The following is a 72089-nucleotide window of genomic DNA, read 5'->3' as shown; positions in this document are numbered from 1 at the left end:
CTGATTACAGGGGAAGGGCAGTTCAGGTACTCTCTCCACAACTGCTTAGGGTCTTAGCTGGGGTCATCCTTGTGGATTCCTGGTAATTTCCCTAGTGCCAGATTTCTTGCTAGCCCCATAATGGCTCTCAATGTATCTCTTTCCTTATTGTCTCTCTCTGCCCTTCTCCCATCTCAGCCATCCCATTCCCTCAGTATAAGCAAGTGCAATGGCAAAAAACAGAACATACTGCTTACTGCCTAATCTTGGAACTAACATTCAACCAGCCTTCCCTTGTATTACTTATTAGAAAGAAATATATTCTGTCCACAGAAAAAGAGAAGCATTTGACAGAGTTCTCCAGAGATAAATGCATACATATATAAATACACACATAAATGTATATATACATACATAATTACAGATGGACATAAATAAATAGGAATATGAAAGATTTTTATAGAAATTGGCTCATGTGGATTTGGAGATCAAAAAATACTATTAACTTCCATTGTTAAGTTTGAGAGTCAAGAAATCAAGTGGTGAAATTTAATATGTTCCTATGACCTGGGAATGAAGATAGGTGATGGTTTAATCCTAGTCCAAAGCCAAAAAATCAAAAATTAAGAGTTCTGAAGTTCAAAGGCAGGAGATAGTGGTGTCTGAGTTCAACAAGAAATAAATATAGCTTTTCTCTGCCTTTTTCATTATGTGTAGATCCTTAACAGATTTAACACTGGCAATGTATATTGGTAAAGGAAGATCTATACTCCATATACTGATTCAAGTATGAGTGTCTCAATAAAGACTCCCATATATGCACTCAGAATTAATACTTCACCAGTTATATGGATGTCTCTGAGACCAGTCAGACTGACATATAAAATGACACATAAAACATCACAGGAGGTGATCACACTAAGATGTGGTTACCAAGAGTTAAAGAACAATAAAAAGTATTTTAGAATAAAATTAATGCAACTTTTAAATATAAAGCTGTTATATGTGATCAAATATTGCATAGTCATAATAAATTATTTACAACATGTGTCTGACTTTAATTTGAATATCTTTTATTTATACGTGAGAAAGTTGCTTTTTAAAATGTAAAGAAATACATCTTTAAATATATTAAGTAAATGTATGAAATTAAAAATTAAGAAATTATCTAGTCCATAAAAATAATTTTATACTGGAAGATCTTGTTAGAATAAACCTTTTTAGAACTTTAGAGACCAATAAATTCAGACACTGTGAAAGGTTTCATTATTAATCTTTGAGTAATTACATCCTTATTTCTGCCCCATGAGAGAGAAAAGTCAAGTATCAACCATGAACACAAGGGCTTTTTAGAAGGAGAGCTGCAATTAAGGATATACTTAAGGCTTCTAATCCATGCCTCGTCTCACCTCACTTTACTAACCTCTTAAGAGTGTGAATGAGGTTATAGAAACAGTCCTCCAAACCAGAGAATTAACTATTAGCTAACATATTATGTGTAATGTGTCACTTAAGATCACTCAGTGAAAACAAAAACTAACCATTAGAAATAGTAATGCTTAGAATATAAAGAGCAGACTTTTAAAAAAGCTGTGCAGATGCAAACGTTACTGTCAAATGCGACCTTAGTTCACACTAGCTATCTGACCTTAGCTAGCTAACTGACTTCTATAAGCTTCAGTTTTCTTATTTGTGAATTAGGCATAGAAGAACAGTCCTTAATAGTTTGGTTGACACATAATGAACTGTTGAGAAATGGTAGTCTGTTGTGTTGACTTGGTATTTCAACAGCTTAAGACAAATTTTTATGCAGCTTGTTTCTTCTTACTTTCTATCCTTTTTCATTTTTCCAAACATATCTTTAGCCACAGTACACTAAAGAATATGGAGTAAACATTTGTAAAATATTTAATGGATAAGATTCTAATCAAATATTACTTTAAATTTAATTTTAATTGGCACATATTTGTTTTTGTTTAAAGGATCAACTATAAAAATTTGATGTATGCAATGTGCAAAAATTAAATAAAAGTAACTAGAATTTTCTTCTCCTAAAATATTCATCATTTCAATGTGTTGCCCACAGTAGGCCTTCTTTTAACATTTTTTTACATTTTTCTTTAACATTTTCTGAAAATCTAACTTTTTACTTGAATTTTAATTATGAACTGTAGTAAGTGATGACAGAAATCCATAAGGAGTAGCATTTTTTAAACATTATCAGCTGAATTATATTTGTGATTTGGGCTTCCAAAGCATCTTCATATTAAATGTTTTTGTTTTTCTTTTCTTTTCTTTCTATAGTGAGAAAGAATCATGTATTCTCCACTAATTAAAAGTACTAGCTTTCAATTTTTTTTCATTTTAGCAGATTTATTTATTTTTATTTTTCCATTCAAAAATTTACACTTCCTCCCTTCCTCCCATTCCCCTCCGGCCTCCCCACTCACCCTTCTCCCTTCCCCTCCCTCCCTAAGAGAGGGAAGGAAACCCTGCCCTGTGGGAAGTCCAAGGCCTCCCCCCTACATCCAGGCCTAGGAAGCTGTGCATCCAAATAGACTAGTGTCCCAAAAAGCCAGTACATGCAGTAGAAACACGTCCCCGTGCCTTTTTCAGTGGCTTCTTAGTCAGCCCCCATTGTCAGCCTCATTCAGAGAGTCCGGTTTGATCACATGCTCGTTCAGTCCTGGTCCAGCTGGATTTGGTGAGCTCCCATTAGAACAGGCACACCGTCTTAGTCAGGATCAACACCTCACGGTCCTGACTTCCTTGGTCATCTTCTCCCTCCTTCTGCTCTTCAACTGGACCTTACGAGCACAGTCCGTTGCTCTGATGAGAATCTCTGTCTTTATCTCCATCTGTCACCGGATGAAGATTCTATCTTCTTATCCCATCCCAGCCCCTCCCCATCCAACACCCCTTTCTAGCTTTCATTTTATTAAGCATGCCACGTGAGGAACTTAGGTACAACAGAGGAGAAATTGGCAAGAGTGACAAAAAATCTGTAAGTCTTTATTCAGGCTGTTTATATTCCCAAGTGGAAAGCTGTGGAGTAGTGTGAATCTCTAGAAATACATTTTTACAATCAGATATTTTGAAAGTTTTTGCTTTTGTTGTTCCTCTTCTTTATTTAATCAGTACCACCTAAAAGTACCTGTAGCTCATTGCACAATCATCAGCACCATGCTGTAATTAGGGTTTTAAGAAATGGAATGCATGGAGCAACTAAAACACAATCCTCTACTATAAGCTATCATCAAAATCATTTGAAATTAGAGATAAAGATCAAGTGTTGTGCTTAATTGTATAGTTTAAAAATTATTTATGACAAAAGTATTTTGATAAAATATAAAGTAAATCTACAACATTAGAAAAATGTAACCATAGTTACAAAAATTTAACTTTAAAGTTAATTATATTACCAAGAATAAATTGGAAATCTCAGAATATCATTGATTTTTTTCTCCAGTACAGAAATATGAGAATTTAAGTGAACAATGCTTGGCAGACAATAAAATATTAACAGACTAATGGAACATAAGGTACAAAGGTAAAAATATATGGACAATTATATGTATATACAGGAAACAAATATTAATAATAAGTACATTTTGTCTCTATATAGCATATTGATTAATGCATATGTTAGTTAATCCATTTCATAAAAGTAAACATAATTTCATCCACTAAAGCACTTCTACTTTTACCCATAAAGAAGTAACCAATACAGAACTTTCTCCTCTAATAAAGTCACAAGAAAGGTAGAAAAATATTGGAAACATTTTGATTACTTGGGACAATGGCTAGAGCAAGACTATGCAAGTAAAGATGATGTTGACCAAGAGATAGACAAAACAGGAGATAAGTTTTACAGCCATCCTAGCTTTGCTACCAGGAAGCAATTTTTACATTGTAACCTAGTAGGAACAAACATCAACTAAAGTACATTGTTATTTCATTTTGCTGATGAAACTATACATGTATTCTATCATGCACAGTTTACGTGCTACTGGGGACCAAACTCAGGACTTTGTACTACCAATTGCACAATATCCCCCGTACTGTAACTTTAGTTTAATAACCAAAATAGCATCAAGCACTTGTCAGTTGAAGGATGTTTTATAAAACATCACATCCATACCACTCATAGCTATCAAAGTCTGCAAAAACATGTACACTAATATGGCTTAAAGGAATTAAGGGGGTACGGCTATTATAATAGGCATCCTCATAAGATGTTATCACATAAAAATGAATATCAAGTAAAGTATAGGAACTGTTGAAGAATGTATGAACTATATTGTTATTGACTTTTATTGTCAAACTTTATCATTCCAGTGCAGGATGTTAACAGAAGGGAAAAGTAGTGTCGGGTATTTCTTTTAATCTGAGCCCTTACTGTACTATATTCATATCTTTTCAGGATATCTAATCTTTAAAAATATTCATTAAAATCAAGTAAGCATCAATGATCATTAGGACAATATTGCACAACATAATAAATGCCCAAAATGTAGAAAGAAAAGTAATGGGAGTAAAAAAAATATGGAGGAAAGATGAATAATATTTATGATGAATAATCTTTTTCTTTTTTTTTGGTTTTCAAGACAGGGTTTCTCTATGTAGTTTAGCAGCCTGTCCTGAAAGTCTATCTGTATACCAGGTTGGTCTCAAAATCACAGAGATCCACCTGCCTCTGCCTCCTGAGTGTTGACTAATATCCTATAAAATTAATTAAATCTGAAATTCCTAAAATCAAGGTTTTCCAATAAAATCAAACATGTTATCATGAAATGAAAAACAGGTGAGGAAAAATAAAGTCAAAAGAAGTAGAACAAAAATATGTATATAATAATAAAAGGAAGCATTTTCACATATTTCTTGTGAAGGACTATGAAAGCAAGACATTTCAAGCAAAAAAAAAAAAAAAAAACCAGAAAGTGCTAAAGCAAGCAGATAAAATTTAAATGTACAGTTATGTTTAGTAAAAAGGTCACTTTGCTTTTGACATACAAGCAATTTTCTGAGACAAAAATCAAAACCATGGTAAGTATTTGAACTGGCAATCCTGAACTGTAAGAAGAAATACTATACAGATTTTTTTCATACTGAAGGAAAAGGATATATTTCTCACAGAATTTCAGATCTACACAAAGTGAAGGTGCATGAAGTGACAAATGTGTGTGTTAAGTTTTGAAGACTGTTCTATGGCAAGAAAACAGTAAGACATGAAAATATTGTGGATGAAAGGGCAAATGTCACTATATCTCCTATAACCTTCAAAATATATAATTTCAAACATCTCATGAGAAACATTTATAAGACATTTGTTATTTATTTATTAAAAAGAAAACAAGCAATCTTTTTCATTTTACATACCAATTCCAGTTCCCACTCCCTCCCTTACTTTCCTTCCCTCCACCTAACTCCCCCACCCTACCACCCATCCACTCCTCAGAGATGGTAAGGCACATTACTTTGGGTAAGTTCCAAAGCCCTCCCTACTATATCCAGGCTGAGCAAGGTATCCATCCAAAGATACCTTGGTTCTAAAAAAGCCAGTAAAAGCAGTACAGATAAATCCTGGTGGTGTAGGAGGTCCTTCTGTCTATGTGTTGCTTTCATTAGGTAATAAAGAAACTGCCTTGGCCTGTTGATAGGCCAAAACTTAGGTAGGTAAGGATGAACGAACTGAATGTTGGGAGAAAGAAGGGCAAAGCCAGGGAGAAGCCACGGAGCCGCCAAAAGCAAACGCTGGGAATTTTATCTGATAAGCTACTGCCATATGGCAATGCACGTTTAATAGAAATGGGTTAAATTAAGATGTAAGAATTAACCAATAAGACGATAGAGCTAATGGGCCAAGCAGTGATTTAATTAATACAGTCTCTAAGCGATTATTTTGGTTCTGGGTGGCCGGGACAAACAAGTGGCTCCTTGCAACATCATGGTGACACTGCCAGTGGCCCCTCAGTCTGCCCCAACCATGTAACTTTCACCCCCATTCAGAAGGACTAGTTTGGACCTATGCTGTTTCCTTCCCTGTCCAACTGGATTTGGTGAGCTCCTATTAGATCAGGTAAACTGTTTCAGTGGGTGTACCTATCATAGTCTTGACCTCTTTACTCAAATTCTCACTTATCCAACTCTTCAACTGGACTTTGGGAGCTCAGTCCAGTGCTTCAATTGCAGATTTCTCCCTCTGTTTCCATCTGTTGCTGGATGAAGTTTCTATGATGAAAATTAAAATATTCATCAGTCTAACTACAGGAGAAGGCCAGTTTGTGCAACCTCTCCTCTATTGCTTAGAGTCTTAACTGGGGTCATCCTTGCAGATTTCTGGGAATTTCTCTAGAGCCAGGTTTCTTGCTAGCCCCATAATGGCTCCCTCAATCAAGGTATCTTTTTCCTTGCTCTAATCTCGGTTCCTCCTCCATATTGACTATCCCATTTCCTCAAATTCTCCTCCCCCCTTTTTCTTCTCCTATTCCCTTTCCAACTTCCCTATTCCCTCCACCCCCATACTCCCAATTTTGTCAGGCAATCTTGTTTATTTCCCCTTTCCAGGTGAATTTATGTATGCTTTTCGTAGAGTTCACCTTGTTTCTTAGCTTCTTTAGGATCATGTACTATAGGCTCAACATCCTTTATTTTTCAGCTAGTATCCACTTATGAGTGAGTGCATACCATGTTCATCTTTCTGGGTCTGGGTTACTTCACTCAGGATGGTTTTTCCTAGTTCTTGCCATTTGCCTGCAAATTTCAAGACGTCATTGTTTCTTACTGCTGAGTGGTATTCTAATGTGTAAATGTGACACGTTTTCTTTATCCATTCTTTGGTTGAGGGGCATCTAGGTTGTTTCCAGGTTCTGGCTATTATGAGTAATGCTGCTATGAACATAGTTGAACAAATGTCCTTACGTTATGATTGAGCATCATTTGGGTATTTGCCCAAGAGTGGTATTGCTGGGTGGGTTAATTCCCAATTTTTTGAAAAACGACCATAATGATTTCCAAAGTGGTTGTACAAGTTTGCATTCCCACCAGCAATGGAGGGGTGCTCCTTTACTCCACATCCTCTCCAGCATAAGCTATCAGTGGTAGTTTTGATCTCAGTCATTCTGACTGGTGAAAGATGGTATCTCAGAGTTCTTTTGATTTGCATTTCCCTAATGGCTAAGGAGGTTGAACATTTCCTAAGTGTCTTTCGGTCATTCGAGAGTTTTCCATTGAGAATTCTGTTTAGTTCTGTAACTATTTTTTTAATTGGGTTATTTGGAATTTTGGTGTCTAATTTCTTGAGTTCTTTATATATTTTGGAGGTCAGACCTCTGTCTGATTCATATAGAAAAAAAAAAAACCCAGAATAGCCAAAATAATCATGTACATTAAAGGACTTTCCAGAGGTATCACCATCCTTGACATCAAGCTCTATTATAGTTACAGTAATGAAAACAGCTTGGTATTGGCATAAAAACGGAGAGGATGTTCTGGAATTAAACCAAAGACCTGGATATTAATCCACACACCAATGAACACCTGATTTTTTTTTACAAAGAAGCTAAAAATATACAATGGGAAAAAAAGCATCTTCAACAAATGGTGCTGACATAACTGTATGTCAACATGTAAAGAAGTGAAATAGATCCATATATTTCTCCATGCACAAAACTTAAGTCCAAAAGGATTATAGACCTTAATATAAATTCAACCACACTGAACCTGATAGAAGAGAAAGTGGAAAGTAGCCTTCAATGTATGGGAACAGGAGACTACTTTCTAAATATAACACCAGTATCACAGATACTAAGAGCAACAATAAATAAATGGGACCTCCTGAAACTGAGAAGCTTCTGTAAGACAAAGGACATAGTCAATAAGACAAAAAGGCAGCCTACTGAATGGGAAAAGTTCTTCAACCACCCCACCTCAAACAGAGGACTGATCTCTAACACATTATTAATATGCCATATTTTGTTGATATCCACGGAAGATCTGCCCTTTCTTGAACAGGCAGAGTAGGAGGCATTTGGGGGATGGAGACGGGGTAGAGTAGGAGGAGGGACTGAGAGGAAAAGGGCATGGAGACCATCCGGGATGTTAAATAAATTGATTTATTTTTTTAAAAAAGCCCCGTTCTAAAAGACAATCTGTCTTTGATTTTCACACATATAGATGGACTGATTAATTATTATTAAATGAACAATTTTGCAAACAAATAGCATTAAATTAGTAAACTCTGATATGACTCATTTGTATGTATACAAGCATATTTTAACCTGGTTTAAAAATTTGTCTTGTGAGAAAAGAAATTCTGGGCCAAAATAGCTTTATTGGTGATTTTGAAAACCAATATTAAAGGAAAAATAATGAAAAATTTTATGCTCATGTCCTAAGAAGTGTGCAATTGTGCAATTCATTTCACAAAGATAGACTTCTGGAGAGTAATAGGAATGGTGCTACTTCCAAAGATCCTAAAATTTAGGATCTATGACCATGTTGTCATTTATGGCACAAAGAACTCAAACATGTGATTTAAGTATCTTGAGACGGGAAATTGTCCTGGACTACAAGCCCAAGGTTGTCACAAAGGGATAGAAGCAAGTAAGAGTAGGCAATGTGACAACTACAACAGAACTCAAATTGATGTAGTTTTTGTAAAAAAGAAAGTTATGAATCAAGAAAGGCAGGCAACCTCTGTATGTGTGAAAGTCAAGGACAGATTGTCTTTCACAATAGGGCTTTAAAAAAATAATTTATTTTACATCCTGGCTGCAGTATCCGTGCCCTTTTCCTCCCAGTCCACCTTGTTTCCATCCCCAGTCTCCTACTGCTCTGCCTGTTCAGGAAAGAGCAGGTCTTTCATGGATCTCAACAAAACATGGCATATCAAGTTGCAGTAAGACTAAGCACATCCCGTTAAAGCAAGGCTGGGTAAGGCACCCAATATAAAGAATAGGATCCTAAATCCAGCCAAAGCATTATGGACAGCCCCTATTCCCACAGTTAGTAATCCCACAAGAGGACCAAGATACACATCTGTAACATATATGCAGAGGGCCTAGGCCAATCCCATGCAGGTTCCCTAGTTGTCGGTTCAATCCCTGTGAGCCCCATGATTCTGTGGATTTTCTTGTGATGTCCTTGAACCCTCTAGCTCCTACAATCCTTATCTCCTCTCTTCTGCAGGATTCCCCAAACTCCCACCTAATGTTTGACTGTGGATCACCATTTGTTTCCATCAGTTGGTAGAGGAAGCCTCTTTGATGACAATTCAGCTACACACCAAACTATGAGTATAGCAGAATGTCATTAGGCATCACTACATTGACATTTTCCCCCTCCAATTGTGTTTGGTTCTATCCTAAGTCTCTGGGTCATTCAGCCTGTGGGTTCTTGTGCTCCACACAGTGTCAGGGGTGTGTTTACTCTCTTGGCATGGGTTTTAGGCTATACCAGTCATTTATTGGCCTCTCCCTCAATCTCAAGGCCACCCTTTACCCCAGCATATCCCATATACAGGACAAACTGTAAGGTTATGTGGCCAGACAACAGAGCTTTTTAAACTTTTAAACTCATAGCGCCCTATTCCACCAAAGACTTTCTTTGTGACTGTGGGTACCTAGGAGTATAAAAGGGGCATACAAATCAACAATTATTGATAATAAACCATATATAATTTTATTTTAGAGCTTGATTTCTGGAGTCCACATTAAACAATAATAACAAAACCAGAATGTGGTGCCATGTGCTTGTAATTACAACACTGACAAAGAGGACAAAAGCAAATCATGGAGCTCATTGACTAACCAATCTAGCCTACTTGGTAAGCTCCAGGTCAGTAAGGGATTTTTGTCTCAAAAAAAGAAAGAAGAGAAAGGCAGAGAGAGAGAGACAGAGTGAGGGAAGAAAAGAGGGAGGAAAAGAGAGAGAGAGAGAGAGAGAGAGAGAGAGAGAAGGAAAGAAAGAAAGAAAGAAAGAAAGAAAGAAAGAAAGAAAGAAAGAAAGAAAGAAAGAAAGAAAGAAAGATGGGCAACCACTGGAAAGCAATTGAATTTGTCCTCTGACACTTCACATGCATGCTCACTTGGAAAAACATTCACATTCATACAGAAGGAAATTTTTGTTTAAAGAACTCTCAGATATACATAAGACTTTACCATTATTAAAGATTAAGAAAAATTGCATACTAATGAGATGCATTGTCTGTGTTGGAAAAAGTATTGAATATTTTCTCAATATTTGATAGTGCCTTCAGTATTGAGTGGATAGAATATTCAATATTTTTTCAAATGTGATTAATGCTTTGATTTTATCACCAATGCCAAGAATATCATTTCAAATAAATACATAGCCGCAAATGTCAGAAGCATGTTTCAGGTCATTTCAGAAGTTATTAAAAATTCTGTCTTAATCTCAACCAAAATTCATTAAAGTATTATTAAATGAAACTCAAACTTTGAAAAATCTGTTAAGTGAAACTCAATTTGTAACTTGAAACTTAAAACCAATTTTTAAACTCAAACATTAAAACACAATCTACTACAAAGGTGGGTATACTAATGACATACTTACAAGCTGAAGAATGACATCTGGAAAGGGCACTTTTTTCCCTAGCCATATGATATTCACTACTAAGAGATACATTAAATGACGTTATGGTAATCAAAAGAGTGTGTTGTTTATAGATAAAAAGCACTGCGGTATTCAACATTTGGGCAGTAGTAAACAGATGATAAGTAAAAGCAGCTAGAAGGCATAGCCCTATTTAAGATACCCTGGAAAGTAAAAATAATCTGTTAAATTAAAATAGATCAATGATTACCTCTGGGTGAGAGGATGGGGATTTTGTTGCAAAGAAACATGAGAAAGATTTCGGATAAGGAAAATAATCTAAAGTTTGGTTGTCACTGTGAACACATGATTGATAATTGTTAAAATGTCAATATGTATGCACCTTTTAAATGACAACAACAAGTTCATTCAGTTTTCTGTTGCTTTGGGCAATACTAAGTGGCCCAAGCCTTTTCATGTTGGAATTTCATTACACTTATGGGTGCTATAATCTCCCCAAGGCCCACTGCACCAAATCCTGCCTGCTGTGAACACTTAGGTAAAATCACCTCTCTCATCACACATGAAATGTGGGGGTGAGACCTGGGAGATAATGTTTAAATGCAGGAGGTAACATCTAGGACTCATTCTCTTCCACTTCTCTCATTCACTATGTCTGTGAAATTTGAAAACACACTTTAGCTTATGTAGTCTCAATCATCACTAAAATAATTTGGGCATCAGTCACTACTTGGTAATTATTCTGAAAATCTGGCTTAGCACACAGCTTGGACTATAATAGATAAATAGGTATTAAATAATTTTGCTAGATAAAGTCTTCTGATTACTATCATATCCTACCCTAGTCTGTCTTTGTTAATGCTGTCCCAGACCTAGATGTATATTGCTTGTTTTATGGCAGAAAGTTAGTTGATATAAATTACATTTTATGAAATAAGATTAACTACTACCCAATGTTGAAGACTTCTTATTCTAAGACTAGACTCAAAATTTTTCCTTAGCCAGTACAAATGGGTGATGGGTGACTTATTCAATATATTCTCTTAGTTTGAGTTATAAAATATATATGTTTGGGGAGTAAGTTGTAAAAGTTTTCTCTGCAAGATTATGCCATGAGATAGTGGTGTGCCTGATGTTAAAATATTCTAAGCATGACCCCACACCCTTTTGATTGCAAAGATAATTTTTATTTACATCATTGCTGTCATGATACTGAGAAAGGAGTATTATGATGAACTAGGCATACGTTTTGTTGGGAATATATGTTGGCTACATCTTTGATTCAACTTTTTACTTCCTCTATGACTACTGCATTCTCATTTAAAAGATGGAAAACTTATAAATTACACTTTTCTACCTGTTAGATTAGAATGAAGGGGTAATACAAAATATGTAAATATGATGTGCCAAATTAAGATCACTATAAGTTGTTCTCTCTCTCTCTCTCTGTGTTTGTTTTTTTGAGACAGAGTTTCTCTGTAGCTTTGGAGCCTGTCCTGGAACTAGCTCTTGTAGACCAGGCTGGCCTCGAACTCACAGAGATCTGCCTGCCTCTGCTTCCCAAATCCTTTTAAGAATTTATTTTGGCTGACATTTAAATTAAGCTGTATTTTAATTCAAATACAAAGAAGAAAACCCACATTACTAAGTAACTTTGCCAATCTTAACAAGATAAAATCGCCTCTCTACAATTTTTATACTCCAGGCAAGGCATGAAGCCGTTGCCATGAAAGAAAAATGGCCTGAAGTACTGACAGTTCAACTCTCCTTAGTACAACTGCCCCTGGCTGGGTAGCAGTCTCCTGCTAAAAACAGGTCAACTGCTTGGGAGCCAGTAATGACTCCACCCGACGTAGTTCAACCATACAGAATTTCAATGGCTCCATTCACCACAGTGCAACTACCCATGGTATGCTAACAGTTTCATTTGCTAAATATAGTCCAAACTGCCTCGGACCCACCAACTGTTCCACCTGGCTAGTAGTTTCTTACTCAAAGCAGTTCAACTGTCTGGGACCCACCAACTGTTCCACCTGCTATAGCTCAACAACCATATAGAATTTCAGTGGTTCCATTTACCATAGTTCAACTTCCCATGGTCTGCTAACAGTTTCACTTGCTAAATATAGTCCAAACTGCCTAGAACCCACCAACTGTTCTTCCTGCCATAACTTGACCACCATATAAACTGCCAATAGCTGAATTCATCATAGTTTAACTGTCATTGGTCTTCTAATAGTTCCATTTGCTAAATATAGTTCAACCCTCTGGGACTAACAGTCCACTAACTGTTCCATCCGCATGGCCCAAACACCAGATACTGCTCTTAATGGTACCAATTACCATGCTTTAACTGCTTCATGGCTGGCTTTTATCTGTTATCGTTCAACTTACCTAAATCCTGCTGCCTTTTTAACCTATTATAGTCCTGGGCTTCTTCCACCTTTCAGAATCACAAATACATTTCCCCTTGTTTTCCATAGTAGGCATAGCCTCATTCAAGTGGGACAGAGCATCATCCCCAAGATCCAGGTCTCTGCAATTCTCTACCCATAAATGGTAGTAGAGCTTTCCTACAAGACCCACTTTCTCCAGCCATTGAAGCCCTTATTGCTATTACCTTGAGAGGATGTCATTCCTCTTCCTATGCCATGTACTCTCCATCACACACAGAAAACACATTCTCAAAAAAACTGACCAGCAATAAAACATTATTACATTCTTATGAGTGGGTAACCCATGTCATATCTAGAGCCTGAGTTAAATGTCATTTCATCCTGTAAATGGTAGGAGTAGATTGAAGATAGGATGAGCAAACCTTCCAATTCAATGTAAGGTCTCAGGAGAAAGGATATTAAAATATTTTTATCAGTTTATTCATGAACTCAATACATATGTAGTACACATACAATGGCGTGTCTTACAAAAGTTTTCACTATTTTTAGTTCACTTGATTGAGTGACCAGTTTCTTGTCACTATGGAGGAAATTGCTGTTCTGGTTCCCTGCTGAGATGACCTACAATTTACTCTATGGAGTGGCTTTCCAAAAGTTTTTAGCACTGTGAACATGGCCATCTTACCCTGTGGGAGTACCTTATGTAGGGGACAATCTGACTGTTCAGATGATATGCGTAGCCCTTTCATCTCTTCTGCAAAGTCATGTTACCTAATTTTATGAACAGGTTTTATTTTCACCCACTATGTCAATTATTTCTTTCTTGCACTTAAAAAATACAGTGTTTTTATTTTCATTTTGATCAAAAAGTACCTAGAGAGTACTTTACCCAGAAGGAAGGGTCATAGGAAGCTTTCTAAGGGAATAAAAAGTTTATTGCTTAAACTGGCCTTTTGTGGATCATTAGCTGGAGAGATAATATTCGCAGTATATGCATAAGGACATAGAAACGAGAAATGAAAAGAAAGTATTTTTAAGCACCACAGACCTCTTTATTCACATATATTTGAGTGTAAGGTAGCAAGAACTTAGCTAGGGCTAGGCCTTGGAACATCTTGAAACCAAATTCCTGCCTAAAGTTTTTAAATTAATCTGAAAGGTTATAGAAAAGCCTTTAAAGATTTTTAATAGAAAGGTATCATGAACACTTTTTTTGAAAGATGGGTCAGGGGATATATGAGGAAAGAGAAAGAGGTTGTTATAAGTAAGTTTTATCCTTTAAAGTAAAGCCTTTCAAGATAAAAAGGACTGTTTCAAAGTCAAATGAATGAAAGTTTGAATCTTATGTTACAAAATGAATACTTGAGTAGTGACAGAATATACATGCTTTAAACTGGACAGAGGCTTCTGATTTTCTTTTTTTGACAGTTATATTTTATATTTAAAGTGCTCACCACTTTCTCATAATTTATTTTGCCTTTTAAAGAGTAATATAACTTTTATAAACTGCATATTCTCCCTCACAATTTGGTTTTCATTAGCTCCTTTTTGTTATAGTTTGAATCTAAACACTAGTAGTATATTTACCTTTACCCTATATTCTCTAACCAATCTTATTCCCAGTTATTTAAGAATAAGTTACATTATATGTAATTAAATAAAGAAATGATTTTGAAAATAATAACCTGAGAGGTCAGGATTTTTAAATAACAGAATTCAAATAATTTGTTCCTGACAAGAATGACCAAATGCTTTTAAATATGAAATAGTCCTTAAGGACATTTTATATAAAAAGACTAGTAAATACAGTTCTTCATATAATGTATAATATTAACTAACTCTTTGATCGTTTGAGTACATTCTTGTACCCTTCTCCAATAGGCAGATATTTGTAACCAGAACTAGACATTTTCTTGAGGGAGACATTTCATTATTCAAATTAAAGTGATTTAATGATGAGATCAAGATTTGTAGCATACTAATTTAATTTTATTGCAATGTTATAATATAGCCTAGTGTTTCAGTATATTTTTCATAAAGTAAATTGTCATCAAGTTCAATACTGATACTCCATGTAAGTATAGAAGTTATTTAAAATATGAAATCACGTTGGGTTAGGAATACATTTCTGGATATATCCCTTGTGGTTATGAGAGTATAAAAATCATACATCTTTGAGTATATTTTTCTATTTATGTTTTAGTCTTTTGACATTATTTATTATCAGCTCTCCAGTATTCATTATGCTAAAATGGTTCATACAATGTTACACAAAAACAAACATAGATCTCAAGAATCTTTTCTTCCATTTAACAGGTAAATAACCATTAACAAAACAATTTCAATAGAAAGTATGTAATTTCAACCTAGGATTAACTTTATCAAGATAAAGAACATGGTTCCATTGTGTATATTAGAAAGAAGCCCAATCAAATCTGTGGCAGAATGCTGGTTCAGGAAAGTTTGGTGGAGGAATGTTATGTTAACTCAGGTCTACAATATTAGTAGGCTTTAATTTGGTGGCGTGGGGGAGGAAGCAGAGACATATGAGAACATTGAAGAGTAAAGAATCAGTGTACACAGTATTCTCATGGCAAGAAAGAATGAAGCTGTAATCAAATCGAAATGATTGGAGTACAGAAGAGAATTTATAAAAGGAATCTGGAAAAGAACAAGTCATACCATGTGAGGATCATGTGAAGAACTTTCATCTGTCCAAGATTGATGAGCCACTGAGGACTTTTAAGCAACTGTAGACATATAGTTAATTACCTTGCCCAATGTTATATTTCAAAGTACTGTTGGGAAAATTGGATTAAATGATTCCCAGAAGTCAGGAGATCTGTAAGGAGGGTGTTTAAAATGTCTCATGGGGCCATTGAAAGTTAAGCAAGCCTCTTGATAGTGTTGGTTTAGAGAAGGAGGCAGATTCAAAGGAACAACACTGACAGGACTTGAGAATGAACTGTAAATATATGAAAAGTGTCCATATTGACTCTGAAACTTTATGAAGTATTACAGTATAGGTACTCTAAAGGTTTCTGATGAAAAAGGAACCCAGTTTATTTGAAAACAGGGGTTGCAATACAAGGACATCAAAACTGCTCCAAATTTTTGCAAATGATTTATAGGTTATAAGTCACTCCACATATTAAATATAAACTAGAACTTCCAGATCCATGCATATACACATGAATGGCTGACTTAGAAGGCATAGATATCTTGATTGTGAGAGAACTAGTGTAGCCACTTTCCTATTGTGTTTCTTTCATGGCCAGTGAATTTATATAAAAGCTTCATGAGTGGAGTTGTATAGTACAACACCTTGTTCTGATTTCTGTTGTTACACCTAAATACTACCAAGTGGATGACTTATAAATCAAACTATGTATTTTATAATTCTGGATGGGAGGGAGCTAAGAGTCAGTCAGTATTTAGTGAGGTCAGTTTTGCTTGTAGTGTCCAGAGTCTGGAGCTAGGGAATATCATCAGATAGAAAGAAGTTTATTCCCAATAGATACATCCAGAGTGACATTTTGATCAGGCTCATTCATTTTTATTTTTATGGTGATTGAGATTGGAGCTAGGGCTAGAGCCAGCACATGTATCTTACTTTTTTCGATTGTTGGGATAAGAAACCATCATCACCAAGGAAGCTTATAGAAAACCCCTCTGAAGGATCAGTATTTTAGAAGGGTAGAGTCCATGCCTATCATGGTAGGGAGAAGAATATCAGGTCAGTTGCAATGGCACTAGAAAAGTAACAGAGAGCTTACTTATTGAGACAACTATGAGGGAAAGAGGGAGAGAGAGAGAGAGAGAGAGAGAGAGAGAGAGAGAGAGAGAGAGAGAGGGTGGTAAATGGTTTGAGCATTTCAAACTTCAAAACCCACACTCAATGACACAATTCCTTAAAGAAGACCACACTTCTTAACCCGTCAACCAATTTGGGACCAAGCATTCAAGCATATGATCCTATGGGGCCCATTATCATTCAAACTACCACACTAGGAGAGTATTCTACCTCCTGTATCTCTAGCCAATAGATCTACCTTGAGATAAAACACTAACCTCTCAATATATGAACAGATTAATATATAAATTAAAGCTAATATATAACCCATTCACATATGAAAATTGATATTCAGTATCAGCATAAACTTTTATAAGGAGAAATCATATCCAAACCATAATAGTGGCCAACAAGAGGCCCATTTGATGTCTCAATCCCATCTTTACCAGCTCATACAGCTGCCCATGCCCTGACTGCATTCTATATTTTACCTTCCAACTCCCCAAATAATTTCTTTTTTCACCATAAATTGCTAACCCATCTCTGTTTCTTTAACATCTTTTAATCCCTGAGCCTGCAACCTATTGTCTACTCATTCTTGCTGACTTTAAGCATGTCTTCTGCTTTGCCTGCCTAGTTTCTACTGGATTAGGCCTATTGGAAGACAAGATTCTAACCACTTCAAGGAAAATGAGGGACCCAATTCTTAAAACGAAGGCAAGGAGATAGAAAAATAATTATAATTATTTTATGTATTATGGCTTTGATTAAAGTACTGTTTTTTTCTTTGAATATAGTCTACTTTGAAATGGAATTACATTCAAATGGGTTTGGTTTCATGTTCTCTGAAGAAGGACCACAATATATTAACAAAAAATTTTTGGTCATTTGATGCTATAAATCTTACTGCTACAACTCAGAATCATTTTTCCTGTCCATTGACACAGTTACCCTTAAAGCAGTTTGAGGAAAATGTAATAATGATCCCAGGTAAATAGCTTGCATCAGATGCCAAGGAAAGGAAGCACTCCTGGGAAGAGTGCCACTGCTTCTGTATTGCTCATCTGTTCTTTTCTAACTGCAGTTCTTTTTAAGTTGTGCATTTGTAACTTTGTGTGTGTCTTTTTTGAATAGCATTACAGAACTTAATGACCTTTGTTGAACTTTACAATTGTGCTTATAACATCCTTCAAATGACAAGTCTATGTTCTTTATGCAGAGACAGAAATATTTTCTTCACAAAGCTAACTTATTTTTTAAGACATTAAAACACCTATTAACTTTCCAGAAAATACAGTCGATTCTTCAAATTGAAATGCAATATTTGACTGTAGAAATATGGATGGCAAGGACAAAACTGAGTGAGATGGGAGCAGGGGTGAAAATGGCAATCAAGCTTTTCTAAGCATGCTAAGAAGATGCTTCTTCAACATCGAGTATATTGGATCTTGGAACTACATGTTCATGGAGTTCAAAAGTTCTCAGTATTGCAAATTTTCTTCCTCTCTTTTCTCTCAGAATACTGTGGATTTCATAGTTTTTCGTTACTTTCTGTTGTTGCTTCTGTTCCTATATTTCTGCAGTAGCATTTAGGTCAGCTTTTTGTATGTTAGAAGGTCCTAGCAGGCCTGCTGGCTAGCACAGCACTGGGTCCTGCGACAAGATTTCTTTTTTAGGGATGGCTATGCCCCCTCTTTCTCTTCTCATGATTGTATCCAGAAGGCCTACAAGACCACAGATTCAGACTTCAGCTCAGTCAGTTAGCATACACTATTATTTGCCTTTTAAATTTAACTCAATGTAAAATTACTACCAACAATTTTACATTCTACAAAATAACATTTTTTTAATTTACCAACCTAATCAAAAAAATCCCAGTTCAATCAGAGTTTCTCAGAGCTGAGCTATGAAATGTCCCCCTATTCTTAATTTTAATCTCCACTTTGAGAGAAATATGCAGAAAGGCTCTATGAGCAGTTAATCTGGCAGTGATTTTTGCATAAAAGTTAGTTTCTAAAACTTATTGCTAAATTTCAAAATTAACCCAAAATACAACTGTAGATAAGCTTCTGCATAGGGAAAGATTTTCCATATAACATTTTGACTTAAGAAAGAAGGAAGGGGAGAAAAGAAACTAACATGTGCCAAACACTTTCTTCATGCAAGTTATGGGTTGGGTATTTTCACTGACCCTTGTAACCTGGTCTTCTTTAGCTTTGATAACAAACCCTTGTAATAGTTATTATGCCCCATTTTCACAGATAAGAGCGTGGACTCTTAAAAAGTTCAGTGACTTCTCTAAAATTACACAAGTTGAGAATGGCTAGGTTTTAAAACGACATCTGCCTGTTTACAGAGACTATATTCTTTCCACAGTGTGTCAATTCCTCTTAGTTTCTTGGGACTGGTGTATTCTACCCCATAGTTAACTTTATAGCTTTGTTAAAAGTTAAGCCTTTCAGACTCATGTTGTTCCTCAAGTTGTTATTGTAATGTTCAATTTCTATCTGATTTTATTTAAGCAATGAAGATGGATTAAGACCATAATACTAGGTGCATATATCTTCAATGTTCACCTCTTCTGCAATTCTCTACAGCTTATACTCTTTTTTCTTAGCCTAATATACAACTCTAATCATGTTAATTATACTGAAAAATCTTTTTCTGGCCCCCAATTTAGAAAACATTTCTATTAGGAAAAATGAACTAATAAAATTAGAGGGGAGGATAGATTCTTACCAATTTATTCTTTATTGTTTAAATACCGATCTGGTTGTGTAAATCCAACCTAATCCCACATTCCTAGCTCAAGCAATTCTGCTTTAGTCTTCCAAGTGTCTGGTGTTAAAGTTATTGGTCGTAGGCCTGGATATGTATATTTTCTACATTACTAGGTCTGGATTGATTGCATCAGACAATCACAGAAATATAAGTTCGTGGAATGAAGTAATTTACGCCATCATTTCTAAAGATGTGGTTTTCTGGGTGAACACACTCATGATTATTAATTGGGTAAAGAAAAATATTCCTGAAGTACATTCCACAATGTACACTTCAAAAAGTTGCCTGTTATAGTCAATTAAGGAAGTGAGATAACTCACAACTCTTCTGTGAATGAAATGTAAGTTTAGAAGGCTGTAGGTCGAGTTCCAACATGCTAGAAATTTGCTAAGACTATAAAAAGCAGTATTATCAAACAGTGAATGGGGTGACTATGGAGAATCACTTAGCAGCATTTACTCTACCATATGGAGATGGAGGAAGGTTAAAGATCACTCTGAAGCCTACATGGGAACGACCTAGGTCCTCTGCATGTGCACGACAGTTGTGTGGCTTGGTCTATTTGTGGGGTTCCTAGCAGTGTCCCTGCCACTTGAGTTAGCTTTTGTGAACCAATTTCCCATGCTGGGTTGCCACGCCCAACCCTGATGTGGGGCGGGGGGGGGGGGAGCGGGGGAGGAGCTTGGTCTTGCTTCAACTTGATGCATCATGCTTTGTTGACGCCCATGGGAGGCCTGCCCATTTCTGAATGGAGATGGAGGATGAGTGGACAACGGAATAGGAGGGGAGGGAGGGAAAAGGGGGAGAGAACGTAGGGGAAACTATGGTTGGTATGAAAAATAAATTTAAAAATTAATTTAAAAAGATCAATCTGAAATAATTTTAAAGTGAATTATGTAAGATCCCTTCATCCAACTAGAACAATTCAACTCTTCTTCATTGAAATTGCCCCCTCCCCATTCACGGGATTTGTAGGAGACATAGCATTGTGACAACCAAGTCATGTCAGACTTACCATTGAGTGGAGGAGGCTTTTGCTAACCAATCAGAACTGAAGGGCCTGGCTACTCATTGTCCTGAGGGGCTATAATATGAGAGGTCAGGCCTCCTGAAATTTACTGTAGCCGGTAGAACTCAACATGTCGGACCTTAGTGAAGATCAAGACGATAGTAGTTCAGAGAGTTTCTCTGAACTCGACTCTGACGATGAATCAGTCACCAGTTCTGAAGAAGAAACCACTCTAAGCCTGAAGAGAAGGGTTTGCTGTCTGTTGAAGATCTTTGGAAGGAGGAAGGTCAGATAATCTCTCTTACGTTTCTCCTCTTTCCCCCCTTTCAGCTCCTCACCTATCATTCCTTCCCTGTTATTATCTGCTACAAAATTCTTCTTCAGTCCGTAGCCATCATTATAAATATAAACCGTATGCTTTGCTTGAAACAGAGTTTTAACCTGTGCCGTTCTCTTACCAGTTCCCCCACATGATGAATAAAGTGGTACCTGTGAACGAACCGAGTCCAGAAGACAAGAAGAAAGGAGAAAAAATCACCATCTTTATCTTTGACTATTGCCTGAAGGAGCAAAAGAAAGAAAATCAAGAAAAGAAGGAAGAAGCAGTACCGGAGGAAACTCATCCTTCAGAGAATACCGACGCTCAATCAAAGCCATCCCAGGAGTCAGAGCCCTCTCCACCTCGTTCACCAAAATGAATGAGGAAATGTTTCTTTCGTTAGAGACAAAATATTACACCCATACATAAGAATGTTTGGGCACGGCTGATTAAAACACAATAAAAATACCTGATGAGAACTTGTTTGGTTTCAGTGTGTGGTGTATTTGGTTTGAGGGGAAGGAGGAAAAGGGAAAAGGAAATCATTTGAGGCAGGAGAGACATGGAATCACTTTGGGATGTGGGATGGGCCTACTGGGTGACAGTTAAAAGAACAGGAGAAAGGCTGGACTCTGAAGAGGACGTTCGTCAACACTTTCTTCCACAAGGGTGGAAAAGGGAAAGAAGAAATGGTGCTTCAGTGGGATTGTGTTGGAATATGAGCGGCAGGGCTGCGTCCCCGGCACCCAGCTGCTTGAATGGCTAGCTTATGCCCCAAAATAATTACACGGAAACTGTATTTTTTTTTTTTTTTGGTTTTTCGAAACAGGGTTTCTCTGTGGTTTTGGAGCCTGTCCTGGAACTAGCTCTTGTAGACCGGGCTGGTCTCGAACTCACAGAGATCCGCCTGCCTCTGCCTCCCGGGTGCTGGGATTAAAGGCGTGCGCCACCGGAAACTGTATTCTTTTAAACACTGCCTGACCCATTAGTTCCAGCCTCTTATTGGCTAGCTCTTACATATTGATCTAACCCATTGCTAATATTTTGTGTAGCACCATGAGCTGGCTTTCCAGAAAAGATCTTAACCTGCGTCTGTCTGGAGTGGGAAAATCATGGCGACTCACTGACTTGGCTTCTTTCTCCCAGCCTTCTGTTCTGTTTACTCCACCCACCTAATGGTTGGCCTATCAAATGGGCCTAGACAGTTTCTTTATTAATTAACCGATAAAAACAACAGATTAATACAAGACCCACCTCCATCAGGATTGGGCCGCAAGTATAAAAGGGGAGAGATATGATATTTATGGAAAGGGGGCATGTAAGAATTGCTCGTATTTTTCATTTATTTGTCACTTTAACCTATTTTCTACTGATATACCTCAACAGCAGAAATTGTTTAAAGGTACAAAGATATATTAGAATAAAAGACCCTGAGGCATGGAGGTCAGGGGTTCAGATTTGATGGTCATCTTGTTGCTGGTGTGGACACTGCCAGAGTCCAGTGGGGAGCAATGTATCAAACAGTGAGAGGAGCCTGTAAGACGGACAGCAACAGACATGCTGTTCTAATAGATAACCCATCACCCATTAATCTATGATTTATTTATTCAGGAACTAATCACCAATTAAAATTTCTACTTGAACTCAACCATTAATACCACAATGTAGTGAAAATTTTCAACATGTGTTTTGGAAGAGATTTTCTGAGTGTCACAAATGCTAACAGCTCTTAATCTTCATTATTGCCCTTTCCTCTCCTGGCCATATCTGGGAAGGCTGATATAAATAGAGTTCCTCATCATAAGATAGAGAGAAGCAAATATGATTGGTTTTTAACACAGGATCAAATTAATTTCCCTAAGTTCTTTGTATGCAGAGTAGTTATTATTTTGAAATATCTCCTGTGGATTGAGAGTAATATGACCCAGAAAATCATAAAATTAATATCAAATAATTATAGAATAAATTTTAAAGCATGGTTCCCTATGAGATAGAATATTTTTTCTGTTTAAGAACTAACATTTTTGTCTTTTTCCTAGTGGAAATAAAGCAGGACCTTCAAGGACTAAAGCCCCTTATATGAGACTTAAATAGACAAAGAGTTGTTGACAGAGTTCTACTGTACTGTACACATTTCTATAAATTTTGCATTCTGTTTTTCCTGTTTCAGTGCTGACCCCTGATCTACTGGGTGCTGGTCTGAATGGAATAACATCCATATATAATTATTTTCTGAATATTGTGAAGCAGTGCCACAAAATCTTATCACAACAGACACATTTCTAGCAGTTTTGCCGACTACCAACAGTTGTAAAAATAGGTTTGCTGTCAATATATTTAGGAGTACCAGTAATTTGTTAGCACAGGCACAAATATTTTGAAAGCACTTTTGCTTAATAAGTAATACCTTGGGTACACAGTTTAACAAAGGCTATAGTAGCACTAACATGTCTCCAGGGGCCTATCATTTCTTCAGCACTGTTTCTTTCCTAGCTTAAAATAACAAACATGTATTTGCTCCTGTGAAGTAGGCTTCAAGTAAAATAAGAAAGATGATTGCACATGTAACAATTGTGCCACTATGTAATCAGTGAACACACATTGCCTATAATGCTGATGGCCTTAACATACAGGGCCCATAGCTGGGTAGGATTATTAATCATTCTCCGCAGAAGCCTTCAAACCACCTTCTAGTAACACAAATGTACTCTGTCAGGTAAGAGGCCTTGAGTTAGGGCCTGCTTGATATCTCTAGATCCTGAAGCCAGAATATATGGACTCTTCTGTGGTAATGATTTACCATTGAGTCAGACCTACAGCAATAATCAATATTCTGTATGGAAGTCTTAGAGAGAGTACCTGGACAACAACTCACAATTAGGATTGATATCTTCGTCCAGTAACCTTATTTCTTCAGTGGATCACCTTTTCTACTAATGTAGGGTATCTCCTGCATTTATCTGCCATTTTTACATATGTATAGGCATAGGATGTTGCATGATTTTCATAATCATGTCACAGAGAATCTTCTGTTTATTCAAGCATAAAATTGTCAAGAATGCCACAGTTGTACCTCACATCTTCATCCTGTGTAGACTGATTTCTCATCCTTGTTCCTTTAAGTGCATTATGTATCTTTTTATATATTTGGTTGTGAACCTAGCCTTTAATGGCTGAGCCATCTCTCCAGCCTGCATTATACATCTTTTTAATGGATTTTTAAAAATGTTTTCAGGGTACTTAAAAGGGTTGCATTATATAATAAAGTCCTTTAAAGAGGCTCAACAACAACTCTGAACATCCATTCCTGGAAAGTAATAGTTGCTCTTGGGGTTCAGCAGCCATGTGGAAAGTAAACATACCAATAAGGCCCAATAAGGCTGAAATGGTCTTACAATTATATCATTTGTTTCATCAAAAATGTAGTTCTGGATACAGATGTATGGATTGGGGGCACTAAGTTATTTGTCAGTCTATAATTAGCTGTCATTCTCCATTAGATATCTCGTCTCTTTCCCAGACAAACCTGGCTATTAACATGGTCCAGAGCTGGAACAACTATCTCCAATCCCACAAGCTCCCCCTTTCTTCAACCACACAAACTTGAGTTTATGGTTCACACCTTCAGATACAGCTTATCAACACTGCTATGTAGAGCACGTCCTAGCAGAATATCCATGTCCTGTACACCTCTGTAAGTGTGAAAGGTGCATAGTATATTTTGAAGGGGATAATTTCCCACCCCTAGTGCAAGCTTAATCATTCTCCTTCTCACATAAACTTTTCTATCTCTATGTTTAGCCTCTCATACCCTTTGCCCACGATGCTTTTGGGATACTCTAGAAATCAAGGCAAACTTGGCCTCAGCAATATAACAAACCCAAACATGTTTTGTGTGTTGGTAGGGGGATGAATAAAATCTACATTCAGTGTTAGGATTCTGGTAACACTGCATGATTCTAATCTTCAAACCACCTTGGTCACCCTGTTACGAAATGAGCTTGGACATTTCCTATTTATGAAACCTGCTTCCTACATAGGAGTGAAAATGTATGGTGGTCGTTAGTTAGTTGCCCTGCTATAATAGTTACTAATCTGAAAACTGTTGGACAGGCTTTGAAAACTCCCAGATGCTCCATAGTACAAAATTATGCTTCTGAAATTTATTTTAATCTGTTTTGAAAATCTTGCTCAATGCAAATGTCAGCACATTTATACTTTTTGTTTTTTTGTTTACACAAGATCTTGCTATGTGTATCAGACTCATCTGGTACTAATTATGGATCCTAGACTGACCTCAGACTTATGAAAATCAACCTGCCTTAGCCTCCTCAGTACTATGACTATAGGCATGCACCATGGTACCCAGATACAAAATTACTTTCAAGTGTCATGAAAAGATTCCTTCTTCTGCTTTCTTTTGTGTTCTTTTTGCTATAAGAAATAATAAGCTAATTCATTTTTTTTCATCCTCCCACTTTTTCTACCTATACTGCTAAATCATAGGTAAATGTGGAAGATGCCGGTCTATTTGCTATTAAAATTCCTTCCTTCTTCTTATAAGTTATCTCCATGTAGACAACAGTTCGGCTTAGTTTTGGTCTTATCACCCACCCAGAAATTATTACAGTCCTGTTTCATGATTTACTTTCAGAGCTTTAAATATGCCCTCTGCTGTTCAGCTGTTTCAGTGATCATCCACATAATAATGTGGTGGGACCCAGTTCATTAGGTATGTGTGTTATCTCATTACAAATAGAAGAAAACAACCCCATGAGGATTTCCTCTCTAGATATTTCACCCTGACTTTGCTTCTGGGAAAATAATTCTACCTTATATACATATTTGACCACTCATAACAGGGAACACACAACTCTAGCCATAGAAAAGTGATATTCTCATGTTCCTCTTTTTTTGGACAATGAGGACTACTGAGAACTCAAGAACAATGGCAATGGGTTTTTGATCCTACTGCACGTACTGGCTTTGTGGGAGCCTAGGCAGTTTGGATGCTCACCTTACTAGACCTGGATGGAGGTGGGTGGTCCTTGGACTTCCCACAGGGCAGGGAACCCGGATTACTCTTAGGGATGATGAGGGAGTGATGGAGGAAGGTCATTGGCTAATAAAGAAACTGCCTTGGCCCATCTGATAAGGCAGAATTTAGATAGGTGGAGTAAACAGAATAGAATGCTGGGAGGAAGAGGAAGTGAGCTCAGACTCGACAGCTCTGCTCTCTGGAGCAGACGCCATGCTCCACTCTCCCCGGCAGACGCGATAAAGCTCCGACCCAGGATGGACGTAGGCTAGAATCTTCCCGGTAAGCGCTCCTTGGGGTGCTACACACATGAATAGAAATGGGCCAAGCAGTGTTTAAAAGAATACAGTTTGTGTGTCATTATTTTGGGGCATAAGCTAGCTAGGCAGCCATGAGCCGGGCTGTGGGAAGAGGCCCGCAGCCCCTACTACAGATGGCGCCCAGACATGGGGCACTGAATCTACAGAAAGCCTGAGAAAGCTTGGGAAAGAATAGAGTAAAGCATGTTTTCTTGGTAGCAATAATTTCTCGGGTCTGCTCTGCCTGCTAGAGGCAAGAAAGCGCTCTCATCTAAGAGAGGCTTCCTGACTCAGCTTCAGCTGCATAACCTTGCAGCTCATTTAAGAGGTCCTGCCACAAAATACTTAAAATGGTGTTTGTGAAAAGTTGAAGGCATGCTTTTTGGTTTTCAGCCGTAGCAGGAAAAAAGTTGTGCTGTTTTAAAATGCTGGCTTTGTGGGCTGTCCTGCCAGGGCAAACTCTGATTCTGTGGCATGAGGTCAGCTACAGAGAGAGTATTTGAGTGTTGTAGCTTGTTTGCTGGCAAGGACCTTGAAACGCCACAGAGTTGTGGTGATAAACATGACTACAGCCGGTACCTCTGCCATGAGGCTGGAAAGCTAAGTAATGGGCTGAATTGAGCCGGCAAAGCCACGGCTTTAATCCTAGCCATATTGCTCAGTAATTTAAAGGCTCATGTGGTCAGAAAAAGAGAGAGATACAGTAAAGAGAGATTCAAAGACAAAGAAAACCTTTAAATGATTTACAGTGTACTTAAAAATATAAGCAGACTAAATGTTAAAGTTCTTAAAAAAAAAAAAAAAACCAAAAAATAAAAATAAGGAAGAAAGAAAGTAGTTGGGTGTGGTAGTACACACCTTTAATCCCCAACACTTTGGAGGCAGAGGGAGATTGACCTCTGTGACTTCAAGGTGTGGTAGCACACGCCTTTAATCCCAATGCCTAGGAGGCAGAGACAGAAGGATCTCTGAGAGTTCAAGGACAGCCTGGTCTAAAGAGTTATTCCAGGACAAAGATATACAGAAAATATAAAAGTAAAAGTAAACGAAATAGAGGTTAAAATAAAGCCACACAAAGATGGAAAATACAATGAGAATCTTGATACTATATGCTATTATGCTCTCTTTGAATTGTTTTAATGCTGAGGAAGGAGCAACAGATGCTAAAAGATATTTGTTTATAAATGTTGCTGAACTAATCCAAGATAGATATTTTCAAAATACCTTGACTTCAGAATTTGGATCTAAGGATATGATACTTTGGAAAAGAGTTTCTTCTTTTGTTTTCACAGACGATGAGATCCTGTGTATTGCTTCTATCCCAATATGGTATGATAGACCACGTCCTCCTGAAAGGTTGCTGTGAACACCCTCAAAAAATTACTTTGCTCAACTGCCGACTGAGAGGAACCTAGCACACAGGTTATACCATGAAAGACCTGATTAACAGCGCCCCCATTCAGCAGGAAGCAGTTTGGAGAGAAAAAACTGCGCCCATGTTCCCATATATTGTTTATAAATGTTCTTTTACATTTAAAGGGGGAGATAATATAGATGTGAATAATTTGCATTGATATGAATCTTGGTTTACTGATATTAATTTAAGGTCAATTTTATTATATGTATATGTATTTCTGATATTGATTAAGGTATTGTGATTGTGTAGTTCACTTAAAAATGTAATGTATATAGGTTGTTAATGGATAATTATCAATAATAGTCAAGTTTGTAGTCATGTTAGATTTTCTAGATGTGCATGCTTATATTTTAGATAGACATTCTTCATATCTTTCAAAGATTATAAAATATGGCATTTTAAGTGCTTTAATAACTTAGGGTTTTTCATGACAATGAGACACTCTACTCCTGGCAGCACCAATCTACTTCAAGAAGAAAGAAGACGGGCATCGAAGAGGCACCTTATGGAGTTTGATAGCTATTTGGGCAAGAAACTGCTCTTGCCTGGACTATTGTATAAACTGGACACAAAGAACCCGCAGAGAGAGGACTGCTGAACTTGCCTAAAGGTGAGATGATCTTTTGGGGTTCCTGATTCATGAAAGAGACATGAATTCATGTGAGACATTCTGCAGGACACAGCAGATAGTGACTGAACTGCCTTTGAAATTTCCTGCTTCATGGAAATGTGTGCTGGAAACTATGGGCCTTTAGGCCGAAGATGGATGCCCCAACGGTACAGAGAAACTTTGGGTGACTGTCAAGGTAGCGAGATGTCTCTGTCATTTCTAGAGTTTAGAAGTTGCTTATTTCTTGTTTGCTTAGGTAATATTATATCCTTCTGGAGTTTTTGATAGAGTTGAAGAATAGATAGATAGTTATAGTTTTCTTTAGTTATGATAAAGATAAAATAGATGTAAATATTGTAACTGTAATTCTTACTTGATAACTGTTTTGCTATATGTAATTTTGCTATGTTAGAGCCTTTCCTTTTTGTTTAAACAGAAAAAGGGGAAATGATGGAGGAAGGTCATTGGCTAATAAAGAAACTGCCTTGGCCCATCTGATAGGGCAGAATTTAGATAGGTGGAGTAAACAGAATAGAATGCTGGGAGGAAGAGGAAGTGAGCTCAGACTCGACAGCTCTGCTCTCTGGAGCAGACGCCATGCTCCACTCTCCCCGGCAGACGCGATAAAGCTCCGACCCAGGATGGACGTAGGCTAGAATCTTCCCGGTAAGCGCTCCTTGGGGTGCTACACACATGAATAGAAATGGGCCAAGCAGTGTTTAAAAGAATACAGTTTGTGTGTCATTATTTTGGGGCATAAGCTAGCTAGGCAGCCATGAGCCGGGCTGTGGGAAGAGGCCTGCAGCCCCTACTACAAGGGAGGGGGACTTGATGGGGGAGGGGGAGGGAAATGGGAGGTGGTGGTGGGGAGAAAGCAGAAATCTTTAATAAATAAATAAACAAAAAAAAAACAAAAAAAGAAAAGTGATATTCTATACATACCACATGGAGAAGGATAGTCATATTGATATTTCCCCTGTGAATATTACTACTTCAAATGTCTAAGCCTCAGTTGTATGTCTTATTATTCATAGCAAGGAGCATGGAACTGTTCCTCCCAAAGTTTCTTTGTGTGGTGTATATAATCTACGTGTGATTCCTACCTTAATCATACTCATAATATTCATTTTGTAGTGTAAGGTAGTTTAAGGTAAAATACTTACTGATTTTGGTAACTGATAAGGGTATTTTACTTTGTCTACTATAGTGAATAACTAGGGGTTAAAATACTGTATTTATGACATCATATGACTATATCCCAACACTGAAAAAAACTTGTTGTCTAGCCATAGTGTATTTTAGGATTGGCATTAAATTTCAAGCAATGTTATTATGTTAAAGTTAAAATCTTCCTTTTTATTTAGACAGAAAAGGGAAGATGATATTAGATTACCCTCTGTATGCTGTGAATATGTTGTATTACAACTGGTTAATAAAGAAGCTGCTTTAACCTGTGGCAAGACAGAATAAAACAATGTGGGGAATCCAAGCAGAGTTAGAGGAAAGAAGGCAGGGTCAGGGAGCTGCCATGTAGCTACCCAAAAAGCAAGAGGTAACAAACCACGAACATCATGGTAAAATATAAAATAATAGAAATGTTTTAATTTAAGATGTGTTAATAAGAATGTTGACCTAATAGTCCGTTGAGGAATATGCTCGTTCATAGTCAGATGGGGACTATCCATATTCACATTCATAGTCTCCTATCTCTGTCTCTATCTCTGTCTCTCTCTTCCCAGAATTTTCGTATCTTCCTCACGTTTTTTTTCATTGTTATGCTTTCTCTCATAAACGACACAGCCAAGAGATTTAGTTTTCATCAGGTCTGTTTCACTGTTTAGATTTTCAGATTCAAAAACTATGGACTAAATAGACTTATTTCTTTGTAAAGTTACCCAGCTGGAGATACTTCACAATACATATTAAGAAACAAGTTAATACAATTTCATTGACAGAGTGATCTGTTTTAGAGTCTGGTAGATAAATGATATCAATGTTGTTACTGGATACTTGGTAAAATAGTATATGGCAAAACCAAGTTGTAATGACAATTGCATAATATTAAATTGTTTTCCTTTCTAAACTAAAGTCAGGTGTGTTTGAAGGGTCACAAATTACTTTATCTCACAAAACAATCATCTTTCTGGTGCCTTATGGTGAGATTTATACAAAGCATTTCTAGATAATCCTTTTATCTTCTAGAAGAGTTCTATTAGCTGTACATCTTTTTTTTTTCCATTCAAAAATTTACACTTCCTACCCTCCTCCCATTCCCTTCCTGCTCCCCCACTCCCCCTTTTCCCTCCCCCTCTCTTGTTAAGAGAGGGCAGGGTACCGCGCCCTGTGGGAAGTCCAAGGCCCTTCCCCCCTTCATCCAGGCCTAGGAAGCTGTGCATCCAAATAGATTCGTGTCCCAAGAAGCCAGTACATCCGGTAGAAACAAGTACCAGTGCCATTATCGATGGCTTCTCAATCTGCCCCCATTGGCAGCCACATTCAGAGTCTGGTTTGATCACATCCTCGTTCAGTCCCGGTCCAGCTGGATTTGGTGAGATTCCATTATGTCAGGCACACTGTCTCAGTGGGTGGAACAACCCCTCACGGTCCTGACTTCCTTGGTCATCTCCTCCCTCCTTCTGCTCTTAAACTGGACCTTGGGAGCTCAGTCGATTGCTCTGATGAGGGTCTCTGTCTCTATCTCCATCTGTTGCTGGATGAAGGTTCTATGGTGATATTTGAGATAATCATCAGGGTGATAGTGGGGCAAGGACAGTTCAGGCACCCTCTCCTCTGCTGCCCAAGGACCTAGCTGTGGGCATTCCATGGACACTTGGGATCCTCGCTAGAGCCAAGTCTCTTGCCAACCCTAAAATGGCTCCCTTAATGTTGATATCTTCTTCCCTGCTCCTATATCTGCCCTTCCTCCGTCTCCAACCTGCCACTCCCCCAAGCTCTCCCCAGTCTTTCCTTTCTTCCTTTCCTCTCCCCCTCTCCCCTTCCCCCATCCTCACCTCCACCCCTACTCCATCCCCATGCTCCTAACTTTTGCCCAGCAATCTTGTTTGCTTCCAATTTCTAGGAGGATCAATATATGTTTTTCTTTGGGTTCACCTTGTTATTGGGCTTCTCTAGGCTTGTGAACTATACAGTCAATGTCCTTTGTTTATTGCTAGAGTCCACTAATGAGTGAGTACATACCATATTCATCTTTTTGGGTCTGAGTTATCTCACTCAGGATAGTGTTTTCTATTTCCATCCATTTGCAAACAAAATTCAAGATGTCATTGTGTTTTACTGCTGAGTAGTACTCTAATATGTATATATTCCACGTTTTTTTTTTTAATCCATTCTTCCATTGAGGGGCATCTAGGTTGTTTCCAGGTTCTGGCTATTAAAAATAATGCTGCTATGAACATAGCTGAACAAATGCTTTTGCAATATGATTGGGCATTTCTTGAGTATATTCCCAGGAGTGGTATTGCTGGATCCTGAGGTAGGTTGATTCTCAATTTCCTGAGAAACTACCACACTGATTTTCAAAGTGGTTGTACAAGTTTGCAGTCCCACCAGAAATGGATGAGTGTTCCCCTTACTCCACGTCCTCTTCAGCATAGGCTATCATTGGCGTTTTTGATTTTAGCCATTCTGACAGGTGTAAGATGATATCTCAAAGTTGTTTTGATTTGCATTTCCCTGATTGCTAAGGAAGTTGAACATGACCTTAAGTGTCTTTTGGCTTTTTTGAACTTCTTCTGTTGAGAATTCTTTGTTCAATTCTATACCCCATTTTTTAATTGGGTGAATTAGAATTTTAATGTCTAGTTTCTCGAGTTCTTTAAATATTTTGGAGATCAGACCTTTGATGCAAGTTTAGTGAACATCTTTTCCCATTCAGTAGAATGCCTCTTTGTCTTAATGACAGTGTCCTTTGCTTTACAGAAGTTTCTCAGTTTCAGTAGGTCCCATTTATTCATTGTTGCTCTCATTGTCTGTGCTACTGGGGTTATACATAGGAAGTGGTCTCCTGTGCCCATGTGTTGCAATCTATTTCCCATTTTCTCTTCTATCAGGTTCAGTGTGGTCAGATTTATATTAAGGTCTTTAATCCATTTGAACTTGAGTTTTTTACATGGTGATACATATGGATCTATTTTCATTCTTCTACAGGTTGACATCCAGTTATGCCAGCACCATTTGTTGAAGATGCTTTCTCTCTTCCATTTTATACTTTTAGCTTCTTTGTTGAAAATCAGGTATTCATAGGTTTGTGAGTTAATATCTGGGTCTTCTATTCGATTCCAATGGTTAACATCTCTGTTTTTATACCAATACCAAGCTGTTTTCATTACTGTAGCTCTGTAATAGAGTTTGAAGTCAGGGATGGTAATGCCTCTGGAAGTTCCTTTATTGTATAAGATTGTTTTGGCTATCCTGGGTCTTTTGTTTTTCCATACAAAGTTGATTTTTGTTTTCTCAAGGTTTATGAAAAATTTTGTTGGGATTTTGATGGGGATTGCTTTGAATTTATAGATTGCGTTTGGTAGAATTGCCATTTTTACTACGTTGATTCTACCCATCCAAGAGCATGGGAGATCCTTCCATTTTCTGGTGTCCTCTTCAATTTCTTTCTTCAAAGCCTTAAAGTTCTTGTCAAATAGATCTTTCACTTCCTTGGTTAGTGTTACCCCGAGATACTTTATGCTATTTGTGGCAATCGTGAAAGGTGAAGTTTCTCTGATTTCCCTCTCTGCTTCTCTATCCTTTGTGTATAGGAGGGCTACTGACTTTTTTTTAATTGATCTTGTATCCTGCTACATCACTGAAGGTATTTATCAGCTGTGGGAGTTGAGTTCTTTGGTAGAGTATTTGGGGTCACTGATGTACACTATCATATCATCTGAAAATAACGAAAGTTTAACTTCTTCCTTTCCAATTCGAATCCCCTTGATCCCCTTATGTTGCCTTATTACTATTGCTAGAACTTCAAGCACTATGTTGAAGAGATATGGTGACAGAGGACAACCTTGTCTTGTTCCTGATTTTAGTGGAATGTTTTTGAGTTTCTTTCCATTTAATTTGATATTTGCTGTTGGTTTGCTGTATACTTCTTTTATTATATTTAGATATAGTCCTTGTATCCCTAACCTCTCCAAGACCTTTATCATAAAGGGGTGTTGAATTTTGTCAAATGCCTTTTCAGCATCTAATGAAATGATTATATTTTTTTTCTTTCAGTTTATTTATATGATGGATTACATTGATAGATTTTCATATGTTGAACCAGCCCTGCATCTCTGGGATGAAGCCTACTTGATCATAATGGATATTTTTTTTGATGTGTTCTTGGATTCGTTTTGCCAGTATTTTATTGAGGATTTTTGCATCGATTTTCATGAGCAAGATTGGCTTTTAATTCACTTTCTTGGTTGAGTCTTTGTGTGGTTTCGGTATCAGGGTAAGTGTAGCTTCATAAAAAGAGTTTGGCAATGACTCTTCTGTTTCTATTATGTGAAACACATTAAGGAGTATAGGTATCAGGTCTTCTTGGAAGTTCTGGTAAAATTCTTCATTAAACCCATCTGGTCCTGGGATTTTTTTTTTTTTTTTTGGTTGGGAGATTTTTTTTTTTTATAACAGCTTCTATTTCCTCACGACTTATAGGTATATTTAGATTATTCACCTAGTCAATTTTGGTATATGGTATTTATCTAAAAGCAAGTCCATTTCTTTTACATTTTCCAACTTTGTGGAATACAGGCTTTTGTAGTAAGACCTAATGATTCTCTGAATTTCCTCAGTGTCGGTTGTTATGTCCCCGTTTTCATTTTTGATCTTGTTAATTTTCATTTTCTCTCCCTGCCTTTTGATTAGTTTGGATAGGGGTTTGTCAAAATTGTTGATTTTCTCAAAGAACCAGCTCTTTGTTTTATTGATTCTTTGGATTGCTTTCTGTGTTTATATTTTGTTGATTTCAGCCCTCAGTTTGATTATTTCCAGTCTTCTACTCCTCCTGGGTGAGTCTGCTTCTTTTTATTTTCTAGAGCTTTCAGCTGTGCTGTTAAGTCTCTAATGTGAGCTTTCTCTCTCTCTCTCTTTTTTAAATGTGGGCACTTAGAGCTATGAACTTTCCTCTTAGCACTGCTTTTATTGTGTCCCATAGGTTTGGGTATGTTGTGTCTTTATTTTCATTGAGTTCAAGGAAGGCTTTAATTTCTTTCTTTATTTCTTCCCTGACCCAGGGGTGGTTCATTAGATGACTGTTCAGTTTTCATGAGTTTGTAGGCTTTCTGGGGGTACAATTGTTGTCAAATTCTAACTTTATTCCATGGTGATCTGATAAGACACAGGTGGTTACTAAATTTTTTTTTGTATCTGTGAAAGTTTGCTTTGTTACCGAGTATGTGATCAATTTTTGAGAAGGTTCCATGAGATGCTGAGAAGAAGGTATATTCTTTCCTATTTGGTTGAAATGTTCTATAGATGTCTGTTAAGTCCATTTGATTCATTACCTCTATCAGTTCTTTTATTTCTCTGTTAGGTTTCTGTCTGGTTGACCTGTCCATTGGTGAGAGAGGAGTGTTGAAGTCTCCTACTATTAGTGTGTGGGTTTGATGTGTGCTTTGAGGTCTAGTAATGTTTCTCTTACATATGTTGGTGCTTTTATATTAGGGGCATAGATATTCAGGATTTAAACTTCATCCTAATGAATTGTTTCTGCTATGAGTATAAAGTGTCCATCTCCATCTGTTCTGATTGATTTTAGTTTGAAGTCAATTTTGTTAGATATTAGTATAGTCACACCTGCTTGTATCTTAGGTCTGTTTGATTGAAAAACCTCTTCCCAAGCCTTTACTCTGAGGTAATTTCTTTCTTTGTGGTTGAGGTGTGTTTCCTGTAAACAGAAAAATGTTGGATCCTGGTTCGTATCCATTTTCTTAGCCTGTGCCATTTTATAGGTGAATTGAGTGTATTGGTATTAAGTGATATTAATGACCAGTGGTTTTTAACTCTGGTTATAATGTTTTTTGTGGTAGAATTTGTGCGTTTTCTTTCTTTGAGTTGTGCTGGTGGAGCGTTGTTAAATTTCTCAGTTATTGTGGGTGTTGTTGGCTTCCTTGGGTCGTGATTTTTCTTCTATTACTTACTTTCTGTAAGGCTGGGTTTGTGGCTACATATTGTTTAAACTTGTTTTTATCCTGGAATATCTTGTTTTCTCCATTGATGGTGAAAGAAAGCTTGGCTGGGTATAGTAGTCTGGGCTTGCATCCATGGTCTCTTAGTTTCTGCAGTACATCTAAGACCCATGGTTTCCATAGAGAAGTCATGTCTAATTCTGATAGGTTTACCTTTATATGTTACTTGACCTTTTCCCTTTGCTGCTCTTAATATTCTTTCTTTATTCTGTATGTTTTGTGTTTTGATTATTATATGGCGAGGGGATTTTTTTTTTTTTGATCCAGTCTATTCAGTGTTCTGTATGCTTCTTGTACCTTCATAGGAATATCCTTCTTTTGGTTGGGAAAGTTTTCTTCTATAATTTTGTTGAATATATATTCTGGGCCTTTGAGCTGTAATTCTCCTTCTTCTACTCCTATTATTCTTATGTTTGGTCTTTTCATGGTGTCCCAGATTTCCTGGATGTTTTGTGTTAAGAATTTATTGGATTTGCTGTTTTCTTTGATCAGTGCGTTTATTTTCTCTATTGTACTTTCAGTGTGTGAGATTCTTTCTTCTATCTCTTACATTCTGTTGGTTATACTTGTCTCTGTGGTTTCTGTTCATTTACCCAGAATTCCATATCCCACCATCTCTTGCTTTGTGTTTTCTTCATTGCCTCCATTCCAGTTTTCAAGTCTTGAACTGCTTCCATGATCTGTTTGGTTGCTTTTTCTTGGTTTTCTTGGATATCTTTGAGGGATTTATACATTTCTTTTAACTTTTTGTTATTCTTCGCATCCATTTTTTAAAGGAGTCTTTCACATCTTGTTTAATGGTCTCTATCACTTTCATAATGTTACATTTAAAGTCTATTTCTTCTACTTTTTCTGGATTAGGGTGTTCAAGTCTTCCTGTTGTATGTTCGCTGAATTCTGGAGTTATCATGTTGTTTTTCAGATTGTTGGAGGAATTCTTGCATTGGCATCTGCCCATCTCTTCCTTCAAATGCTGTTAGGGGAGCCTTGGTGGCTTGGTCTGATCTTTGCTGTGGTTAACTGTGTACTTGGGGGTTTTTCTTGGTCTGCCCTCTCTTAGGTCCCCTCAGCACTGGAGTTGGCTCTTAGATCCTCTCCACCCTGAAGTAGGCTGTGGTGGTGGATCCCTCCAGATGGATCTACTGGTACTGGATCTGGGCCACTTTTTGGCCAAGGACCTTGCAGACAAAAGGGCAGGATTGGTAGATGCTCGGTGGAACAAAGAAACCCCTGAAGCCTTGCACTCACCACTGTATCCCCAGACCCTCAGCCCTGAAGCAGGCTGAGATGGGGGACCCTAGGACCCTGCAGATGGAAAAGGGTGCTTGGGGGCAAGCTGTGGTGGGATATGTAGAGAAAGCCAGTAGCGGGGGTGGGGGGAGCCCCACTGAATGGCCAGAGAGTTTAGGGGATTGGAGGGTGCCTGTGCCCCCTTCATTGGGCGTTTATGTAAGATGAGCCCCATTCTAATTTTTCATGTTCTTATAGAAAGAATCTCAAGTGAAAAAAGAAAGACATACAAAGATGAAATTCGATATAAGGAAACATATCTTTCAACTCTCAATCTGATATGTATGGTCACATTCAGTCTAGGGTACCTATAAAAACAGTGACCAAGGAGATGGTCATGAGATAAAAAATGAAATAGTATTAAAATAATGTTTATTATTTGGATTATATTTGACTATCTTAATGATATATGATCATGTGAACAGGACAAGGAAATTACAGAAAGAGGTTGAAAATCTATGGGTCATAGGTTGTTTTTGTATTGCAATTGAACTCAGAGTACATTTTTAAAAAGTCTTTAATGTATTGTAAACAAGAATGTGGAAGAGGAGGTACAGGAAGAGAAAGATATGGAGGACAATGAAGAGAATAAATAAAAGAAAAAGAAGGAAGGTCAGAGGGTGAGGAAAAGAAAAGGTAAGATAAGACAAAGATCGGAAAGGTAGAGTGAAAAATATCCCATCATTTTTAGAGATAAACTATTTAAATTCCTGGATGGAAATAATGTTTTAACCTTAGAAATAATTTAAGTAGAAGACCAAGAACTGGTTAAGTTAACTCTATTAAGTGAAAATGTATTTGGAGAAACTTTGCAAGTAGGGTATTTACCACAGATATCAGGACCAAAATTTGAGTTGTATACACAAGTATTCACTTAAGTGTGCCGGTTATAAAGGCAGATTCTAACTCCTGTGGATCACATTTCTCTTCTAATTTGAACTTAAGTTTACAGTGACATAGAAATTTTTTGGTTTGAAATAAATTTTAGTTTATCTACTTCATCTTTTGACATCAAGTCCCTCTAAGGATCTTTGAAGTGAAGAGAGACAGAAATAGACTCTTAGTGCCTTGTATAAATTGTATGTAATCAGTATAATCTTGGAAATCTGCACTTGACATCTTCTTTTTTAAAATTTATTTATTCATTTATTTTAAATCCCAGGTGTAGTTTCCTCTCTCTCCTCTCCCCCCAGTCCCTCCACCTACCCTCTATGTTCCCACTCCCCAATCCACTCCTCCTCCATTTCTCTACAGAGAAGGGCAAGCATCCCATAGATATCAACAAATCATGCCATATCAAGTTGCAGTAGGACTAAATACCTCCCCATATATTACATTTTGGCAAGGTGTCCCGGTATGAGGAATAGGATTCTAAAAGTCAGGAAAAGAGTTAGAGACAGCACCTGTTCCCACTGTCAGTTATGCAAGAAGACCAAGTTACACAACTGTAACATATATACAGAGTGCCTACATCAGTCCCATTCAGGTTCCCTGGTTGTTGGTTCAGTCTCTGTGAATACTTATGTGGTGTGGGAAGTCTTTCTGTATATGTGTTGCTTTTATTGGTTAATGAATAAAGAGGCTGCTTTGGCCTGAAGCAGGGCAGAATAGAGCTAGGTGGGGAAACTAAACTGAATGCTGGAAAAAAGAAGGTGGAGTCAATGGGAAGCAATGTAGCCACCAGAGAAGACAGACACTGGAACTTTGCCTAGTAAGCCACAGCTAGAAAGATCCTTAAGCTATTGGCCAAAGAGTATTGCAAATAATATTGTCTTGTAATTATTTTTGGTCTGGACAATCAGGAACAAACAAGCAGCCCCAGCCAACAATTTGACACCCAATGTGGCAACTATGTCCACATAAAACCCGAGGGAGCCTCTGCCAGCACTAGTGAGCCTTTATGACAGTAAAATTCGTTTGTTATCATTATCTTCATTATCTTTGCTATTATTGAATGCATGTGGCTTAAAACTCTAAGACTCTTAAAACTTTCCTATATGCAGTCCTAGATAAAATCAAATAGTAAATGACAAGAAAAATATATGATTTTTAAAGGAAAATTCATTCACCAACCCTTGAAGATCATTTAGAAAACAATCTAAAATATAAATATCCAAATAAGGAAATGAGCCAGGGACTGAGACATTCAAAAGGATATGTGGAGGGATAATATTAGAAGAATGTTCTAATTTTACAAAGATTAAATACAGATTATTTGGATTCATTGTATTTGACTCTAATGAAATAAAAATATCAATGCACTAAACACATGCAGGATACCTACTTTATATGAGATATTGTACAGAAATAATCCATAATTATTTTACCCGACTTTGTAATATTTGTACTTGTACTTCATGAAGGACATTTTAACTGCAATTAAATGATTCAACCACTTTTCATCCTACAAAAAAGAAACAAATAGAAGTCCCAGGTGATTTAGAGTCAACTTTGTAAGGGGTTTTGGTCACAAATTCAATGTCATAGGCTCTAATACCTGTAAAGGTCATGCCAGTTGTCTAAGGAGATAGAGTAGGCGAGTGGTTACCCAAAATATGAATGACTTATCTGAGGTAAGTTTCTGTCTCCAATGATTTTTGCCATAGAAACAAGGTGTTCAAATGTTGTCAGATCCTTTGAAGTGGGGGTAAAAAAGTACATGTACTTTAAAAGAAACGAAAACAAAAGTAAACAACAAAACCTTTAATTTAGCTCATCAAAATTTAATATATTAAAACAACAATGGTAATATCTTTCATAAGAGCATCTTTCTATATCTTCTAGAGCTTATGATATCCCTGTACTCCTGCATTTATTCTGTGGAAGAAAAATTTGAAGTTAATACTCTGAAGTTAATAAGAAATGAAGATGACCTGACTAACACTTAGGGTGGTAATTTGGAGGTTGTATGGTTTGAAGAGCTCTAAAAACTATATTTTGATCAATAACATTGAAGCATCCCAAGCTTTCCATCAAGATAGTAAAATCCTTGGATGGAGGAAGCAGGCACATAGTAGTGTAGTTTAGAGAACAATGATGGTAGAGCTATAACACTTGAGCTCCTGATAACTGGTACTGGAAATACATTTAAAAAGATAAGCATGTCCAACAAAAGACTCTTTTTGTTGAAGACAGCATAGAAAATTCAAACTGGAACTGAATTCAACGACTTACATCCTGATAGCTAGCTTTCACAGTGCTGGAAGATGCTATATAGGATGCTGAGGGGTAAAATCAATGATTTTACTCAGCTGTGAACACAATGAACTACACTGTCAACCTATTAAGACAAGATGTGCCTTCTGGTACAATAGTGTCACGACTGTTACAGAAATTAGCAGACTCTTCTCCTTTGGTTTGAAGCCTGTCCCATAGGATGGAATCCACATCTGATACTGGCAACCTGACTGAAATCACGAGGCTGAGGAGGTGATAGGGCCTAGTGGTGAAGCTACTACTGCTTGTTTGTTTCTAAACTGACAGGCAGAGTTGATAAAATGACTTACAAATATTTATATTTATGTCAAGATATTATTGCTGCTATCACATTTGGTCAGAGAAGATTCTTATGACAGTCAGCAGCAATTATTGCATAGATCTCACTTGGCAAAATGTGGAGAGTAAGTTCAATGCTAAGTTCTAAATATCACCCTTTTGAATGAACATCAGGAAACATTGTAGAAAAAGAATCAGAAAACAATTTAAGAACCAGAGGAAGAAGGAACATCATGTGGAATCTGAACTTCCAGGCGTGGCCTGGCCACTGAACATATGAATTCATTGCAGTTGTGATTTCCTGCACATGGTAAAACCTATCAACATTCCATCATGGGGGCGGTGCTCATAAATTCCTGCCTCTGCAGTTAACTGTTGCAAGGAGAGATCGATATATAGGCAGTTAGTTAATGATTGCTGGGGCAAGATTGACATTTTATTTTGTAGTTTAGCTGTTGATAAGTTGACCATACTCCTATAAATAACCCAAATTAAACTCATTGGTTCATTAAACAAACTAAAAAGGGAAGAAAGTAGAAGTACTAGTTGGCAAGAGCAAGAGGGTCTGTTGGAGTGGGAGAGGAATAATAGAGGGTAGCAGAAAGTAGATATGACCTATATGTATTACATACATATAAGAAAATGTCATAAAAGCAATTACTACATAGAATTAAATAATACTAATAAAATAAGCAAAATATGTTAATAAAAAGAGTCAACCATATCCAAAATTCTAAAAAGTCAAATTTACTAGTGCCTCTGGGGAAATACTATGCTATTTAGACAGATCATCCTCATTGTCTAATAACCACTCTTGTTTTTCCTGAATAATAAATTCATAGAATTCTGATTTAATGTTATTTTTAAATGTCATGTCAAAACAAATACATGTAATATAGCATTCATTTGCACCTAGTGTTCAGAAACATTCGGTATCCTCAGTACTAAAAATCAAGAAATAAAAGTTGTTTTTCAATATAAAATTTAGCAAAAAATATAACAATCAGAGAGGCAATATTGCATAGTGATACTTTCTTTGTGTTTTAATTAATAAACCTTGCCTGAAGATTGGAGTGCAAAGTTAACCACACTAGTCAGTCATACAGGCCAGGCAGTGGTGACACATACTTTTAATACTAGCAGCTACACTAGCTAGCCATAGAGGCCAGATAGTGGTGGTGCAAACCTTTAATCCCAGCTCTAGAAAGGAATATAAGACAGGAGGAGACAAGAGCTCAGAAGTCAGTCAGCAGTCTGAGGTTTGGTGGAGAGCATTGTAGTCTGCAGTCACGCTGAGGATAGAGGTAAGAACTCTTTAGAGGTTTGGCTGCTTTCTTTACTGATCTTCAGTTTGAACCCCAATATCGGTTTCTGGGTATTTTATTATTTGTGCTACAATATTGTACACCATTTTAGGTTATAAATTCTTCCAGAAATACCAACTCCAATGCCACCACCAACATTTGCATCTGTTGACAAGTCATATAGGTTCTCTGAACCTCAGTTTCCTTATTAATAGTTTAGAACTAAAAAAAAAAAATTCTACATCTAAGTGTTATTGGGAGAATCAGTGATGGTAATGCATGTTAGGCAATTAGGCCCTGTTATATATGTCTTTAATACTAAATCATATGGAGTAAGGATGATGGCATGGTGGTAGGGAAATATTAGGTGGCCTTGAGACTTCTGAGAGAGAAGTTACCAGCATGGCAATAGCATGGCCGAGGAAAGGAACAGAAAACAGTCATGTCAGAGGCAGCACAGCTGAAGAAAGTAAGGTGGATGTGAGCCCATGACTGAGTCCTGTTGAATAAAATGAGAACCAGGACAGATTTAATGTTAACAAGACAAAATGATTATTAAAAGACTCTCAGGCCACTTGTTCTCAGAAGCAGCAGCACGACACTTATGCTGAGGATTAAAATCTTTTCACTGGCCTGTCTCAAAGTCACACCTTGGAAAGGGAAGCAATGTGCTTGACATGGATCATTGCCTGTGTAGAGACTTACTGTTAGACACAGTTTTCTTGAAACACATTGCTTTTCTTAATGTTTCTGTTAAGTTAGTTTAAAACATTTAATATTCCAGAGCTAAAGCATAGTTTTGGAAGCTATATTTGAATTCTGAGGCTTTTTATAGCCAATTCCTATGCTAAATTTCTGAATAAAGTGGTAAGGTATAAAAATTCATTTTATTCCACTGTAGAATAACTTAGGCTTGATTATAAAAGCACATATGGTTATCTTTAAATTCAGTGAATGGATTCCTAGTTTATAGAGTGCTAGGTTTCAAAGATTTGAAAAAAAAAATCACACATCTGGATGGATGATATATAGCTGTGACAAAATTACTTTTCTCTCCGGCCCCTGCAGCGAAGAACATGATTTGTTCCAGCAGAGATTTTTGTGGCATTTTAATCTTCATTTTTCTGTATTAAAAGCAACTCTATATTGATTTCCAAGCACATCTTGACATGTTTCTTAACATCTCATTTTATTGTTTCTTTAGTTAATTTAAAGTTGCAGTTTTGAAATAAGCCTGAAAAGGAAAGTCTTGGTAATAGAAGGCATTGCAATGGAATATTCTTAAATTAGTTAGTAGCTATTTCCACTTTAATGTTGGCAGGCAAAGTCATTAAATCATATTTATTCTATTGACTATTTTTGCAAATGTTTTATTGGTGTATATCAGATTGCAAGGTAAAGGTTATCATTGTGACTTTTCCATATGTGTGTAAGATATGATGATCATATGCACTGCTTTGTGATTATCAAATAAGGGCTTTCATTTTGCTAGCTAAAAGAAGCAGCAATGATTGACTTGTAACTGGTTATACTGAGGAAAAACTATCTGAAGTTTTTTTAAATTTATTTTTATTTTTTTTACAGTGATTTGTATTCGTCAACAATCTTCCTATTGGAATGATGGGAACAAAAAGAAGTCCATTTTGGAATAATTGTTCTTTTGGCAGGTGGCAATAGTTAAGCAGAGGAACATTGCTGAAAGGAAATCACAGAAGTTTTATGCATAAAGTGAAAATTATTAATCTGTAGAAAATGAAAAATCTTTTGGTAGAATTAAAATATATGGGAAGTTGTATCAAGGTAGGATAAACTAAACTTGTGGGTGACTGTGTTCTTTCACACACTTAATGTCATTTTTTACTAGTAATAATCAAGTGGGCTGCTGCTATTATTACCTCTGTTTTACAGATGAAAATAAGACTGTAAGATTAAGCTCGTGTGTTAGTGATTGTATATCCATGATCTGTTTCTGTATGTTTCCATAATTTAAGAACCCAGTTCTCCAATAACAATTCAATTAGATCTTCCTGTCCTTTGCCCTGGTGATCATATATATTGTGAGCATTTCATGAATAAAATCGAATCTTAGGATTGCATTGATTTTGCCTGTATTCCACCTTCAGACAGTCTAGTGGGTAACAGTGATAGCAAAACAACTTTGGCAATACTACTAACATTCATCCTTTAGGAAGTGTGCTGATTCCCAGAAAGAAGGTGTAAGTTACAAAGCCCCTGGGGTAGGTTCAATTGATGCTCTGAGTCAGGATTTACAAGCATGGAGAAATAGTTCCTTTAAAAGACAATGACAAAGAGAAACCATTTTAATGTGATCTAGATACAGTTATGATTTTGATTAATCTTTGCTAGTAACCATACTTACATGGGAACATCTGCCCACTGATGAGCTCCCTGGAGTTTTAGCAGGTGAATTTATTTAAAAAACACAACTCCAAATGCTCTCTGAGGAGAAAAGTTTGGGAGGAAAACATCTCACTTATATTTCTTCCATTTTTAACACACTTAGAGGGTCTAAATAAATGTTTACCAGTCAGACAAAACTGTTTCCTTACCCAACTCCAGAGCATTGACTTTGTATGTGCTCAGTGTGTGCTGATGTCTGCATCTAAGTCATGTGTGTGCCTCATGCTGAAATGTTCAAGATAAGTGCGTAGCTCCAAATGTCTATAATAGTAACTCACTGCTATTTTTCTAAATACACACACATACATGCACACACACACACATACACACACATTCATTTCTTCCTTTCACAACTGCCCTCTAAGATACCTTTTTATTGACATTTATATATTCTTCTGGACTCTAAATCAGAAAAACTGTAGTCACTTCCTAGTGTACCATATAATTACAAGAAACTGGAAAAAATCCTAAGTAGTTTTCAGAATCCAGATGGGTACTCTGGGATGTTGTTTGAACGGGTTAACTGTCTTTTGAGTGTACCAGGATTCTTCCCATCTTGTTTCATCACCTATACTGAAGTCACCATGGTAGAGATTATCCAGCATTACTTGGATTTTATTCCAATATTGCCCTGTATATTGCTAAATTAGATTAATTTATCCATGAAACACCATAAGCCCTTTTATGATCTTTCTAACTAAGAGACTCATTGAAAAACTCCATGTAACTTCAAATTTATTTCTTAATGTTTCATTTATCTCACTTTTCTAATTCTAAACTGGGAGCACCCTGAGGGGATCAACTCCCTCACTACATTTTCTAAGTGAGATATAGTTTTCTATACATACTGAAGAGGCTAGAAGTATGGTGGGTGGCTGTCCTGATCTTCACTGACACTCAAATCATTTCTCTTACATTATATTTTATGATACAGGCATCCTCTTTGGTTCCTAACATTGGAGATAATTACTGCCATGTGCTCACTCTTCCCATACCTTTCATCTTCTGTCTTTCCAGTCACTCTTCCTCATTAAGTAAACCTCTTTAGATAATGAATCACTGCTCTTTTCCGTTACTTCTGACACCATTTTGGCAACTTCAACCATTTGTATATGTTCATTTAATGCTTATCAGTCTTTAGACCCCTTTAGCAGTGATATTTTTCTGTGTCACACATAAACCACTGACTTTAATGGTCATGACCTAGACACCAAATTGACTATGTTACATCTGTCAGTAGCCATATTGTCATGAATTTATTCTCTGCAATTAATCTATAACATCATCTATTCTCAGATAAAGTTATTCATTCTATGTTTGCTATAGATCTCATTTGTATTGCTTTGACTACTCCTCAAGGGTTTTTTCATTTGCAACTGTCTTCTTGCTCATTAATGTAATCAGTTTCATAAAATTATTCACATTAGCACGCAAATGTGCTATAAGAATATCTCCCTTAAAAATGATTTTTTCAAGCCAGATGCAACTCTAGCTATTGTGCCATATTTTTCCTTCTAGAAACAAACATCTAACAAATTCTGTATCAACCCCTCACTTCATATTTTTTTCCTAAACAGTCACTATTCAAGTTTACATTAAATAATCTCTATTCTTTTATTTTACTTTTTTCATACTACCAGTTTTAATAGTCATTTATAGACATCCACTTCACTTTTGCAAAACTTACCAAGTTTAACTTCTTGTAACATTATCTTCACCTTTTGGGATGTTTGATTCCACTGTACTTTTTGGCTTCAGCTCTATTGGCTATATGCTTAGAGGTCAAAATGTTGCATCACTTGGAAAAAAAAGACAAACTCTGTTTCCACCATAGCTGTATAAGAGTTTCATTTTTCCCATAGTCTTCCAAAAATGTAGTATTTTATGTTTGAAAATATTTAAGACTATAGCCATTCTAGTGGCTTCCTTGGCTTTTTTAGCTTGGGCCTGTGGTGATGCAAAATGTTATGGAAGGTGGCATGTGGCAACGCAGAGTTGCTTACTTTGTGGTGATTATAAATTAGAGGAGGGAGAGAAAGAAGAACATGGATCCAACACACCCTTCAAATCCACCTCTTTCCCTTAACTTATATCTTTGAATTAGGTCCTCCCTCTCTCCGAGTGTCCATCATTTCCCAATAGCATCTTTAGCTGGAGACTAAAATTTCAAAATTTGTAGAGTCACATAAATTTCAAACTCCAACAAACCTTTTGGTTATCATATTAAAAATTTGGTTATTATATTGTTACTATATAGCAAATGTATTTTATATTTATATTTTTCAATCCACTGGAGAATAAGCAACCTATCCAGGGGCTAACTCCCTGAAGAGAACTGATGTTTCCCTCCCCCAATAACTATCAACTGCCAATAGCTCCTTAGTTAGAAGACAGTTTAGTAACATGTACTCAAGTAGTAGGTTCTCCCCTAGGGTCTATGGTCGACCAGCCTTGGAGATTTTTGACTCAGTTAACAACGCCAGCTATGACTTCAGTCTTTTGAAGTAGGCCTTAAATCTCGTTATAAAGCAGCTTGTTACTCCTAAGTATTCCTGCCACTGTTCAACCAATGAACTTATATTTCTAGGTCAGTCATCTTTGTAGCTCACAAGGTTAAAAGCTGGGTAAAATTGGTAATTACTTTTATCTACCAGTAACATTCACAGCATCTTCCCGCACTAAAAATTAACTAGATAAATATCAACTTAATGTCTTCATATACTGGAACCAAAATGCATTATTTCTTCTGCAATATGGTCTTACCAGAATAGTTTGTTTGAGCACCAAGAACAATAGCAATGCCCTGTATTGTTTTTGAGGCCTCTGGGACCACTTTGATCAACAACTCAAACGTGGTTGATCTCGCACTGTTATTTATTTAACTTTTTAATTAATTAATTGTTTTTATTTTAAATTTTAAAATTTCCCGTTTTGATTTTTTAATGTTAATACAATATATTTCAGTCATATTCTTTTACCTCTCAAAAGCCTCCCAAATCTCCTCTCCTTAACCACCTACCTTCATGTTATTTCTCTTTCTTAAAACATGCACATACACATACACACACACATAAACAAACACACATTGAGACAAACAACAAAAAAGCATGTATACAAACAAGCAAATGAACCAAACAAAAATACATTGAAGTCATTTTACATTGGTCAACTATTCCTATAGCCAGTGTCACCCCACTGAAGAAAACCATTTTCTCACTTGCCAAACAAGTATTGATTCCAAATAGCTACTAGTGTAGAGATGGAATTTTGCTTATACTTCAGCCTTCTCAGTTCTGAGATTTTATCTGATCTGAACCTGTGGAAATCTTCTGTATACTGTTTCAGTCACTCATATGTCTATCAGTCCTTTTGTATTTGGAAGATACTTCCCTTTGGAGGCATCAAACACCTATGACTCTTGCAACCATTCTGCCTCCTCTTATACATTGATTTATAAACCTTGAGGTAAGGACTGTGATACGGACATTCAATTTAGGGCTGAGTACTCCAAATATTCTCACCCTCTGTATGTTATATGGTACTGTGTTTCTATATTAATTGTTATCTACTGAAATAAGAAGCTTCTGTGATAAGAGTTGAGGAATGTACTATTCTATGGAAATAGCACTAAATTTGTACAAGTCATTTTATTGCTATGTTTACTCAGCAGAATCATTTTAGGAGGCTGCCCCATAAAGCCCATGAATGAAGTAATCTCAGGTTCTTGGCCTCATTAACAGTGTAGAATATGGATTCCATCTTCTAGAGTAAGTCTTGAATCTAATCAAAAGTTTGGTGGTTGGTCCCATTACATTTCTGTCACTATTGTCCCAGTTGGTGTATTTTGCCGTCAGCTTGCTATTGTAGCTCACAGGGTGATATTGACAATTGTTTTTCTCTTCTGGCAGCATATATAGTACCTTCCAGTGTAATGAACACTAGTCAGTGGGCTGAAGCTCTAGTTGACCAACACCTTTTTTTCCTCCATGTTTGATGGATTAATATATGATATCTTTGGCAATAGGTTTTACTTTTGGATTGTGGAAAGTAATCAGATATCATTAGCAATAACTTTGAATGTTTGACAGGGTCTAAAGTACCCTTTTTACCAGTGAGTGTAAAAGATATAACCCATTGCTGGTACTGTGAATTTTATTTGGAAATATACAATGTATAGTTTGAAAATGGGCTAGCAGAATGATATTTAGTTTTCAGTCTTGGGGCCATTTTTGGTTTTATAATTTAGGCTCTGGTCCCAGATTTGAAATTCAGATTACAGGCAGTCCTGTATCAGTGTAGTGGATGGGATGGGTCACAAATTAGCATGTTCCAACAGCCTGTACATATAGTCTTACTCCAAAGACAGCAGAGCCAGAGAGAGGAAGACTCTGGGTCTAGCCACAAATGGTAGCAAATCCCAAGGGGATGGAGATGGTCTAGAGAAGGGGGTTGAGTGTTCAGCACCAAAAGGTCTAAGAGTACTCTAGAGAGACTAGAATATGAGAGGGGAAAGAGTACACAGAAATCCTACTTGAGTTTGGCCATCTGTGACTGCTGTGGGGTCCCTGAAGAGAGTGGCTCTGCAATTAGCACAAAGTCAGAAAGGAAAAGCACTGGGCTTGGAGAAGTAACTGAGGAGAGTGGTGAGGAAGAATTGGAGGCGTCCTGCTTCTGCATCTAGAATGGTGGTTGAGTTTTGAGAATGGGGTTGGGTTGCTTGGTACTGCAGCTTTTAAAATACGCATTGATGAATTAGTTGGTGATGGTGGCTCACACCTTTAATCCCAGCACTGGAAAGGCAAAAGCAGGTGGATCTCTCTGAGTTCAAGCCAGCCTGGTCTAGAGTGCAAATTCAGGACATGCTCCAACGCTATAGAGAGAAACTTAAACAAACAGACAAAAAATGAATTGTGTATACTTATTGATTGTTGGTTGTGCTTCGTGGGCTGTCTACAATACATTGCCACGTTTAATATCTTACTGTTCTATATAACTTAGGGCAAAAATCAAACACATACATTCAACAGATATGAATATTTATCATAAAAAACAAATCAGTAATTCAGAGGTTGCCAGACAATCTCTAACATTAAAGCTATCTTCTTCTACATAGACTTCTTTTTTCTTGGAGTTTTGCGTGGCTATTTAAGGTTTTTTTTTCATTTTTCTAAAATTTTACATGCATATGTGCATGCACATATGTGTTTTAGTATACTCATTTATGAATGTCCATGTAAATGAGTGTGGCCAATGTTGCTCATCTGTGTCTATTACTTTCACCATTATTTTTCTGAGACAGGTTCTCTCATGAAACCTATAGTTCACTGTCTTCAGCGTTTGGCCCCAGGGTTCTAGTGTCTCTGCCATACTCCAGGCACTGGAATTACAGGCATGCCATCATGCTTAGCTTCTTATTTGGGTACTAAATTTAGTCCCTGTTACTTGTATGGAAATCACTTTGCCAACTGAACCATTTTCTAAAGACCTCAAGGTTTTGCCATTAAAATGTGAGTGGGAGTGACTACTCTCCCTTTTGAGTACTGCATCATCTTGTAGACCTGTTTCCTTTTTCCTGAAAAACTTAATGCATATTTACAATGGCTCTACTCCAAAAGCATAAGGGAACTTAAGGTTTAATTCATTTACTAAACTACGTCATCTCTATCCAATATACTGATTTGTTATATAATATTATTTTAAGGTGTGGTACATTTGTTTATACTGTGGAACTTTGTTTAATGATGCAAAGATGTGTTGCATTTTTTTTCTGCTGTTGCACTTGTTTGTCTCTGTGAAGTTGTGATACTTGCCTGTCTAAAACACCTGATTGGTCTAGGAAAGAGCTGAATGAGCAATAGTGAGGCAAGAAGAAGGTTAGGCAGGGCTGTGAGGCAGAGAAAATAAATAGGAGAAATCTGGAAAGAAATTTTGAGGAACAAGCTAGAACAAGGGGAGACGGACATCAGGGGCCAGCCATCCAGCTACACAGCAAGTCATGGAGAAAGAAGTAAAGAAATGTATACAGAAAGAGAGAGAGATAAATGCCCAGAGGCAAAAGTTGGATGGAATAATTTAAGAAAAGTTGGCAAGAAATAAGCCAATCTAAGATTGGGCATTCATAAGAAAGAATAAGTCTCCATGTGTGATTTTGGGAGTGTTACTATAGAACCAGCCTGGCTTTAAACTGTCTCTCAAAAGAGCAAAGAGAGTAAAAAGAGTAAAAAAAGTGATTAAACAGTCTAAAACTAGGTTTGTTCTATAGTAACACTCAACTGCACCATAATATACTAAGTACAAACTCTTTACATTATTTTTTAATTGAATTTAATATCATTTTTGACAATTGTGATTATATTAACTGGCTTGCCTTCTTTTATACTCTTCACTGCTATTGTTCCCCTTCTTCTTCCAAAACGGTCTGCTTCCTACTTTTATTTATTTTGTGATTGTGTTTAATTAGGGATGAGATCATGGGCTATTTATTAGATAGAGCAAGAACAACTTACCAGTAACTGTACCACTAAAGATAATGACACCCCCTTTCATTAACCGTTAACTGCCAATAGCTATCCAGGGAGGAGTTAAGTCTCATGAGCCTTTCCACCATGCATGATGGAATGTTGAAGGACCCAGGCTTGCTTGTTTCCAGCTGCATGGTCATGATTGCAGTAACAGTGCAATATCCACAAATAGTTTTTCGTGGCTTCTCTGATTAAGGCTGGGAGCCATTTTGTGTATAGGTATAGCCTTAATTTAAAAGGCATTGTTTCATTAGGTAAGTTTAGATATGTACCAGAAATATATTCCCTGCGTGGTTTTCAGGTAAGTGGGTGAAACTGTTTTAAAAAGTCTAAAAGGAGTAATCCAGGCCTCAAGGGACAAATAGTGCATATTCTATTTCATATGAGAATCCTAGCTTCAACTCTTTTAATATGGTGTGTCTATAATGGAGTACCTTTGCAAGTCAGGAAACAAGAATGACAATAAGGGAAAAGAGTTACCTCAAGGAAGAGGGATTAGTAGAGCATAAGAAAAAAGAAAGGGAATATTGCTGGTGCAAAGTTTTACAGAGGGAGGACAAAGAGGGAATGGGGAGTGTATAGGATGCGGGAAACTTAATTGAGACAGAATATAAAGAAACCAAGGTAACCATACCACACAAAAGTGACATGGCTATTGAGGGAGTAAACAACTGCTCTCTGAAAGGATATAGGACCCTCCTCACTGGGGCAGGGGATTACTGCAAGCCTGGCTAACAATATTTGATTTAAATACATCTAAACTCTAAAATGTGTGTTTTGGCCTGAACCTATGTTTAATTGGGGTTTAAATAGCTGTGAAGAGACACCATGATGAAGGAACTCTTATAAAAGAACATATTTAATGTGGGGCTTGCTTACAGTTTCAGAGATTTAGTCCATCATCATTACTGTTGGTAGCATGGCAACATGGAGGCAGGCATGGTGCTAGGAAAGTAGCTGAGAGCTTGACATCCTGATCCACAGGCAGCAGACAGAGGAGCCTTCTTGTGCTTTTTTATGGAATAGAGATAGAGAAATCTCTCTGTGGTCTCTCATAAAGATACTAACATTAAAAGACTGGAATGTTTATCATTAATGATGTTTTAAAGTCTTATCTGCAAATACAACACATAGGCATTAGGGCTCAGAATAAGAATATTCTGAAGCAGACTATTAAAAACATGCACATGTGTTTGCGTGCACACACACACACACACACACACACACAAACAGTACAGGTCAATAAAAATGAAAGGCCAAAATATTTTCAGACAATGTCTAAAAATGTACAAACATGAAGGTTATTCTCATTTCTAATCTGTGAAATTAGAACATTTTTCTCATTCATATTTCCAAGCATAAATAATTCTCATACAAATATTAATAATAGTAATAAGCAAGTCCTTTGGTTTATTTAATGATAGTTTAAAAAGTACTTTACCAGAATTATTTAGTGCTATTATAAAACAACATTGTGATATATTTCCATCATTATCTTCAACTCACATATGGGCCACTTGGGACCCAATGAGGAAATAGGCTTTCTCAAGGTCATGTTGGTTTCAAATTATAAAGCAAAACCAGAACCTTAATCCTGAAATCTCATTTTTGTGGTTTCTTATTAATGGGAGCAATAGCAAGCTGTCTTCCAAGGCAATAGGCATTGTTCTAAATCCTTGGCATAAATTAATACATTTAATTCTACAACAACCTTATAAGATATGTAAAATATGACTGTTACCTCCATTTTGCTCATGAGAAAATAGATACAGTTAAAGGATCTGTAACCAGTAGTCTTCAGAAGAAAATTCACTACCCGATAGATACCACAATTCTAAATAATTCTAAATACCATAACATTAATCCAACTATTATTGCAAATTACAAAACTCTAATACCTCTGAAGGTTTTAAACTATATTAAAATTTTACCACTAAACATATTTATAAGCAGGTATGTCAGTCTGCAGCTTCATAAAATGATGTGTTGTTATGTGTCAAAACTTTCCAAGGGATGCAGCCGGAAATTCTGTTCACCCCAGATAGCAAACCCATGACAGACCTGATGCCAACAAAGTCCAGCTTGGTGAAACAAACAGTTTTATTGGGGTTACTTACAGGAATATGGGTGAGGGATCATTTACAGGAGCAGAACTGATTCAAAGACAGCTGCGTCACCAAAGCCCACCCCATGCTGGGAACCTGAACACACTGCATACCTTACAGACAATGCAGCATGCTTGAGAGTGTCCTGTCCAAGTGCAGGTCCAAGTGCCTCAGTTGGTCTAAACCTTCTACAGGCAGATCAGCTGCTTTCCAGTTCTTCCAGGGAGATGGTTTGCTCTCAGAGTCTTCTTTGCAGCTCAGTTACCTTCTGTCAGGGAAAGAACTCTCAGTTTCTATTGCTTATTCTGGCAGGAAGGGGCATAGTGAATCTGGTCAGGTTCAGGGACTTCCTGAAGCTATTTTGAGTTGTTTACCATCCTGCTTAAGGACCTTTTTGCAGGGTGGAATATTTCAATTTGAAAGGATATACAACAGATATGTTATCAGTGAGATAAAACGAAGGTACTCAAGATTAAAAAATGAATAATCCTTCTGTAACAAAATGTCAGCAACTAAATGGTTTTCATTTATCCAGAACTCAGCTGAAGCAATGAAAAGTTTCATCATTTGTATTTGAGCTCTAAAGCATTATTAGAGAGCTCCTGGAAACTCTCCGCATTAACTCAGTAACAGGAAAGAGTGAGCCAGCTATAGACCAACATTATTAATAAATTATTCTGCATCTGGAGAAACAAATATCTCACTGACATATGACATGGAAATGACAGCAACAGACTAAAACTATAATCTCAGTGTTCCTAATCAGTAGTGAAGGAGGTTAATTTGAGACCTTTAGGGAGAAGAGTCCTATTTTGTTTTGTTTTGTTTTTTTCCAAGCAACAATCACAACAAGCATTACCCTTTAGCTGCTGACAGGAAAGTTCAAAAATTCCATCATGTCCTAGTTTCTTGTACTTGATAAAGGTTAATAAAACACAATTTCAGGAAAACAACATTTCTCCATTTCTTAATCCTCTGAAAAAGACAATAGGTTTTTCTTATTTTTATTTATTTATTTATTTAGGTTTTAGGTTTTTCTTATATTTATTTATTTAGATTTTGAATTTGGTTTTTCTAGAAAGGGTTTCTGTATGTAGCAACACAGGCTGTCCTGGAATTCACTTTGTAGACCAGGCTAAACTCAAACTCACAGACCTACTTGCCCCTGCCTCCCAAGTGCTGAGATAAAAGGTACGGACCACCGACGCCCGGCTTGATAGATCTTATAGATCTGAAGGTTGATGAGACAATTCCCTTTAATACATTTCCTTGAGCTGGTGATTGTTAGAGGAAGTGCCATCAGGGGAAGATCTTTTGGGTTCCGGACACACATCATGATTCTTCTCTCGTCAGGATTGGTTTTGAGTGTCAATCACTTTTTGTAGCTGTTCTACTCCTTGACCCGACTAATCAGAATCCATATTTTTGTAGTCTGCTCCAAAATGTCTCCACTAGAAACCATAAACTGGGCCCAGGTACTCTTCCTGTCGTGTAGAGAATCCCATGCTGTCCAGAAAATCTCGGGACCCATTGGCATCCCAGATTCTCACTCCTTTGGAGGCCAGTTCTTTAGCATTTGTGCATCCTTTGACAAACCACAGCAACTCCTTCAAAACCCCCTTCTAGAACACTCGTTTGGTTGTGAGCAGAGAAAGTTCATCTCTCAGGTTGTATGGTGCCTGCATACCTAACACCGACAGGGTGCCTGTGCCCGTCCGGTGCCCGTGTGTTCCTCCTTGAAATCACAGCACATAATGTGTTCCACCTGCCCCAGATACTGCAGCTTCCCTGCGTTGGTGTCTCCAGGCCCTGCTGCTGAGCGGTGGACTGCAGCTCCAACTCGGAGCCGGCGACCGCCCCACACCAGATGATAGTAACTAGCAGGGTTTACATTGTAGTCCTGTGGGAAGAGAATATCTGCGAATTGGCAATAGATTACCCATCAGAATTGCCACAGTAGCTGGTCAGTGAATAGTTTACGGCATCTTAGAGATGACGTAATATTTCATCCAGGACCAAATAATTCCATGAGCTTCTGAAATCTTCAGATGTTTATCCTTTGACTCTTTAATCACTTGATCATTTAAAAAATTCTTTCTTTTATTTTTGAGATTATAATATATTCATATCATTCCTCATAGTACAAGCCACATTCTGGTTACCAGTACTTTCAGAAATTTGTAGAAAACATATTAGTATCAGTTCATCTATAACTCAAAGGTTAGGGGAGAACAAGTTGATGGAGGTGGGTCTTGTATTAATCTGTTGCTTTCATTGGTTAATTAATAAAGAAACTGCCTAGGCCCATTTGATAGGCCAACCCTTAGGTGGGTGGAGTAAACAGAACAGAATGCTGGGAGAAAGAAGCCGAGTCAGGGGTCGCCATGATTCTCCCACTCTAGACAGACGCAGGTTAAGATCTTTCCTGGTAAGCCAGCTCATGGTGCTACACAGAATATTAGAAATGGGTTAGATCAATATGTAAGAACTAGCCAATAAGAGGCTGGAACTAATGGGCCAGGCAGTGTTTAAAAGAATACAGTTTCCGTGTAATTATTTTGGGGCATAAGCCATGCGGGCGGCCGGGTGCTAGGAACTTAGCCCTGCTGCTCTTATTACAACAACAAGTAGTGTAGATGATTGAATAAGAATCCAAATACATATTGATAGGCATAAATGGGCAAAACACATCAAATTGACTTTTAATGAGATTGACTTAATTTTATACCTTCAGGATCAAAAAACCTAATTCACATAACCATATTGGGTAGACTCATTTAGCAATAGCACTTGTAGAAGATATCTGGTTTAATGTCAATGGTAGTATGTATGAGTCACATATGTTTATATAATTTGTGTCAATTCCCCAAAGAACAAATACTGTCTTTGGCTGCATGTATAAGTGTTTAGTGACTAAAATGGGAGCAAGGGTAATAAGCATTTCAGAACAGTAATTAATAGTCTACTAATTTGGGGGTGTATTTAAGAAGGATGAACAATGAAAATCTACTTAGAATAGGATTATTTTCCAAGATGATAAGAGAACCAGGGCTGTCTTACTTGTAGAGAGTAGACAGAAAGGAACCAGGGCACCTTCCTTTGACACTTGGTGAGGTATAAAGCTGTTAGATGATTATATTAAAAGAATGATATTCTGTCTTTCTTTTAATTGCCACAGAATAGGAAAATAGAAGAGAAAAGAAGTAAATATTTAAACCAAATAGGGCAGGAGACATTGCTTAATGATGTTTAAGACTACTGGCTGCTCTTGATACCACCTGGTTTCAATTTCTGGCACCCACAAGGCAGCTAACAGTCATCCATAGCTCCAGTTCCAGGGGATCTAATGCCCTCTTCTTGCTTTCACGGGCACTGCATGTTTGAGGTACATGCAAACAAAGCACTCATATACATACATACATACATACATACATGAATGCATGCATTGCAAAATCCCAATATAAGTGCCAGGAAAGAAACAAACTAAAAGAGAATGTGTGACAGTAAGTGGTGTGTTACTTTAGTTTAGTGTTGTCAGAAAAGGGCTTGAAAGGTAGAGATGAGTTTTGAGTGAAGAACTGTATCGGTACAACAAGCAAAGCCCACAGGAATAACAAATAATTTTACACCGGTTTATTTAGAGTCTAAAATATGTACCAATCTGAATGATGCTTATGGAGAAGGAAGAGAAGTATTATATGTGAAGGTGCACATGCACATAAACTTATTATATATACAGTCAGTTCTTATTTCTACAAATTATACATTTGTACATTCAGCTAACTTTGTACAAGTCACTTAAAACTAAATCTATACTAAGAACATTATTCTATGAACAATATGATATAATGCTTTTTAGCCAGCTTTCAGGTTTTAAACATTTTGCATATTAAGCATTATGAGTAATCAAAAGGTGATTTAGCATATATGAGAGGATGTATATAGTCTGCAAATAAACAAAAAATCATTTTGTAGTATATGGAACTTCATTCATAAACTACTTGATATTTGTATCCATGTTTTTTAACTTTAATTTTCTTAGTCACTTTCCTATTCGATTTTTGCTCTTCTGCTCAAAATTTCTGCCCAATTACTTCCGTTAACTTATTTGCTGTGTACCTATGGGTTTAATGGACACTTATTTTATATCCTGGATATTAATCCTTGATCTAATGTGTACACTACAAATGTTTTCTATCAGATAGTCACTTTTCTCTCTGTTTTCTATATGATGTCTTTCAATATAAAGAGGTACCTAAATGTGAGGAAGGTAAATTATTGTGACTTTCTTTAAGAAATTACTTAATTTTATTGAATGGAATTTGTCTTTACAGACAAGGTCATATTGGCTTAGAATAAAGTAAAGAAAGGGAATCTAAGAACAAGTCTTGCAATATTCATATTATAATATTTGTAAGTAATAGTATAAACCAATAGAGGAATCAGAGAAGCAATCAGCATTAATAACCTTTATAATATAGAATTTTGGAGAGGTTTCCCACTTCCTTGGTTAGGTTGGGTCCTAGATATTTTAGGTTTTTTGAAGCTATTTTGAACGGGAGTGTGTTGCTTATCTCCTCTGTATGCTTGTGGTGTAGGCTGGGCAAGTTGGCTCTGTATTCTGCCACAGTGCTGAATTTGTCTATAATTTCCAGTTCTCTGGTAGAGTTTTTGGGATTTCAAATGCATTGTATCAATATCATCTGAAAATAGAGTTTGATTTCTTCTTTCCCTATTTATATTCTTTTAATTTTCATTTCTGTGTATTAGTGTGATTTAGAATTTTAGATGCAAGTCATTATTAATGAACAGGTGATTACAAAAATAAGTTAGAAAAATAAAATGTTTTTCCTTATGTATTACTTTACCATTTCTTATTTTTGCTTCTTATTGTTCCTTTTTGCCATCAGTGAAAGTATTTTATCTGCTAAATTTTATTCCTTTGTGCTTTCTGGATTTTAATGGATTATATACTTTCAAAACACTAGCAGATATTGCCTTTACTCTTTTCAAAACCTCTACTTCATTGTTTTCCGTATATATTAAACTCCAAAGTGAGCCCATATCTTTCTTATTTCAATAGAGAAATTGAGACACATTTAAATCACTCTCCTTTCATTAAATTGGTCCCTATTTTTTAATGTAGTTCATAACTGAATTCAAATTATTGTGCCACTATTTACAGTTTATCTACTTGTTAAGAATATTGAAATAATTTGACTTTATTTGTGATTAATTTTAGAAGCTACAAAGACTTATTAATTATTCAATATTAGTTTGGTCCTATCTTTCCCATTTCTGCATATGCTATCTTTGCTAAACATATCAGTCAATGTAAATATTATTCAAATAACTTTTGAGTATACTGGAGGACACTGTAGTCTGTTTTTTACACTTATAGCTGTGTATGCAAGTCTTGGATTGCAGTATTTTGATGTATCTAAAATATTACACTATCCTTTTTCTCTATTTTGTGTTTCAGTTAAGACATGTGAGAAAGGTTTCACTTATTTCATTTTTAATTTAACTTACATTATTATTCAGCTGATTGTAGGTATTCTTATGTCTTTAACAAAGAAAAGCAGAAAGATCAAAGAAGTTGCTTATGTATGTTTATATGTGATTCTCTTCACAATGATTTTTACACAGGTTCAGATCTTCCGAAATACTTTAGCAGTTCAAAAAAGGTTACTTTTGATTAGATTCTTTAAACGTCATTACTTCCTGCATTTTCTGGGACAACACTTGCCTGTATTTTTCGGTATTTAATATTCTTATCTTTTTGATATCATATGCTATACTTTTCTATATTGTAATATAGTTTTTAAGTCTGTCAAGCACATTATTGCTTCAACTAAAGAATTCTGTTGTAGCATTTAAAGTTGTTTTTTTTTTTTGAAAAACATCTATTTGCCTGTTTTACTCAAGTGCTTAAATTTTCATTGCTTCTGTTTTTATTTTCCACATGTCTTTACTTTTATTTCATTGATTTTAAAATCTGTGTTAAGAATAAAAAATTCCTCCTGGTTTCTATAATATTGTGATGTTCTGGGTACAAAATATGTGAAGAATTTTTAATTGAAGTATTTTCATACAATATATTTTGATCATCCTCTTTGCCCTTCCCCAACTCCTCCATATCCTTTCTATTCCTTTACCTACCCATCTTCTCTCCTGAAAAAAAAAAGACCCAAGAAAAATAAACAAAAATAAAAATGAACAACCTAACTTAAAAACTGAAAATAGATAAAAAAAAACCAAATCAAATAGCACAGAAAAAAGCAAATCAATCAAACAAACAAACAAACAAAAACCAAAACAAAACTGGAGTCCCTTTTCTGGGTCTGGTACCTACCTTCATGTGCGGATGAAATACCTATTGAAACTCCACTGGAGAGAACTGATTTCCAATTTCCCATCAGGTATTTATTGCAAATATCTTCAAGGCTATGAATGGGGCTTTGTACTTCCCTTTCTCAGTGCTTGGAAATTGCCTGACTTGAATCTGTGCATGTCTTGTGTGTGCTGCTCCAGTCTTTGGAATTCAAGAATGCTAATGCAGTCTCATTACTGGTATTTGGGGGTTTATTTTTATATTTTTACTACAATTACAAGTTCCCTAGTAATGGATATAGACCGATTCAAGCTAAATTAATATCCAAAGATTAAAACTTTAGCTAAAACACTTCCAGTCTAAATAATGTTTCTTTAATATGGGAAGCAATATAGTTTTGTAATATGTGAAATTTTTTGAATATTTATTTTTTGTTTGCTTCTTTTACTCCTCATACAAGTTAATTTTGTTTTATGGTGTAGAATATAATGAACTTGCATGCAAAGATACACTATTAGCCTTGATTCTTGATGGTCTACTCGTGCTCAGTAGATAGAAAGAGTGTGAAGAAGATAAGTTAAAATGATGTAACTTTGTGGCTTAAGGGATAGTTAAGCAATCAGTAAAGATATAAAATTTCCTCATAGGGAGAATTATTAAATGTAAAATTGGCTATCTTCCAGTTTCAGAATGGATCACACAGAGTAGAGAGTCTAGAAAATCTACATTACCTTTATTTAAAGATTTGGTCATCTCACAAATAATTAGTTTGGTGGGCCTGAAAGTATCTGTTAATCTGCCTTGATATAGCATGTGACATGTGCTCAATAAATCCTCTTTTCCCAGTAGTGACCATGGTGCAGAAAAGAAGAAATAGCACCAAGTGACAAATTAAATTGTTAGCTACCCAGTTGACATCCATTACCACTGATTGAACACATGCTGAATTCCAAATTCTCCTCAGTATCACAAAATGTAATGCTTATTTAAAAATCTTCATGTAATAAAACCTCACAAAAGACTTCCTTGACTCCCTTCCATTTTCTGTTTTTGATATCTTCATATTATTCTTCTTTCCTTTCAAGGTAGAGAAAAAGGAAACGTGAGATATATGGGAGATAGAGAACATTTCTAATGTTTACCAGCGAAAACAGTGGTATATAAACAATAGTTTTTTGCGCAAAGCTGCATGCTGCCTGTTGTATTAAGAGACTTTTTGTGTATATGTGTTTGTATGTGTCGGTGTATGCTTGTGTGTCCATGTGTGTATGACAGTGGAAGCTTTCAGTCGAAGTCATGTTTTCCTTATCTGTTCTCTCCACTATGTTTTCAAGATAGGGTATCTCACTGCACTTGGAGCTCACTGATTTGGCTTAACTGGTTGTCTCCTGATCTACCATTATCTTCCTGTCTCTTCCCCTACCAAACACTGTGATTCCAAGCATTCATCATAACACATGGGCTTTGGTGTGCATTCTAGAAATAGGAACTTAGGTCTTTGTAACCCGCCCAGCAGGTTCAGTTATTCCAGGGTCTGAAGGGGCACTCCCTGAAAGAACATGGGCGAAAAAAGGGAAAGAAGACCAAGCAGGCAAAACAGAACTCTGTTCTCAATTTGTCAAGGTCTTCGTTTATTGAAGCAAGCTTTTTGTCTTATATACGCTTCAGTGAGGAACTCAGGCAGGGGGAACTGGGGAAGAGGGAAGGGGGAAGGGATTCGGCAGCTCGCAGCTAATCGGGGTAGTTGCAAGGTCAGTGGCTAGAACATCGGCCCACTGTGGTTTCGGCACATTAAAGTATTACCCCTCTTTTAGTTTGCCAATCATGTTCATGCTTTGGAAGTGGATACTTTGTGTTTTCTGGGATAATTTCACTGCCTTTGTTCATCACTGTCTTCTACTTGTGTCACACAGACAGACTTATTCAGTCACCTACTGTACAATATTATCCTTTTTTGTAAATTCATTCTCATTTTATTTATTTATTTATTTATTTATTTATTTATTTATTTATTTATTTATTTATTTGGTTTTTCGAGACAGGGTTTCTCTGTAGCTTTGGTGCTCGTCCCGGAACTAGCTCTTGTAGACCAGGCTGGCCTCAGACTCCCGAGTGCTGGGATTAAAGGCGTGTGCCAACACCGCCCGGCTCATTCTCATTTTAATGTGATAATTTTTATTCATTATTCTGACATAATTGATTTCCTTTACAGAAGTGTTGGCATCATGAGAATATTTCACTATGATTGTTATTATAATATTACTGCATATCACAGTTTCAGTAGCATAGTATGTATTCAACTAATATTTACAGAGTCAATGAATAATGGATCTAGGAGATACATTGGAGAAAGGCTGTTTTGGAAATCAGTGGTAGGGCTTTAGAATGGTAATGTGCAAGAGCCTGGGTTCTGGGTTCTAAACTTAGTAGTGCAAAAACAAAACATGGACACCTTTAAGAAAATTGGACAATTTGTTTACATAGTTAGATAAATATAGTAAATATAATTTCAGTAAATATAAGTTCAGTAAACTTGAACTAATTGCCTCCTTTACAAACTTGGGTTTATCATCTGCAAACTGAATAATTAATAACACATATCCTATAACTTGATACATTGATTAAAGTGCATATAAAAGTTTGATCAACTTCAAGTGTGTAAAGAAAATTTTCACTTTGGATTTTGTCCTAACTGCTTAGAACCAAAGCACTGAAAACTTGATTCTAGCTATAAAGTAAATGCATTTCCATTATAAATCAGATTATGTAGATAACAAATGCTATTATTATTACAAATGGAATCCTTTTAAGTAGGAATACTAAGTGACTGTTGTCAATATATATGAGTATATTAATATATGTACATATGTATATCTATACAATATATAAAAATATGTTTGGAGAAAAAGAAGGGGAGAAGTTATACTTTGTCTGATCTACAACTGTTTCTTTTTGCAACCTCTTTTCATATTTTCTTTCGAAATTGTAAGTGGTCTCTAAACAAAGGTCTTGACAGGAACCAACATGGACCACTCTTTCCCAGTATTTATGAAATGTTGAACACCCAAAGAATGAATATGAACATTTTAGCTTCTTGAAGTTTTGTTCTGGTCTAATTTCAATACATGTCATTTTTTCACCTTAATATAGTTTTATAGTTTGCATGTTTGATGTATTACATTATTAGAGTGACTAAACGTTCTACTTTTCTCAGGACTGAAGGAGTTACTGAGACAGCAATCAACCCTGGATAGAGTGATAATGCTGCCTTTGCATAATGTTTATGTAGTCATATGTGTAGATATATTAATGTAAGTGCAATATTTAAGCTAGAATCATGAGGTAAATCTGATGATATATACACTATGTCTCCAAACTGTTGTAAATACCATCCTTTCCTGAAAATTTCCTAGAAACAGGTGTTATACAATTCCTTTGAACTATATTTTTCCCTATCTTCATATTATATTTGAATCTCACTTCCCAAGACTTAGTACCTAAAAATCTTGAGCAGGTATAAATTCATTTTGTAGGAATTCATAACAAATGCCCATTCCTGCTTCTGTCTATCTCTGTTTCAACTAACTGACAAGTAGTTTGCTATTAAAATAAGACAAAATCTTTATTTTTGCTATAGAAATCATGGAATAATTAACATGTATAGTCTTGTTGGAGGCTTAGCAATTTTATTCATTTAAGTGATGTGTGCATCTTTGACACACTGAGGCAGAAGTGTAAGACCACTTTATCATTATCATTAATCAATGCTGTTACCTTTACTTAAATGCTTGGTTCATTAACTCCAGTTCATTGTGATGAATCTTCAATCTTACTAAAAGAATGAAGCTATACTTTGCAGTAAGAAAATCAACAGTCCCTGAAGTTTTACCAAAATATATTTGAATTTGCTTCGAGGCCAGCCTGGTCTACAAGAACTAGTTCCAGGACAGGAACCAAAAAAGCTATGGAGAAACCCTGTCTCGAAAAATCAAAAAAAAAAAAAATATTTTCACAAAATTTTAACACGTCTTACTACAACTCAACTTTTTCTGAAGAATTTTACCAATTCTTTTAAAGTAGATTGAAGTCTTTATCTTTTATTGGGGCTCCACTTTCATCATTTTAATGTCAAGTTGACTAGTCTATGTTATGTGAAAATTCAAAATATTTAATACTGAGTTCACCTCCCAAACCAAACAGAATTTTCTCACATTGTTTATGGATTGTTTTTTGTATGCATGATGTATATGTATGTGTGTGTTTCTGTGTTTGTATGTGAATGAGGGTATGTACAAAGAGATCAGAGAGCAACCTGCTGTGTCAGTCCTCACCTTCCTCCTTTGAGATAGGGTCTCTCTTGTTCACTGCTTATGTATGTCAAGCTAACTATCCTAACAACCCACAAGCTTCCATAAATTCTTTTTTCCACTTCCCATATTTCTATAAGAACACTAGAATTAGAGACGTATGCTACTGCAGTGATCTTCCATGCGTGTTAAAAATGTAATTCTGGTCCTCATGCTTGTGCGTTATGTGCCAAGAATTTTTCTCATGGAACCATTTCCCACCCCTGGACTCTTCATCTTTAACAAGAATCCCATGAGTGTATTGATCTTGACTATTTTATTCTTTGATTAATATAATCAGTGCTTAGTACACTGCCTAATCCTTGGACAATCTTTGGTATTCTTTCCAAGGGTGAACATTCTTGTTATAGAACAAGTCTGTGTTTTGGAAACAGAAAATTTCAGAATCACCTGCATCTTAGAACTTGACATTAAATACTTAGTGGATCACATCAGATTCAAACTTTTTGCTTAATTTGTATGCTTGTGGTGAGATTGCCATTTTTACTATGTTAATTCTACCTACTCAAGAGCATGGGAAATCTTTCCACTTTCCGGTCTCTTCTTCAGTTTCTTTCTTCAAAGATTTAAAGTTCTTGTCATATATATCTTCCACTTGTTTGGTTAGAGTTACTTTAAGATATTTTATGCTATTTATGGCTATTGTAAAGGGTGATGTTTCTCTGATTTCCTTCTTGGCCCATTTATCATCTGTGTACAGGAGGGCTACTGATTTTCTGAGTTAATCTTGTCTCCTGCTACATTACTGAAGGTGTTTGGGAGTTGTAAATCACAATCCCAGAGAACATAGACAGCAATGAGGACCCTAAGAGAGACATACATAGATCTAATCTACATGGGAAGTAGAAAATTACAAGATCTCCTGAGTAAATTGGGAGCATGGGAACTATGGGAGAGGGTTGAAGGGGAGGGTAGAGTCAAGGAGGCCAGCAGAGAAAAATGTATATCTCAATAAAATCAATTAAAAATTTGCTTATTTTGGCTCAATAACTTTTGAAGATTGCTGTCTTATTTCTGATGGTTTTTTTATGGTCATTCTATAAAAATATTAATTATTGGTATTGCATGAGGCGGACAAAATGCCAAACATAAAGTACTTTCCTTAGTGCCTTTGTAATACCTTCCACAATACATGTATGTGTTTAATGTACATATACGGAATTAATACAATAGATTTTATTTTATTTTATTATTATTATTATTATTCTTTTTTTTTTTTTGGTTTTTCGAGACAGGGTTTCTCTGTAGCTTTGGAGTCTGTCCTGGAACTCCCTTTGTAGATCAGACTAGCCTTGAACTCCCAGAGATCTGCCTGCCTCTGCCTCCCGAGTACTGGGATTAAAGGTGTGCGCCACCACCGCCCGGCAATACAATAGATTTTAATTCAACATAAGTTCATGTGGATAGTAATTAAATTCTTATTAGCTGTCTGTTATGTAGTGCTACTATTTTACTCTAAATTCCAATATTCACTAAAAATCACATTTGTTCATACATACATATGCATAGACGGGCACAATATAAGAGGAGTCCAATTGGAGTCCAAAATACACTGGCCCTAAAACACTAGTCATTTAGTACTCAGAAGTGAACAGATGCTATACTGACCGTCATTTTGGCAAGGAATATCTGCAGGCAGGAGGTGAACTAGATACTGTCCTGGTGTTAGAGGGAATTTCATTTCAAATGTAAGCCATTTGAACTGAGCCATCCTCTTGGTAGTGTAGTTAGATTGCAGTGCACTGATAACCTAATACTGAAGAGGAAGCAATGAAAATCCCTTTATCACTCTAAGGTTTTTGCAGGAGAATTTGAACTAGAGGACTATTAAGAGATACAAGACAGGAAAAATATGTCATGCTCCAGTAATTGACCTTGACATGGACATTTAAGAAATTTAAAGGTCAATATGATTGAAAATAAATAAAAGCAGATATTATGTAACCAAGCAATCATTTTTACCATACCATCTATTAAAGCCCTTTACTTATTCTGGGTGTTGAGATGAAACACCATGTTTTTACTGAAATATATTCTCACTCTTCCAGACATTTGAAATATGTCCTCATTGAAGGTCAATAAAACAAAGTTTATCTGTTTAGCTCAAACAACTTATTTAAATTGAAAAATGTCTTAATTCATGCTAGAAATCTTAGTGCTTCATGACCACACAGAAAAAAGTATCTGGCATTTCAGATAATTAATTTGATAGAGAATGTTCTTGGTATACAGTTTCAGGAGGACATAAGAAGACCACAGCAATGTACCTAATGACGACTGAAGATAAATGGCTTTTAGCTTACTGTCTTAAAACCGTGGTGTGTCATACTGTGATTAATAGTTTTATTTTGCATTCTTTTCCCCACCCCTTACCCAGCCTCAGCCATCAGACTTCAATGCCTTGCTCTTTTAAGCTTTAGACAATAAGGTATAGATTCTTCATTCCCTAGGTATGCTCTTGCCTTTGTTTTTGTTTCCTGTGGGTAGCAGGCTTAGCTCCCACTGATAAATGCTTATCCATTCATCACATCTCCATTCAAATATCACCTCCTTTGGGATATTTCCAGTAAATAATTCTTAAGTCCAAATGAGCTAATTTTCCTCTATAAATTTCATGGCACATTCTTTAATTGCAGTATGTATCATATTGTAAATGATCATGGTTTTCTAAAATCATTTTATTAGGTAAAGGGCTCACATATGCATTAAATATATTCTTAATTTAATTATACCAGACCTCATTTCATCAAAATTTTAAGGAACTAAAGGCTTCTTAACAAGAAATAGGTGAGAGACAAGTGGGAAACATGGTAACCAGGATGGGAAATAGAGACATGAATAACCAAGATTAGGCCTGTGGTATCCATCTTTTCTTTTTTTTTTAATAAAATCAGCAAAGTGATAACTACTTGGAAGACAAAGAGCATAGCTGGAATCTATCAAACATCTATCATCTATCTATCTATCTATCTATCTATCTATCTATCTATCTATCTATCATCTATCTATCTTTTTGTTGAATATACTAAGAGTTATTTTCAATACTTCTGTACAATTTTTTATTTACTATTATTGTTTGTATGTATGTTTTGTGTGTGGATGAACATATGCCATGCAAAGGATGTCAGGGTCAAAGAGCAACTTTTGGAGCCATTTCTCTTCTTCCATGTTTAGATGGGTTTGAGAGTTCCAACTTAGTTCATAAGGCATACACAGAATGTACTTTGCCCACTGAGTAATCTTGCTGACCCCTACTAAGCAATATTTTACCAAATCATTAAAATCCCCTATTTTCAGACTTATCTTTCAGCTATTGACACCACAATGTCTCCTAACAAGCATGGGAATTCACCAGATTAATTTATTCCAACAACTCTTACTTTTGAATTTAGGAATAAAGGCTTAAAGAGACAAAGCAGTGTTTCTTTCATGGTTAAATTCTCAAACAGTGAAATCAGCTCTCTGAATTACATCTATGAAATGACAAAAATGAATAGGAACTCAGTATTCATTTAGCCCAAAGTTCCACAAGAAAATGATTCTAAAGTAAATTTGAATACAATGTACTGAAAGTCATTTCTCATTTTCATTAAGTCAAGTCCCTGATGTTCTTTTTATGTTGTTTTTTGTCTATTCACAAATGGTCAATTTCTGTAGAAATTTCATGCATTATTAAATTATTTGATTTAGTTTGCCTTCTGTGTCTGTAAGAGTTTCTGAGTCTGTGGTTAGCTCCTTACAGATCAATAAACTGGCATTTTCTGTTATGCCATGCATTGCCTTTGTAGCTGCAGTCAGAAATTAGTTTGATCACTGGTGTAAACTATTTATATTATGAATGGATTGTATGAGAACATGTTTTCTCATTGCATTTCAGAGTGAAGTTTTTTGTATATTCCTGAAAAAATGTCAATGTCTGTCATATATCCAAGGAATCAGCTGGAGAAAAGGGAGCAATTGGAGGGATGTGGGAGGTTATGAAGGAAAGACAGACTGAGGATTGATGAGATAGCTCATTATGTGAAGGCCAATATGCAAAGTCTAAGGACTTCAGTTTGAACCTTGGGACAAAGCAGGACATTCGAAAAAGGCCTTTTGTGGTAGAATGTGTTAAGGGAAGGAGAGAGCAAATTATGGGTAAAGCAAAAGTAGTGAGTTGCAATACTGGGGGGCAGAAAGGCTTATTAAAGGAAAGGCCTGGGATTATAGGGGAAATCAGCGAGTAAAATGGGGGCTAACACAAAGAACATATGAAAAGATATATCTAAGCCTACTATCTCAGGACTTAACTTGAAGAAAATATATAAGGAGAAGGATAGTAGGACACTTGTGAAATGAAAGAAAATGGAGGATACCGAACAATAGTAGATTAAGTGAGTATGGAGGCTGAATAATGGGGAAAAGGATGGGGCAGTGAGTAGCTTAACCAAAACTGAATTTATGGAAAGCTTTATAAGAACCTTTGGGGAGCATCTGAAGTCCTGAGTGAAAGTGCATTATAAACATGAACATTGCATGGGCGTGTCAAGAACTCAGTGCCTCAGGTCCATGGGAATGCCAACCCTTTCCTGGGGTCAGTCTCAGAGAAATCGTCGTTTTCTCTGGTCCAAATATGGATGTTTATAAGCAGTTTACATTTAGTTAAAACCAGTGTGCACAGAAACTCTCAACTACAGCTTTCTCCTCCTGGATGGCAGCCACCTAAGTATGTTTCCTTCCAGACACCTGCCACTGAAGTTAGCTAACCTGCCTCGTTCTCATTTGTGCGTACATAATAAACTCACTGAATTTGTGAGTTGTTATTGGTGTGTCTCCATTAGAGTGCATGGCCTACCAGATTCCAGCTTCTCTGTACATGTGTCTGCTGTTTTTTCACTCCTTCATCTCTGTAGTCAGGTCAATACCAAAGCACTGCAGATCATGCCAGAAACTCACTAATTAGTAAACTAATTTCAATACACAACAACAAAGGAGTTTGAACATAATTGTCATGCATTTGTGAACAAAGCAGCTACCAGAAGGCAATGCCAATTGAAGAAAAATTCACAGGAATAGGCATGGGATACCTCCCTGTGAGTTTGGATTAGGGAGGACCCACAGGCTCCAAGGCAACATTGGGCTATTGTCATTGCCTTTGGCTACCCACCAGAACCACATTACTGAAAGCACCACCCATTTTGACTAAAAGGTATAGAGAAATCAGTCTCACAACCAAAAATCTTCTCCCTTATGCCTACCATTCACGGTTCTGGAAGGTACTCTGCAGGATTCTGGGGATGAAAAAACCAACAATGTTCTTATTCAGTGCATTATGCAGGGACTCCCCTGCCACAAATTGCCTGGCTTTAGTGATCTTCAAAACTGGAGAGGAAGATTATTTGAACCCTTTGCTTTCATGACTCAAAAACCATCACCATGTGGACAACACTGCCAAGTTCGATTAACATTTTTGGTTGGGAACTCACTCACTGAACCTCATTTATAGAAGCTTTTGTTTGCTTTTTGATATTTAGGAACATTGAAGTCCTTAGGCCTTTTCCTTTCAATGCTGGAAGCTTAGGTGAGTAGAATTTTACCTTGAGAGTACACTCTCCTTTTGTCCAATGCAAATCTGGCTTCTACTTAATAGTACTTAAGAATTGTAGCCTTCCTCCAACATAATTCTTAGCTGTTTCATTAACTTTGCCAGCATTTTTTTCTCACTCCCAATAGTACGTTTTGTATTTCTTTCTGCCCCATTTGATCTTTTTCAATATGGAGCTGCATAAGAGTGATTATTAATGGCAACAGGGCATAGTCATTATTTGGCTGCCTTGAAATCACCTCTGCCAAAGAAATTAGCATATTACTTTTAAATGTATCCTTTGCCAGTTCTTATGTCAAGAACAGAAAACAGCCATATTCTTTCAAAATATGACAACCCTGGTTTCTAGCCTAGTTGCTACTCTTGTTCTTTCTGAAACCTCTTGAACTCTATAATCCACATGACTATTCGCACTCCTGTCTCCCAAACTCCTACTAGGATAACCAATTATGCTCTGCTTACATCATTCAGTGACTTCAATCCTAATTCCAATGTCTTTTAAATTCCTCCAAAATAAAGAAAAGAAAGAATAAAAGAAATGTTAAAAAAAATAAAGAAAACAACAGCATGGTCAGGTTTTACACAGAAAAAGCTAACCCCCTGCTGTGATGTTTTCTGTATCGATTACTTTCTCTTACTATTTCATTGGAACCCCAGCTCACTTCTGCTTGTTCTGGAAATCACCATTCCTCTCTGTCTCTCTCCAAACCCCACCCTCTCAGAGAATCTCTGAACAAAGGGCAGGCACCAAAATGCCCAGTTCCACATTCTTGGCGGGTAGTGCAGTTTCTTCCCTGATGCTATCAGCAGCCTAAGTCCCCACCCAAATCTTCCAGCTTTTGGCCATACTTGGTCACAAACCCAGCTTGTGGCAGACACAGCAACACAGCATTGGCCCTTACCTACAGGCGATATAAGCTTCCTGTTTTAGTTTCTGTGTGTGACTTTAGCTTTGATCTCTGGGGCTGGAGAACTCACCTGGGAGTTGCTTTCCTCAAGTAAACCTGTACTTTTACTTTTTCAATTCAGCTTGATCTGCATTACTGATTCAGCAGAGAAACCTATTATAGGGGTACAGAAAACCTATTAGTTACTATGATAAATACCATAATCAAGGTAACTTTTAGAAAGAAGGGTATGTTTAGTCTTATAGTTCCAGAGGGTTATGAGTCCATCACAGTGAGGAAGCATGGGAACAAGCAGCATATAGACTCACATCTTAAAACACTAACAGGAAGCAGAGAGGGTGAATTGCAACTGGGGCAAGGGATTGAAATCTCAAAGCTTGCCCCAGTGATGTATGTCCTTTAGCAAGGCCACATCTTACAGAATTCCTCAAATTATACCACCAACTGTCAGAGCCTATGGGGGACATTCTCATTCAAATTGTACAATATGTTTCTGCACTGGATCTGGTTATGAAGATATGGGCATGGTAGACACATTAAGTCTAATTTGGACTTAATAAATGCCTTTTCAGTAAATGAAGAAGTATATTTCACAATAGAGAAATTTGTAAATGTCCTAAGAAGACATAGAAGAGTTTCAATACAGCTTGGATGGATTGGCTTGGAATGTGAGAAAACTACGTTTGCTTTAGTGCAATACTGAAACATGTTTAATATTTTAATATTAACCTATTCTTTAAAGCCAGCAATATGACATAGATATCTTTTAAATTTGAGACCCTTACTGAAAGATTAATGGCCACACAACCCTGACAGGTCCCCAGGTGGGTGGGAGAGAGACAGATATGCCATACAGAGAGAGCTTGGGTATAGAGTTTATTTAGTAGGTGTTGGAAAGAGTATAAGGGTAAGGGGATTATGGAGGGAAGAGATAGAGGGAAAGAAGAGAAGGGGGAAGGAAGGTAAAGCAATGTTTACCTCTTCAGAAGAAGAAGGAGAGAGAGAGAAAGAGAAAGAGAGAGAGAGAGAGAGAGAGAGAGAGAGAGAGAGAGAGAGAGAGAGAGAGAGAGAGAGGATAGAGAGAAGGCAAGAGATAAGTTTGCCTTGGGGGGGCCACAAATTGTGGTGGGCGGAGCTTGTCTCTTAAGGGGGACAGGATACCCAGGTGATAGGGAAGGCTAGCACAACAATAACACTGTTATAATTATCTTGAAATAAGTTTGTCTTATACTCTGGATGTAAATGCTTAAGGGTATTCCAATGATCATACAAAATTAAAACAAAATATGCAAATAATAAGGGTATAGTACCATAAAGTGAAATATTCCCGGTGAGGTCAAATCACAGGGAAGCAAAACAATGTTTAAGGGTATAGCTGCCTTACTAATAGGGAAAGATCTCATCCCAAGCATCTCAATTCCATTAATAACCTATCATAGTTATTTATCCATGCAGTTAGCTAAGCCTTCTTTTCATTCACCATCAGCTTTTAATGTAATGAAGTGGTTTACGATGGTCATTTTCTGTTGTCTGTTTCCTGATCTTCAAGGTTAATTTAAATGAAATGCTATTTAAAATGTATGAATATATAAAAATTGTACCATAAGTTTCTGACTTTTCAATGTAGCTGAGAAGCCCTACATATTTTCACAGAATTAATAATATTTATATTTCCCTTTTCTTCTCCCTTATTTTTTCTCATTGATTTTTATTTATTTATTTTTTGTTTGTTTTAGAGACAGGATTTTCCTATGCAGTAGTCTAGATTAACTGAGAACTCATGGTGCTTCTATCTCAGCCCCTTGATTACTGAGATTACAAGAATTTGCCACCATGGCCAACTTTCATTTATTCATTTTAAAGTTTATATTTCTAAATTTTTTATGGTGGACCAGCCACTGGAGTTATCTACTGTAGATATAAATATCCATAAGACAAATATGTTTTCTTAGATGGAATGATTAATATGATGTACTAGGAATCTAACTCAGGTTTATTGAGTCAATTATTACTAAACAAATATCTCTATATTTTTGAAGTTCTTTCCTCTGAGATAGGGGAGAAAAAGAGAGCCAAGGTCTTAATCTTTCTGTCTCCCTTATTGGGTAAGACTTTTACACAAATGCTTTAATTCTCCCCACTCAGTAAAGTTTTTGTGCTGCATTACAGGAATTTGATGGTCTGGATCAGTGATCCCTTGTCCTTTCCTCTGTCATTTCCTGTGTGCCAGTTCTTTTAACACTAGCTAGCTGAATAAGATTGTTAAGTAGGACCTCAGTAATTGAGAAAAGACAGTTATCACCTGAGTTAGAATAAAAACCAAACCAAATGTATGTCTTAGTTGTCTGTAG

At 36.5% G+C, this 72089-nt stretch overlaps 1 pseudogene; it reads right to left on the bottom strand.

The window, feature by feature from the left end:
• Positions 1-39022: 39022 nt before the first annotated feature.
• Positions 39023-58711, bottom strand: LOC130867486 (thymidylate synthase-like; annotated as a pseudogene).
• Positions 58712-72089: the final 13378 nt, after the last annotated feature.

Source organism: Chionomys nivalis, chromosome X (assembly GCF_950005125.1).
Source record: "Chionomys nivalis chromosome X, mChiNiv1.1, whole genome shotgun sequence".
Lineage (NCBI taxonomy): Eukaryota > Metazoa > Chordata > Mammalia > Rodentia > Cricetidae > Chionomys > Chionomys nivalis.
The sequence above is the reverse complement of the archived record's forward strand: the minus strand, read 5'-3'. Positions and strand labels throughout refer to the sequence as shown.